The following is a 72,089-nucleotide window of genomic DNA, read 5'->3' as shown; positions in this document are numbered from 1 at the left end:
GGAGTCCGCCTAAGGTTGTGAATGTCAGACCACTTTTGCAAGAATATGTTAATCAAGTCTTTATTGCACTCTTTCTCCTTGCCCCAAAGCTTGGTGGCTTGAGATCCTTGAGAAGACTAGCAGTTGATACTGCGGAGTGCTTTGCAGACTCTATGGTCCGCAATGCTGCTTGAGGTTCTACATCCCTGGCGGATAAAAATTGCACCTTCTTGCATGCAAAACTCGGTGTTTGTACACTCCTTGGAAAAGTGGCTAGACTGGCATCCAAGCAGGCATGAATGCTCCTAAGCATGGCCAAGATCTCCACTTGATTACTTTCCAAGGAATTGGTCCTAGCAAATAACCTAGCAAGGGACCCCCTAGAGATGTCAATCTTTTCCTCATCAATGTCATCAGTCAGAGGATACACTCCATATTTCTCCTCGTTGAGGAGATTATTGGTGGAGTGGTCATACTCATCATCATCAGTCTCTCTGAGGGCTGATCGGCCCCAAATTAAGTGTCATCCATCACTAGGATGGATGTACGGGGTCGTCTTCAGAAGAGGCAACGTCGTGAGCTATGTCGACAGGAGTCTATTCGGGCTCTCGCGAGCTCAAAGGCAATAATCCTATCTTGGTCTAGCAGGTAGAGACAACTTGACTCATGTAGTCAAGTTCGAGGCCGTGGATAGGCCTGAAATGGAGGAAAGCATCCCAAAGAAACCCTCTAAACCACTACAAAGTGGCGAACTACCCCCGCTCATGATTGGAATCTAGATTTTATTAGGTCTTGTTCTTTTTATTTATATTTTTTTGAAGATAGTGAAATAAATGCAGAAAAGAATGATAAATAAATAAATAAAAATAGGGCAAGGTGATGGAAAGTAGTCACCCAACCCCGTAGAGTGTGCCGGCTATTGGACTTCGCGAAAATCGATGCTATGGTGAAGCTTTGCGGCGTCGTCGGCAAGCTCCTACGCTCTGTGGCGAGGCTACTCGGAGGGATGACCTACGTACTATGGTGCGGTCACGCGATCGATGTCGATGTCGAGGAAAAGCAGCACCCCAGAGGCGCACTATGGCTGGGAGGTGCAACATCGATTGTGGCACAAGATGGTAAGAATCCGGCTATTGTAGCTGCGGGTGACCGCCGGGGCTGGTGGCTGACGATTGTCCAGCCCCTCCACGGCAAGCAAATGAGAGAGAGAGAGAGAGTTTACTATCCTCGCGCTGGCTGGGGGTATGCGCCGTTTTTGTTGACGTCGGCGTTGCTGCCATTTATTGAGTTTGGCATAGCTACTTTTGTCCTTGCCCGCCTTGCCTTGCTGTGTGGCAACTGTTTATTATGCTATGGCTGGCTTGGCGGAGGCTTGGCACTGCCATTCACATTGTGTGGTAGATGCGTTGCTTGTTGCTTGTTGCACCGGCTGTTGTTGCACCGGCTGTAGTGCTGTGCTTCTTCACGTTGTTGTCCACGCAGCCCTCTTTAGTGTGCCGGCCAGCCTTGGTGCTACCTAAGAGGTCTGCACCTCTCCCGCCTAGATTGTGCTGCAGAGAGGAAACGAGAGAGAGAGTATGGTGCCTTTTTTCTCCCCCGGGTATGGTTGCAGTTAAGAGCAGGTAAGAGAGATATAAGATGGTGGCAGGAGTCCAAATGCGAATTCTTTGCTGAGAAGATTCATTATTTGGGTCACACTGTATCCGCAGATGGTAAAAAAATGGATCTTGGATGCCATTATCAGGTGGCTAGAGCCTAATAATCGCGAAGAATCGTAGATTTTTCTAGGCATGTCAGGGTTTTACCGAGAGTATGTAAAGGACTATGCGAACATCATAGTTTCCTTAACTGATGAGTTAAAAACTAAAGATAAAACTATTCGTTGGGGGGATTCTGAACTTAGGAGTTTTAAAAAGGTGGCCATCCCAACTACGCCAGTCTTAAGCATTGTGGATCCCAATGAGCCGTTTGTTTTGGAGACAAACGCGAGTGGGGAGACCATTGGGGTGGTTTTATTGCAGAGGGGACGCCTTGTTGCATTTGAAATCAAGAATCTTGATCGTGCCCAGCATAACTACTTAGCCTATGAGAGCGAGAGTTACTTGCGATTGTTCATGGTCCTAAAAAGTGGCGACATTACTTGAGGACCTAGTGCTAGTCCGAAGCGACTAGACGAGTCTCTTGGTTTATGTACCGAGACGACGGAAGGCTCGAGGATGGACCCTTCATAGCCATTTGAACTTACTTCACTTGGGGGTGAAAAACTTAATTGGGAGAAAAAGTATAGACACTATTCCATTGATGATGAGTACCTGCTCTACAAGGGTAGAGTTTGTGTACTAGCTATGGGTGACTTTCACGGCCAAATACTTATTGAAAGTCACGATAGCCCGAGTGTTGGTCATCTCGAGATTCAGAAGACATATGCACTAGTCAAATGACAATTTTACTGGCCTAGTTTGTTTAAGGACGTCCAAGGTCAATGAGCATGAGTGCCTCAAGGTTGGAGGTTTACTACAACCATTGGATATTCCCAGAGGGAAATGGGAGAGTATTTCCATGGATTTCATCACTGATCTATCGCGAACAAATCAAGGAAATGATTCAGTTTGGGTAGTAGTTGACAGATTGACCAAGATGGTCAAGTTTATAACTACTAAGAAGACGGTCAAAACACCTCTGTTAGCTACTTTGTTTATCGAGCATCTCTATAAACTATATGGCCTGCTCGTAGATAGTCTCTGATGATAGGAAATTCGATAGCCAATTTTGGAGTGAATTCTTCAAAAGATTAGAAACTACTCTGAGTATGAGTACGGCAAACCATCCGCAATCTGATTGTCAAACAGAAAGAGTCAACGAAGTGTTCGAAGATATGCTTCGAGCTTATGTCAGCAAAAGCCAATCCAATTATGAGGAGTATCTGTCGCATTTAGAGTTTGCTTATAACAGTTCAAAACATTCGGCGATTAGATTTAGTCCATTCATGTTGATGTATGGTTTCCAGCTCAGGTCTCCTATAGTTGTAAGGCTATAGAAGGAGAACCTGCAATCTGTCAAGGAGTTCCTTGAAGACATGCAAGATATGTTGCAGGCAACAAAAGATAGTATACATAGTGCACAAAATGGTTCGAAGACATATGGAAAAAGGTTGCAGAGAATTAACCTTTGAAGAAGGCAATTTCATATATTTGAAAGTCCCCGCCCCACGAAGTCGGAAACTCTAAAGAGAGGAAAGTGTGAAAAGCTTTCTCCTAGATATTACGGTCCCTTTAAAATCCTTAAAAAGGTTGGTGGATTGGCATACAAACTTGAGTTGCCGGAGAGCTCTCAAGTTCATCCTGTTTTTCATGTCAGTAGACTTTGAAAAACCGTGATCATAAAGAGAATGTAGTTTCTTCTAGCATTTTGGTGGAGCTGATAGAACCATCATCTATTCCACATGAGCTTGACTCTTAGATTCAGAGATCCAAACACGAGCCATACTGTGTACCACCGCAAAGCTTTGGTAAAGTGGAGAGATCGTGATTGAGAAGCTTCCTCGTGGGAGCGCGTGAGTACGTTAACCAACAATCGGAGTTCGTTTTTGCAAACGAAAACTCTTCTTAAGGGGGGAGTAATATTACGTAGCCCGTAGCAGCTACGGGAGGCTTAAGTGGCTTTAAGCCCATCCACATGAGCGTAGACGGCGAGCGAGCCCGGGGCGGAGACCCACGGGTGGTTGGACATGTGTGGCCAGCAGGCCCTTATAGATACCCAAGAATGGGGATGGTATCCCCTTCTCTCTCAGGATGGTGGGTGGTGATCTAGAGCCTCATCTCCTCCTTCACAAAGCATCGTATAGCCACGCCAGTTACATGAGTGCAATTACCTCACGAAAGGTCCTTATGAGAATCACCTGATAGTTAGGATCTTTGCCAAATTTGACTTCAGTAAAAGTATGCTCGTATTCAATTCTATAGGACTCTCTACAGCATCGTGATATGTTTACTCTTCTAGGTTGTTTTGTATAGATAGCTCATTATCTGTTGACAAACTTTAACGTGCTATTGGCTCAAAGTAGCTTCAAGAATCGTGGCAAATGTATGAGGTAGGAGAGGAGGTGAGAGTCTCACTTCAAGACACGGGCCTTCGAACGTAGATTACATGTCTCAAATGAGCTCTTACTGAAGGAACAGGAGAGCAAGCTAACTCGAGGTGTAGAAAGGAAAGATGGCAAACATAATGAAATGGAAATAAAAGGAAATGAAAGCAATGAACAAGTACTTAGATGTAGACCAAGATAGCTTGACTTGATTGATGTGACACACAAGAAAGTACATCACTTTTATAGAGTGAACACACACACTCAAGTACCATATTCTTATGGGATAACTCCCAAAGTGATATGTGGCACTCTCTCACACACAAAGACTCACAAATACACACTCTTTGACTATGATTTTCTCAACGTCCCTCCTCAAAGCAAAGAGTGTGAGACCCAACACGCAAGGAGTAGACCGATCCCCCCTCCACCACAATACTGCAAAGAGCAAGTCCAACTATCCAACACCTCCCGTGTGAAAGTGACTTTTGAGTCAGCTTGCGACCGACAGTGAGAACCATCACTCATCACCCCCCCTACTCTGAACTGGGTGTCAATACATCATATCAAAGAAAAACCAATACACATTTTTGGGGGACAACCCAGGGTAGAGGACCCTTATTGACCATCACACATCACACTATTTATTTCATCCATTTTATACATAATGTAAGGGAAAAGCATCCATACACACATCAAAGAAATGAGAAACAATAATCTTTGTCATCCTCATCGAGGGTGACATGGGCAGTAAGTGCATGAATGTCGTCAATGGTAGCAGGAATCTCGTCTGGTGGATCAACAGCGGCGCAACAAGATTAGCATGGTGTTGTTCTTGTTGTTTCTCCTTCTTCCTAAAGAAATTGGCTTCAATATGACCTTTCCGCTTACAGTATCTGCATATGATGTTCTTGTTGGCTTTCCATCTGCATTCTAGCGGGGAGATAAGCACCTCTTCAGTGCTTGAGGTCAAGGATGTAGAAGTGGTTTCCTTGTTCCGGCGGTCTTTCTCAATGAGAAGAGAAACCAAGTCATCATATGTAGTAGCGGCCAAGCATAATACTTCAATAGTTTGCTCAAAGCGAGAAATACCTTGCATGCTTTTGATTAGTACTGCCATCTTTTCCTCATCATCTCGAGAACACTTCAAACTTGATAATTGTTGAACAAGAGAATTAAATTTGGAGAGATGATCGCTTAGCTCTTCATCGTCTTGCATTTTCAGCTCATAAAACTTCAATTTCAAAAAAACTTTGGAATTAGTGACCTTGTTACCACAGATGCTCTCAAATCGATGCCAGATCTCCTTAGTCATGGTGGATGTAAAGTCGACGTGATGATTGAGAGAGTCTGCCAAACAAGCAGAGACCAATGAGGGCAACAGCTTCTGCATTTTACTGCTTCCAAATTTTTCTTTGTGGCTGATCAAGTGCATCAATTGTGTCGTTCTCAACAACATCCCAGACTCCTTCACACATAAGTAGCACCTGCATCTTGGTTTGCCATGTGGGAAAGCCTTCCCCCTTGAACTTATCCATGAACACTGTACTAGAAGATAGCGAAGTCATGACTCAAATCTGAACTGAAAACTTACTGCTTTTGCAATGGAATTCAGCTCAAAAGATTTGATGGTCAGCAACAGTAGTCGGCTGAACAGTCCTGCCACAAAAATGGCCTTCTATCCCACGAATCGCAGCTCCAAATGACCCCAAAAACGTTGCTGAAGGATCAAAAGATCGTGCCCCACAACAAGGATACATGCTGCCCATCCTGCAAACAGCCTGTAGTAATGACAATCTCAGCTTGCTACCTGCATCATGGAACACCTCCAAAGTCGATTATGGCTGCCCATGAAGAAGAATCACGACCCCTCCTAGCTACCTAGCAGCATGTAGAAGTAGAAGAGTCAGGCTAGCACCTTGAAAATATGGGGGAGAGAGGGATGAAGCAAGGCGACATCAAGAGCAATCGGTCATTAGAGAGAAAGAGAGAAAGGGAGCATACGGGGGGGCTGGAGGAGAGGAGAAGAGAACCTCATGGGAGTGGGCAACCAAAGGAGGAAGACCAACTTCCATTTGTGGGTCAGCCTTCACCCCCAAGGGTTGCCCATGGAGAAGCATGGCTGTGATACCACATGAAGGAACAGGAGAGCAAGCTAACTCTAGGTGCAGAAAGGAAAGATGACAAACATAATGAAATGGAAATGAAATGGAAATGAAAGCAATGAACAAGTATTTACATGTAGACCAAGATAGCTTGACTTGATTGATGTGACACACAAGAAAGCTCGGGGGGGTCACTCGTATAAATATGTAAGTATCACGTGGGTTCAATAGAAGGACATTTTAAATATTTAAAACTTACAGAAATATATTTACAGAGGGGATTTATTTATTGTATTTTTAAAAAAATTTACAGATTTGAATAGGAAAGGATACATTATATTCACTAAAAAATTCACAGATAAGGGACTTTTTAAATAGGCCTTGAACACACGTGATATAGAGGATTTACATATAGTGACCCCCCCGAGCAAGAAAGTACATCACTCTTATAGAGTGAACAAGTACCATATGCTTATGGGATAACTCCCAAAGTGACACATGGCATTCTCTCACACAAAGACTCACAAATACACACTCTTTGACTATGATTTCCTCAACACTTACATCTCAAATGAGCTCTTATATCTCTACTAGTCTCTTTTTCTCCTCTCTCAGATGTGGGTAATCCTTGCATTTCCCAACGATCGGCGTTTCATCCCTGACACTCTCCCTATATCTCTCTCTAACCCTCTAACACCCTTGTGGAAATAAGATAGTATCTATCTTTTTTCTATATATATATATATATATATATAATATCTCTCTTTTCTTTAGTTTTTTTCTCGTAATAGTCTCTCTCTCTCTCTCTCTCTCTCTCTCTCTCTCTCTCTCTCTCTCTCTCTCTCAAACTCTCTCAAACTCTCTAACTCTCTCTATTTCTCTCGAACTAGCCAACTCTCTCTCTCTCTCTCTCTCTCTCTCTAACACTCACACTCTCTCTCTAGATTTCTCTCTTTAACACTCTTTACTAATTCCATCGATTTTGCAACCAATGGAGTGGATTAGTATCCCTTAACCTCTAGCTTATTTAACTCCACTAGCAATGGAACCACTCACTTCCCAGTAAGGACACCAATGGAGAGTCGTGGTCTACATAGGGAGTGAAACTCGCGTAGTTCTTGTTGTATTGAGCACGAGGAACTAGCGATGAGTTCGGCTCTAGGGCACAAAAGCATCCCTAAAGGAGAGTAAGAAAGGTCAAGTGGTCCAAAGCGAGGTGGGACTCTAATATCCACCCAATTCCTAACACTCAAGAGAGATATGGAAAGAGCAAGCTATGGAGAAGCTTACCATTCTTTTAGCCTATCATGCTTAGGTCGTCATGCAAGTAAGTACTCTAATGTTATGAGTATATTTTAAGCTCTCTTAGAAATATTATTCTACCCTCTTAGATAACGTGAAAATGCTTGGATTATCCTTACATCATGCCAAATAATGTTAATAGCATGGATGATACCATTATAAAAATTAATATTTTTTTGTACATTTACATATGATTGGGTCCTCCAATGTTTGTTATGATTGGTTTGTATGGAAGGGTGATTCTTGGGTTGCTTATCCTTGGCAAACATGTATGTAGTGATGGTTAGAATACTTATGGAATCTTTGTTTACCAATTTACTATTAGTTATTTTATAGGTGAAGATAATTTAGAAGATTGAGGAGGATACACATAATTTTATTTGTTGACACACATTTTTGTAAACAAGCTTTGTATATACATGTGCTAACTTGTGCACATTTTGATTTATGTTGAAAGCTTAAATTTATAACCTTAGACTTGAACTTTAATACTTTTCTAAAGTGTGATATTGTTTAACCCTAGCCTCAATTTATTGACACTCTATTTTGAGCTTAAGAGAGTGCCGTGCAAGTAAAAGTATCTTTTTGTATTTTTGGAGGCTATGGGCTACTTTGCAATGAAGAAAAATATGTAAATACTCATGTGTGGGGAGAGACCACACACAGGAGGGGAAAATTGCACCCAATGTTGAGACGTTTTCATGAGCTAAGTATTTTACATGTAACTTGTGGTTTTTGATGAGTTGATTAGGTTGAATAACATATTTTCTTACAAGTCGCTATTTTCTCTATTTTCCTAGAAGTGGATCCGTGTCAGTGGTATCAAAGCCATGGATCTAGGAAGATGTAGGCAAGATTTAAAAACTTGAAAGCATAAATCAAAGGTTTCAAGAGTTGCAGGCTTTTATCTAAAGGGGGCAAAGACCATAAGGTAAAGGAAATGGTAAACCACTCTGCATAACCATAAAACCATCCTTTTTCTTGAAAAGTGATTTTCAGATTTTCTAAACCTCTTGTTGATCTGTCTGCAGCACAACTAAAATCAGCATACTGGCTCCACTTTCAGTTTGCTAAACCACTACCTATGGGACACAATTCCATAATGGATAGTGGATACTTGCCCATAAATCAATTTGGAGAAAAAAGTGATTGGCTGCAAATTTCTTGATTAAAGATTTAATTAAGTGGAAGCGCTAGTATATTCTTTCTCCTTTCTGATAGTCGCATGCAGACCGCGGGTTTTGCACTCGTGAAGAAACCTTTCAAAAAAAAGTTTCTTTAAAGCTTATCAAATTATAAGCTTTAAAGCTTATCAAATTATAAGCTTTTAAATGCTTATAACATTGAAAAGCTTAAGTCACTTCTTATAAGCTAAAAAACTTCATTAGGGAAAATTTGGTCTCAAATTGGGCTCTTTAAGGATTTGTACACATTCTCTCGCTACAAAATGGATGCATGGTGAAATTTTTACAAATCAACTCAAAAGTGAGCGGACTTGGGATATTTGAAATCTACTCTTAGAGAAATATACATTGGGGGAAATTTGAACTCAAATTGGGCTCTTTAAGAATTTGTACACATTCTCTCTTTACAAAAATGGGCTCATTGTGAAATTTTTGCAAATCAACTCAGAAGTGAGCGGAGTTTGGACATTTGGAATCTACTCTTTGAGACCTTTCTAATGATATGTAGCATGATGGGCAACGTCCACCAAATTTGGGGACTTCTTGAATATGCTAAATTTGGTGATGACGTTGCCCATCATGCTACATATCATTAGAAAGGTCTGAAAGAGTAGATTCCAAATGTCCCCAAATTTGGTGATGACGTTGCCCATCATGCTACATATCATTAGAAAGGTCTCAAATAGTAGATTCCAAATGTCCAAACTCTGCTCACTTCTGAGTTGATTTGCAAAACTTTCACAATGAGCCCATTTTCGTAAAGAGAGAATGTGTACAAATTCTTAAAGAGCCCAATTTGAGTCCAAATTTCCCCCAATGTATATTTCTTTAAGCTCCAAAACTCTTCTTAGTCTACGATAGGGACATTCTCGCTTGTTGCTGAATATTTGTAGGAAGAATTATAGAAAAAGTTTATATTTTCCCTTTGAAAAATTAGAAGACTTCTTACCAGTAAAAAATTAGAAGACTTCTTACAAGTAAAAAATTTGGGCATTACCAAATTAGGAGATTAAAAACAAAAAAAAATTGGAGATGCTTCTTCAATGCCAGTTTCCTCATCACATCAAGCCTTGGGTAGGATTTTTAAATACTCAACAGATTCGAAGTGACTTTAAAAATCTTGCCAAAGTCGACCAAAACTCAACTCTTAGTTATGCATGGAATTCATTTGGAATTGGAGTAAAGGATGGTGCTAAGATCAACCTTTTGACAAATTTTTAACCCAAATTCAACACAATTCAAGAGCAAAGTTTTTTGTTTTTATTAATTTATCCACATCATAAATTGTATTTTCTTTATTTATTTATTTGCAATGGCCAATTTACCTGCACAACCCACTATGCAAGAGTAATTTTGTGCACTTCAAGAGCAAATTGCAAGTGAGTGTGAAGTCTGATGCAAGTTAGAGCGACATATGAACCGTTCTAAGCACAAGCCTGACTCTTTCGTCTCTGACAAGGAGGAAAGTGATCATGTTAGGCGCACTATCAAAGCAACTTTCCATGCCCAAAGTTCCTGGAAAGACTCATGGATTAGCTCAAAGGCATTCACTTTCTAGAACTATGATGGCAAGAAAGACACACGAGTACACATTGCATGGCTTAGTCAACTGGATGACTATTTTTCAAGCAAAAAAATTCTCAAAAAGAGCAAGACTAAATGTGCTTAGAACCATTTGATTGGAAGTGCTACTTTGTGATGGCATGTGATCAAGCACGGTAAACATCGACTTATGGCTTGGAAGAAGTTCCAAAAACTTTTTAAAAAACATTTTCTTCCTTCTCAATAAAGCTCATCAATGATGGGATACTTTACACCAAGTTGAGAAAGAGAATGTCTAAACTTACATCAAAAAATTCTGGAACATTCTATTGCGTGTTCAAGTGATCAAATTAATATGGATTAGCTGGGAAGTTGAATGGAAGAAGGGACCTTTGATGGTTTTACTATACATGGGAAGTTATTTTTTAATCAATTCGGGAAATGAAATTTTGTCCAAAAGTTAGGGTTTTAAATGGCTCATCATTTACCAAGGGCAAGTAAAGGCAAGATTTTAGAACCAAGATGATCTACCATGTGTAATTTGTAAGTGCAAAGATGAGAAAATTAGACACCTTTTATATAATTGCAAGGGAATTCAAAGCATAAGGCTCAAAACATATAGATACTATGAAGGAGAATAAAAATTTAAACGTTCAATGCTTGATTTCATTATTTGGACTAGTGAGGATATGAGAAAGCCATGAATAGTTGGTTGTTAATGAAAAGGATTCCAAAGATGACACAATTGGACACTTTTTTAGAATTGAAATGGAATCCAAGGCATTAAGCTCAAAACATAAAGAGTGTGAATGAACCATTCGGAAGTTTAGAAATAGTATTGTGTTTGATAGAGAGGAGAAAACTCTAGAAACTCTTGCAAAAGAAGAGCCAAGAAAGGTTAGCTTGCTAATAGCAATGAATTTTTTAAGGGAAATTTTCAAGAAGAAAATGGCCAACTTTAACCATTAATAACTTGGAGGTCTTTGCCATCTTCACCAATTATGTCACTTGCCTTCAACACACTACATGGGCTTTTTTGGAAGAGAAAATACAAGATGCTTTAGCTTTGAAGATTTAGATATGGCAATTGCAATTAAAGAGTTATGAGCAAAAGAATGAAGAAATTTGGCAATGTAAAACAGTGTGAAGGTGGTGGAGGACTTAAATTCAATGTGTAAGGATCCTGTGTTATCATGAGGTATGTTCTTTAAAAATAGATCATGTGTTATCATGAGGTATGTTCTTGAAAAATAAATCTTGTTTGAATTTGAAAGTACACTACTCACACACACTAGATGCCAAGCCAAAAAAAACAAAAACAAAACCGTGTGATACGATTGCTTGTATTTAATTCCCACGACCAGTGACCATCTTGGAGCAAGAGAAATGATAGGAAATACCAAAAGTTTGGAAGATGCATTAGCAACAACCCATTTTTTTCAAGACAAAAAGATTCCCCTAGTCCTTCTCAAGGTGCCATGGAGCTAAAACCAAATGTTGATGAAAATTGAGCTTTTTCTAGCCACAAGAGGCCCTTTACAGTTCTTATAATTACATTTCTACTTTTTTTTAACCATAGGGAGCACCTCATTTCTAGCTAAGTTTCAATAAATTAATTTATCTTCAAATCATATATATATATATATATATATATAATGTAAAGAATTAACGTAAATGTTCAAATAAACTTCTGAGTGTTATTAAATACACAAGTCCTTTTTTCAACAATCAGAATTTCAAATTCAAAGAATCTTGGTAAATGTGATTATATTTTATAAAACAAATAAGAACAAACTCAATGAAAAGTGTGCTTTATGTTGTTTTGAATATATATATATATATATATGGGAGGAATTAGAGGGCACGAGAGAATTTTCTGTTTCTATTTTTTGAGTCTATCAAACAAAACAAAATACCAAAGTGGCCATTGACATAAAATATCAACCATCAAACATAGAAACGTTAACAAGAAAGGGCCTATTCTAGGATTTCTCTTCCTTGGTTCAGGCTAAATGGTCTTAAAAACCATCATTTTCATCCATACTCCACCCCCACTATACTAAGGATAAGGAGTGGAAAACTCTGTGTGTGCCTTTAGTTCGCATTTGATGAAGATTTCCATTCTATCCCAAAGTCTATAATACCAACTAAAAGTTCACAAGGCAACAATAGAGTGCTTTCCCTTGAAGTCTCCTCTCCACCATAAGGACTCTCATAGTAGCTAGATGATCTATAATGCTATGTTTTGGTTGGAGACCAGTTGAAGAGAATCCACAGCTCTTCCATTGGCTAATTTTGTGACACCTAGTCTCATATCCCCAAGCATGATCATACACAAGTATAGGGTATCCATCATGCATCATAGGAGGAGCATCACTATGTGTTTACCATGTACAAGTACATCTCCCTTTGTGAAAGTCCCCGTGATATCATGTATATGCCCTTCAAATTGTTTCCACATCTTCTTAAGTTACCCTGTTGTTCATCTTGTCTCATTGACCTGCTCTCCGGGCAAAGCAGCTTGTGCTCGTGTACAAGGGTCTATCCAAAATCCAGAGATCGAAGATAGCCCCCTCTCTCACTAACTAGTGCATAGGCCACCACGCTTTTCCCTCTTGCTATTGTTTGGCATGTGAAATGTCGTGTGTTGGGGCATAGTTCCAATATGACTGTACAGTTTCTACACATCACTCGGGTGAGTGTTCTCCCACAAGCTGTTGTCTCCATAGCAGACATGCCTTGAGCCCAAGGGGAGTCTAAGATGTTATCCTCCTTTCCAAGAGGCATTAAGTCCAAAAGACCCAATTGAGTAAATCCCATTCTAGCATTCAGGTCTCCTACGCTCTTTCCTAAGATTTGTATCCAAGTGCATCTCTTGAGTCTTATGCATATGACACTTGCAGAGTATTGCACCCCGAAACAAGAAGAACTTCGCAAGGCCTATGAGGCATGCTTAGAAGGCTCTAGCTAATTGAGGGAGGACCCTGCCAACCCCTAGGAATACAAGACCTATGGAACCACATAGTAGTCACAACTACAGATTGTCTTTCACCGCCGTGGTGCGCAAAGGCATCGCTCTAGCATATAGAGTTGGGGAAGAAGAGTAGTCATGACTACAGATTGTCTTTTGCCGAGGATTTCCATGGTGCAAAGGTGCCACTCTAACATATACAGTCCGGGAAGTAGACATCATCTTTCAAGCAGAGTTGCGAGCATGATGCATACTGAATCCCTCAAGCACAGGGCTATGTTACACACTCGATTCTCTATACATAAGGCATTCCTCTGCTCTATCCATTTCTCATCTTTTCATGAACCCCTGCATGGCATCTTCAAGTTGATCAACCTTCATTGCATGTAGGACTGTTGCATGTCCTAATTGTTTGTTTTTGATGGCTAGCATACAAAGCTCTTTGTTCTGTGTTGTGAGGGAAAGCCCCCTGCAATGAAATATATATATAACTACACTGAAAGCAGTCGGAATAAAAGGAACATCTTGTCCATCAAGAGGAGCTGCTAAACTTACCAACTTATTTCGTCTCCTAGTTTGAGTAGTCTTGGGGATCCTTGTTATAGGTCCTTTCTCCTGAGAGAGAGTGCTAGAGGTGGAAGTGATCATCACATGGTAGGCTTGTGCTAGTCTTTTAGGATCCAACATTAGTTTTCTCTGTAAAGAGTTTGGTGTTGGCTTTGAGCAAAGTGTTTATTGTGCCTGTCTTTCTGAAACTTGTGTAGCCTGCCTTTTTGTGAGCAGAGTTTAGGCCGATTCCCAACTCCCCTTGCCTTGGGCTAGAGAGAGACTTTAACCTCACTAGCAATAATGAAATTAGATGCCCTTAATCACCAATTCTTTACACCTATGGTTTCCTACATTCATATCATGGTGCAAACACATAATCTTTACAAACTTATATATGCTTCAACCTCAGAAGTTCGCATTCATGCACAAAAAAGAGATGCACCCATAAGAAACAATGGTTGATGATGCATGTAGAGCTCTTGTACCTATGTGCTAGGGTTTTAAAATTAGAGAAAGAAGATAACAACGAATTGAACACACAGCACACACAATAGCCCTAGAACTACTTATTTCTAATACATACAAGAACAAGGTGTTACAACTATATTTTAAGTAAACGAGATGACGGTGATGACTGTAGACCATAGTTCGCAGCCCAATGCTCTGTTGAAGTTTCCCCATGATTAGCCCTTGAACCAGAGAGTCACAAGGTGTTACAACTGTATTTTAAGTACACGAGATGACTGTGACTGTAGACCACAATTCGTAGCCCAATGCTCTGCTGAAGTTTCCCCTTGAGCAGCACTTGCACCAGGTGCCATCCTATATTAATGATGTCAGCCTGTTTTGAGGATAGCTCAGGACCTGCTCCTACTAGCCAACTGCACCATCAAATGACTGACTACCACATGGCACATGTGCTTGCCATTATGTTGCCGACTGGCTCCTGTCGACTCCTACAAGCCAGCTACCTGAGGTGTCACATTCTCCCCCACCTACATTGCAGTTGTCCTCAATTGCTCACTACCCACATAAAATGCCCTCTCATACACGGAAACGATCCAAGCAAAGCTCATCCATAATACCCAAGATCCTGAACATTGTGAAACCACTTTGTGTATGTGATTCACTCACAGTCGGGTGTGAGCACTAATTAAGAACCATCTTGTAAATAATTAACACTTAAAGCATTTACGAAATAGAAACACCACAAGGTCTCCAAATGTCCAAACTCCACTCACTTCTGAGTTGATTTGTAAAAATTTTACCATGAGCCCATCTTTGTAGAGAGAGAATGTATACAAATTCTTAAATGTCCAAACTCCACTCACTTCTGAGTTGATTTGTAAAATTTTCACACCCACGAGTCCATTTCTGTAGAGAGAGAATGTGTACAAATTCTTAAAGAAACCAATTTGAGTCCAAATTTCCCCCAATGTATATTTCTTGAAGCTCCAAAACTCTTCTTAGTCTACAAAAAAGAAGAAGAAGAGTTGGAGCTCTACAAAAGGGGCATTCCAGCTTGCTAAATTTTTGTAGGAAAAATTATAGAAATAGTTTATATTTTCCCATCGCAAAATTGGAAGACTTCTTACATGTATAAAATTTGGGCATTACCAAAGGAGATCAAAAACAAAAAAAAATTGGAGATGCTTCTTCAACGCCAGTTTCCTCATCACATCAAGCCTTGGGTAGGATTTTTGGATACTCAACAGATTCGAAGTAACTTTAAAAATCTTGCCAAAGTCCACCAAAACTCAAGACTCTTAGTTATGCACGAAATTCATTCAGAATTGGAGTAGAGGATGGTGCTAAGATCAACCTTTTGACAAATTTTAAACTCGAATTCAACACGGTTCAAGAGAAAAGTTTTTCATTTTTATTTATTTATCCGCATCATAAATTGCATTTTCTTTATTTATTTATTTGCAATGGCCAATTTACCTACACAACCCACTATGGAAGAGTAATTTTTTGCACTTCAAGAGAAAATTGCAAGTGAGCGTGAAGTTCGATGCAAGTTAAAGCAACATATGAAGCGTTCTAAGCACAAGCCTGACTCTTTCGATTCTAACAAGGAAGAAAGTGTTCATGTTAGGCGCACTATCAAAGCTACTTTGCATGCCCAAAGTTCTTGGAAAAGACTCATGGATTAGCTCAAAGGCATTCACTTTCTAGAACTATGATGGTGGCAAGAAAGACACACGAGTACTCATTGCATGGCTAAATCAAATGGATGGCTATTTTTCAGCGAAAAAAATCTAAAAAAAGGACAAGATTAGATGTGCTTATAACCATTTGACTGAAAGTGCTGCTTTGTGATGGAATGTGATCAAGCATGGTAAACATCAACCTATGGCTTGGAAGGAGTTCCAGAAACTTTTAAAAACACATTTTCTTCCTTCTCAATACAAGGCTAAAGCTCATCAATGATGGGATACTTCAAGGTTGAGAAAGAAAATGTCTAAGCTTATATCAACAAATTCTGGGAAATTCTTTTGCGGGTTCCAAGTGATCAAATTTATAGGGTTTGGTTGGGAAGTTGAATGGAAGAAGGTGCCTTTGATGGTTTTACTATACATGGAAAGTTATTTTTTAATCAATTTGGAAAATAAAATTTCGTCCAAAAGTTAGGGTTTTAAGTGGCTTATCATTTATCAAGGGCAAGTAAAGGCAAGATTTTAGAACCAAGATGGTTTACCATGTGTAATTTGTAAGTGCAAAGATGAGACAATTAGACACCTTTCTTGGAATTGCAAGGGAATTCAAAGCATTAGGCTCAAAACATATAGAATTCCTACAAGAGATGCACTCCACCCATGGCATGTCATTTGGGAGAGTTCAAGACCTATGATAAGATACGGAACAGATTCTTTTGGAAAGAGCTTTGGAAGGATGTGCACGAATATGTGCAAAAGTGTTTGAGTGTTTTATCTTGCCAACAAAACAAGGATCCCAGCCAATTGCAGGGAGGATTGTTGTAGCCATTGCCTGTTCCTTCGGAAGGAAAGCGGACGTCCGCACATAGCCATGGATTTCATGACTAGGCTGCCCACTACTAAGCAAGGGTGGATTTGGTTTCTTTGGTGGTCATTTATGTGAGAGCTCTTTTGGTCTGTTGTTGTTTTTTCATTCATCTTCTCAACTCCCAGTCTCACGGTTTGTTGCGTGTTGCACGGTCTTCTTAAAATACACAGAGAACCAAGTTGTGTGGAGTTAAAGAGTTCTTCTATGGTTTTGGTTCAATTCTATGTTGTTTGGAGATATTTTAAAGACAAGGCTGTAAGTGAAGAATTGAATCTGGTTGAGTCTGTGTTGTGTTAGTTAATTTGTGTAGGGGTCAACTATAGCTGGTTGAGTCTCTGTTGTGTTAGTTAACCTGTGTAGGGGTCAACTATAGTAAGGTTTTACATCAAAATACTTAGCAAAGGGTATAGGGATCTTGTTCTTACCTGTTTGAGTTCAAGAGAAGCATTATGGGGCTTAGCTCAAGGGCTTTGGTCTCTCTATGCACAGTTGTCAACTATAGTAAGGTATACATCAAAATACTCAGCAAAGGGTATAGGGATCTTGTTCTTACCTGTTTGAGTTCAAGAGAAGCATTATGGGGCTTAGCTCAAGGTCTTTGGTCTCTCTATGCACAGTTGTCAGCTGTCAGATGGCCTAGTTGCCTTATAGGGTTTCTATGGCAGTAATCTGACTCTAGTGGTCAGGTGAGAGTTTATGTGGGTCTGGGTTATGGTTTTGTTTAAGTTTTTTGAGGCTCTTGTGGTGTTAGCTGATGCAAAGGAGAGAGGATGTGTGTCAACCTAGTCAGTTTGGTTAGTTGGGTGAAAACAGTCCATTTAGAGGCAACTATGGGCTTGCAGTGGTACGCAAAGGGCCTGTAAGGTGATATGTTGTTAAGTTTAGAGACATCTGAGGGTTTGTGGCTATCAAAGGACATTTGGTAAAGTTTCAAAATTATTATAGACTTCTAAGGCAAAACGTTCTGTGTGCAGAACTCTACAGGAGAAGGATGAAGGAAAGGTTAAAAGAGGGTCGGAAGAAAAATCAAGAAGGTTGAGGGGGTGTAGCCACAAGGTTTATGGACATTGGAGGAAGGTAGAGGGCATTGGAGAATCAATTCTAGACTAGGATAACCCATCACAATTTGGAAGTAGGTAACAATGAGTATCTGACTTGTCTATGGTAATCAAGAGAGGTTATTATCAGATAGTGGTCGGATGAGGATAGTTGCTTAGTTCTGAGAGGTTTTAAGACAAGGTTGTGAGACTAGCTAACAGTGGAGGACACTTTGGGACTATGGAAAGCAAGAGGACTTCGGAGGAAGGTTTCCACGAGTTCTGTAATAGTTGGAAGTTGTTCTGATCATGTGGGAGTTAGGTGAAGACAAGAGAGGCTCTTAGTTTTGAAAGATCCGAGGTATTGAAAGGGGAAGCTAACCTTAGAGGACATTCTAATAGGCAGTTGGATAGACTAGGGAGGTTGGGAGGGTATTGAAGTATCCGATTGGGGTAGCTGAGGACCGGGGATGTTAGTGTGCTAGTGCCTTCCAGTGTTGTTTCTGTTGGGCTGTGGTAGCTGAGGACCGGGGATGTTAGTGTGCTAGTGCCTTCCAGTGTTGTTTCTGTTGGGCTATGGTGCTTGTAATACTCTCCTCTCACAATGGTGTGCTTTGGATGGAGCTATAGAGGCAGCATCTCGAAGCTAGTTCTGTGATAGTTGGAAGCTATTCTGGTCAGCTGGGAGTTAGCTGAAGATAGGAGAGGCTCTTAGTTGAAATATCTGAGGTATTAGAAGGGGGAGCTAACCTCAAAGGACATTCTAATAGGCAGCTGGATAGAGTAGGGAGGTTGGGAGCTAACCTCAGAGGACATTCTAATAGGCGGCTGGATAGAGTAGGGAGGTTGGGATTGTATTGACGTGTATCCTAATCGGGTGGCTGAGGACCAGGGGCTGTTAGTTGAGTGTGTTGGTGCCTTCCAGTGTTGTTTCTACTAGGCTATGGTGCTTGTAATACTCTCCTCGCATAGTGGTGTGCTTTGGATGGAGCTATAGAGGCAGTATCTCCCGAAGCCATCAGCGTCATTCTTTACGAGTTTTGACCTCTCTTTAGCACTTCGTCATTATCTTCTTCATGTCAATGGCTAGACTCTTTTCTATGCTTCTCCTAGTGATCCTTGGTGGAACTTTTCTTCTCTCACTTTCTTAAAGACCTCTTTTTTGTCTTGGATCATCCAAGGTACAATTCGCACAAAAATGTCTTGTAAAGTGATCTTTCTTGGGATATATATTGTTAATTGGCTCTTGCTCATCTTCTCGGTCTTGAAGATATGCCATGCACCAAGTATAGAGACCATCTTTTTGGTAAGGGTCCTCCTTGGCTTCATGTACCTTTGACAACCATGTTGGTACTTTCACCTTGTTCTTATTTATATTATTTACTCCTCTCTCACGATCCCAATCATAAACAAGAATCTCCATTTATTCCTTGGTTTGGGATACATAGCAAACCGTTTCGCCTTTTTATGCCATCTTGGACTAGTTTCTTGTAAAAGTGTATCAAGCTCAGTTTTTCCAATGGGCCCCAAGACAAGACACATAATAAGCTGATAGACAACTTATGTATTTAGACAGGTTTGAAGAGAGAGAGAGAAAGAGAGAGTCTAGAGCACCTTCACAACACAAAACTTGGAAGAAAGAACAAGAGAATAAGTATGCCAGGTAGCACTCATTTTTTGAAGAAATTTGTGTAGCCCAATGCCCCCCAAAGGATTTTCTTTTTTTTCACTTGCTAGAGCTTTGACACTTACAATAAGCTATCTCATAGAATGAGCATCAAATTACAAGACTTGAAGTGTCCATAGCCACCATCCATAGCCACATATGACTTTCTTTAGATAGACACTTATAGTGAAAAGCTACAACTTCAAAAGAAATTGTTTTATAGTGGGAAAGGAAATTACATTGAGAAGAAGCAATATATGTACAAGCACATTACAAGTGACCCCTTGTATATATATAGAATAGGGGAACATGCCAAAACACATCCTAAATGACCACCTATCAACCCCAAAAAGAGGAGCATACTGTCACGCAAGAGAAACATAGAGAATCAAGGTCCCAAACATCCACAATAGTATAACTACTACCTTAAGAGGACCCTTCCACTTAGCAAGAAGAGGCACAAGCCTATAGCTAGGCATCTCAAGAACATTATGAGTTAGCCTAGAAAATTATCGTAGATACTGTGTTCGACACTACTACTCCTTTTTATTAATACAAGTGGGTTTTTCTATACATAATGTCTACATAAGATTTGAATAATGTAAGTTTCCATGATATGAGAGAGAGAGAGAGAGAGAGAGAGGCATTGTAGATAACACTGGATTGCATGCATGTCTAGTTTGTGCTATCAGTAGTGATTAATTTGGGCCAGCTTCCCATGATGTCCCCTGTCCTCTCTAACCACAATGGGTGTGTAGTCCTGTCCTATCCAACCATGATATGAGAGAGAGAGAGAGAGAGCCATTGTGGATAGCACTGCCACTACCCCGGCCAACCACATTAAGGATCCCTAAGGCTTTTCTAATAGTTGTTCCTGTGAGGAAGGACCCTTGCTGCTGTCGGAGCCCTCAATCCCTTGGCATTCACTATTATTGGAACATGACAAAAGTATGGGGGAGGAAATCTCAGATGCAGAGGGGGAACTGCTTAGGAACTCATAGATCATCCTTCTCTGTAAAAAAACAGATTTTGGGATATAATAATTTCATCTACACCTCGCCTGCCACCATAGAGTGCAAAATCTGGCAATGCTAGACATATACAAAATAGAGTTGCCTCTACTGAAGGAGTACTTGGAATCCAAGTGGAAACAATGGAATAGGGATGACATAGAATATGAGAGGGTGAGCTACCATAGACTGCTCAAGGAGAACTTTTCCACCAAAAGCACCATGGAAAACTAGCCAACATGGAGGCTCATATGCTAGAGGTCCCTAATATAGAACCAATTATCGTAAGGCAACCAACCTAGTGGATCTAATCTTAGTGGACTTACTTTAAGCAGAAAGCAACAAATCCATTTTTGATCAACTTTCCAAAGCTACCCTTTGTGCCGAGTGAAGCCATCACTGAGAAATGGTGGATGCTAGAAGTATGACCATGTTCATGAGTGAACACAAGGATCACTTGCAAAATCTTCCACACATTGGCTATTTGCCTCGAAGGTTTAAATGAGGTAAAATGTTCTCGGGGGTGGCACATATATCACGAAAGTGAAGTGTAGAAATTAGCCTTCGACTTTGCCATCAGCCTGACTTTAAGTTAGATTTATGGGTATTATGAGCGAGTTCGATATCTCCCATCCCCTCATCAACAAGGATGTTTGAGGAATGCTTTTTACAGACTCCACTATGTCCACCATACTGCATTGGAACCCCTCATAGGAATTTAACCAATTCCATAGAGGTTCTGCCACCTCTCCTTCTAAGCCGAATGGATCCTAGGCCTCCTCCACTGGTAATTCTTGCCATTCCTTTTGCTCTTCCTTGTCACTGGGTCCTTCCTCCCGAATGGGAGTCATGTCATGGAGGGCAGTGCCCCTTGCACTCTCATCATCAGGGCCTTTTTCCAAGGGCAAGGTCATTGTCCCCCCCAAGTTAGGGATATGCAAGTTGTCTCGACCCTAATCATGGATCACCTGGGGTACCCTCAACCAAGGCCTTCCGATGAGCAAGTTTTAGGCCCCTCTCGAGCTGGTGGTAGGTCTAACACCACAAAAGTCATTTCACATACTAATCCCTCAAAACTGATCGAAACTTGCTTGACTAGTCCCATGAGCATTACTTCTCTCCGTTCTACCACTCGGATGGTGAAGGGAGCTCGCTCAGTAATTCGGAGACCCAATATTTTCCTAGTAGCTTCAAGCATGATGTTAAGAACAAAACCACCATCCATAATGGCCACTCTAATTTGAGTTCCTCCCACGGAGACTGTCACCCTTAGGCTTCAGTGATCGGCCACTCCTGGGACAGTGAGGCATATCCTTTCTTGTTGTGCCTCCTGGGTCATCGCCCACTACTACTAGATGTGGCTTCCCCCCTACTCCTGGGTCATTGCCTTTGGCTGCATCCGGGGTTCTAGGACAATCCTCGGTGTAGTGGCCTTGGCTCTCTAGGGCAATGGAGGCATGGGGGCCAGCCCTTGGGTACAGTACATTGAGCTTGCATTTCGTTTCTCCCCCTACAACGGCAGCATATAAGAGGCCGGGTGGTGGGGTTGTCAGAAGGATGGTGAAGATAGCCAAGAACTATAACTTGAGGGTGGCCCAATCCGGGAAGTGGTTGATGAGAAATTGATTGTGCCACCGGTCGACACTTTCTTCCAACGTTGTCGGGAACAAGACCAAGCGTGCATCATCTTGGTTGAGACCTCTTGAGTCACACATAGTGAGGAACCGCTACACATGGTATTCCGTGTCTTTAGTGATGATACCTTTGAAGGTTGGTAGTTTAACTTGCACACGGTTAAGGATAGTAGCCAATGGCTCTGGTCCTGGAGCATCCATAGGGCTAGAAGAAGAAGATGCTGAGGGAAGAGTAAGGAAACGGGGAAGAACCCTACAACGACTAGTTCAAAGAGGAGAATCAAGGGGTGAATCACCTCCAGAAGCTCTAGTTTTTGGGGTCATACAAACCACTCCTCTCTCACCATGAACAAAAATCACCAAAAAAGAAAAAGAAAAAATTTTAATACTATCCTTGACCTCTAGGAGAGTCCCATTGTGATCGCCAAATTTTATCTTAGTTGTGGATGCCTCTAACTTTCCTGGCTAGGGAACTCAAGGACTACCGACACAAACACTAGGGTTGGGGAAAAGGGAGCGTGGATCCTCTCAAGGAAGTATACCCGCCAAGGATGAGTCAACCTCACTCGCTAGGCATGCAAGACCTATGCTCTACACTGTCTACCGTGCTCTCCAACCACCACCTAGCGCTGCAGTATCCCTAGAGGCCTCTCACTCACACCACACCCACCACCGACCACTGACCACTCACACAGAGAGATAGACAAAACACCAACAGAGCGCAACAGCGTAACAACTGTAAACAATAATGATACAAGAGAGACTGTGCTCGACACAGAGAATGTGCTCTCCACCAAATGTGCTAGAGTGAATGTGATACAAGAAGGAGTCTCCTGCTGCCAGAATGTGGTACAATGAATGTCCTACAAGAGAGAGTCTATCTAAGAGACAGTGTGTATGTGTCTCCCCTCCTGCCGAGAGAGTACTCCGCTTATCCCCTCCTTGGGTGTCCTCCTCCTCGAAGCCCCAACCCTCATCATGTATTATAGAGGGAAGATCTTCCATTGGGAAAAGGAATATGGTGCTCAAGAGGATCTCGCCATCCCTCGGGGAAGGGAGAGGGGTGTTGCATCCATGAGTGCCATCGGAGTGGTCGAAGCGGTCAAAGGGCACCAACGGTGACAGGTGATCGAAGATTTCGAAGGGAACCGGCGGTGATGAAGGTTGGTGCTGTCGGAGGGCACCGGTGGTGGTCGGAGGGCACTGGCAATCAGAGTTGTCAGAGATGCCAGAGGTGATGGTGGGAAGCTCTTGGTGGAGTATCGAGGACCTGGCTTCTCGTCCATAATAGAAAACTTATTGAATCTTTTTGTCCCTTCTCATTGAAGCTTAACCCTAACTCTAGATTCTACATAGAAACCCTAATAAAGAGCTTTGATGGAGAGCTCTTTATTAGGGTTTCTATGTAGAATCTAGGGTTAAGGCTAAGATTCAATGAGAAGGTAAAAAGAAGAAAAGAAAAACATAATGAGAGGAAAGAGAAGGGAATTATTCACAAGAAAGATTTCATGGTAAGCTTGTTTCCATAGGAGATGAAGAAAAAGAGAAGACACACGTTGCTTGAGCTTGAGGAGGATAAGTTAGGAGAGGTAGAAGTGATAGATTAGATATAAACCTACAAAAAATGCAAAGTACCAAGTTTACGACATTCAAAAGATAAAAACAACACAACGACAAAAGAAGCGGGATTACTTTTTGCAAGCCATGCTGCTGAACAACGTTTTGTTTTTTACAGTGTAGCAATGTTTCTCGCTGCTAGGAACACTGCTCAACATTTTAGCAGCGTTTTTTTTATGCTCAGCAATGTTAATAACCCTGACATTTTCCTTTCAAAGACGCTGCAAAAATGCTGCTAAAAACGCTAATGTGACCCCGATGTGTTGTATAGTGAAAGGAAGAGGACGAAATAGGAGTGGAAGTGGGATCAAGAGAAGGTTTCTTGCAATCACGTTGATAGGATTTTTTGTGGCCAAAGGGACATGCTCAATGGAGATTCTCACCCAAACCCCAAGAGAAGAAAATAATAAATTAGGAATGGTTAGGGACCTTAGGAAACATAGGATTCTTTCATGAATAGCTGTGCATTTGTAACTAGTTGTAATAAGCTACTGTTAGGAATAGCCGACAGGATTAGGTAGAGTAGGTGAGGGTATGCCTTGGGGGGGTTCACCTCTAAGAAATTTTATGTATCACGTGTATTCAATGGGGTATTTAAAAAACCCCTTACACTTACATACTTTTATCAATAAAATGACCCTTTTTTCTTCATAAACTTTCAAAATTGGTTTAAAAAATCCCTCCTATAAATGTAATTCTATAACTTTTTTGAATTAATATACTCCTTCTAGATGAACTTACGTGCTACATTTACATATTTTTAGATGAACCTCCCAAGGAAAATGCATGGAGATAGAGCATAAGCGAGTTTTTTTGGATTGAGAGAGAAGTTTTTTTTTGGATTGAGAGAGAAGTCTAGAGAGGATTGTGGAAGCTTTTGTGTGTTGAAGAAGAGATTGCTGAGAGAGCTAGTGTTTGGTTGTGAAGTTTATTGTGAAGCTGGCTAGCTATCTGTGGGCTTGTTCTGTGTAGAAGGTGATAGGAGATTGTTGAGAAGACTTAGATGTGTCCAAAGCAGGGGGATTGCAGGAGTGGTTGAGGGTTCTGTGTGGGAGATTGTATCCCAAAACCTCAGAATGCATCCTTGTTGGAACTTGGACCAGATTAAGAATTCCTCACAAGCATTTTCCAATTGTATTTGCCAATTGAAGCCTTCAAGCTGTGGCTACAGATTATATAGTTGTTGTTGATCTTGTTGGAGATTGAGAATATATAGTTGGTTTCTTTGGTGGTCTTTGTGTGAGACCTCTTTTGGTCTGTTGTTGTTTTTTTCATTTATGTGCTCAACTCCTAGTCTCAAGGTTTGTTGCGTGTTGCACAGTCACTAAAATACACAAAGAACCAAGTTGTGTGGAGTTAAAGAGTTGTTCTATGGTTTTGGTTCAATTCTATGTTGTTTGGATGGAGATCTTTGAAGGCAAGGCTATAAGTGAAGAATTGACTCTAGTTGAGTTTGTGTTGTGTTGGTTACCCTTTGTAATGGTAGGATCCACCACACCCCGAGTGGGTCACTTTATAAAACCTACATAATTACGATTGAGCCATGTATTTCAACTACCCTTATTTGTTAATTTTTACATTTTTTTAGATAATTTTTTATACACCTCTTACATGTATACATGTGATATTTTATTTTTGGCCTTCCTATGTAGGTCTACATATACATGTATGATTTGCATTAAACTGCTATTTTATTAATCCCCTCCTACATGCCTATGCAATGTAAGTCCACCTAATAAAAAAATACCCCTCCTTTCCCTAATGTGCTATGTTACATGTACTTTGAATTACCCCCTAGGCACCACACCGCCCTTTAAAAATTTGAATAGCTACCCCTCTAGAAGTGAAAAAAAAAAAGTCGAAAGAAAGCTCATCCTAGCAAGGGGACTTTTCCCTACCCATGGATGCTCTTCAGAGCAACAAAACACTTCTCCTTAGTAGAAGCTCTTTCTACCCAATTAACCTCCTCCTTGCTAACTATAGAAGGAACAAATCCAAGCAACGTATCTTGATTAATCCATCTCCCATTACATACATCCTCACGATGGCCAATGGTAGAACCAAAGAAAGAAATTAAGCAAATATCTAGCCATTTGATCAGGGTTTGTTAGCAAAACAACAAAGATCCAAAAAAGAGGAAATAGCATCCTCAGATATCTTAATTTTAAGTGAGGAGAAGAAAACTTTAGGGTCAACAACAAAAATGCATTTTGGATAAAATCCTTGCCTTATTAGCTCTTTAACGAATACAACTTTAGTTAAAACATGCCTTGCATTAGCCCACCCATTGCTAATGGATAAGGGGACATCTCATTATTAATCACAGCTTACTACAAAGCCAAATAGATCTGAGAAGAATCATTCACTTGAGCCTTAACCAACTTGGCATTGGCTTTACAACCTTCCACACAAACTGTTGAATTCCCATGTAAAACAAAAAACCAAGCATCCACGAAGCCCTTTTCCAATTTGAAATTAAGAGAAACAATAGCTTGCACAACAACCAAAGATGGATAAAAAATGTTAGCTCTTCTAGATCCTTAAGGGACAAAAGACCATTAAAAGTAGATGGTCAAAAGAAAGTGATTAGATAAAGTAGCTAGGGAGGTATTAGGATCAAACATTGGATTCCAAGGTAAAGAGTAGACAATGTTACCCATAAATAGCAAAGGGATATGAACCCACACATTAACAACATGATCAGGAGACTTAGAGACAGTGAGAAATCCTTTGGAAATCATATGGATCCTTTGAACAGCATGATACCCTAATATATCTATATTAAGCCAGATTATTAACAGATTTCTATTCAGTACCTGAGCTTGAAAGTCCAATTTAAAGCACAAGAAACATAGGTATTTATTTTAGATACCACATAGGTCGCAGGTATGGTTACACTCATCAAGTCAGGGTGGTCTTCCAAAGGAGGGAGAGTTGCCTTCAGATTATGGAACATGCGCTCTCCCATTGAACACAGGACTCCGCCTCCTCCTCCCTTAAAGTGGCCACAAAGGATCCTTTGTGGGGTGAAAATTATCCCTAGCACTCTCCAGTGGCCTTTTCATAACCTCATCTCAGCAATAGCATGTTTTTAGTCCTCCCACCCCTAGTGTGGGTGTTTGCCATGACAAAGTCCTACCCCACGCCCCTACCCCTTCAAACCAAACCCTATACAACCAAAACCCCCTTCAAAACAAACTCCTATATAGCCAATTACACGGAAGAAGAAAACGAGCTGGACATCCTCACTCGCTTGGCTGTACATGTATACACATAACTTGAAGCAATTTGAAAAAACCAATTTTGCTTTTTGTGCTATATGCAAATCTATCTTGCTAGCATTTAGGTCTATATATCCAACATGTGGACTAGCATAACTGAGTGTGTGTGTGTGTGTGTGTGTGTGTGAGAGAGTGAGAGAGAGAGAGAGAGAGAGAGAGAGAGAGAGAAAGAGAGAGACGTGATAAAACGTGTATATCTCGTTGATTTAATATGTGAGTGTGTGTAAGAGAAAGAGAGAGATATGATAAAACATGTATAGTAGTAGTTGTTGATTTAATATGTAAAAAGAGACTACAAGAAATACAATAATATTTTTTCAATTAAGCTTTGACATAGAAAGACGGAGTGCCTATATAGGCAACTTATTTAAGGACGTGTTGAGATATCGAGCTCTAGTGAGGCGGTGGACACTGATGACCCGCCTGGGGGATAGGCCCCGCACTTACACCACTGGCATGGTTGGTGAGATCTTGGGTGATATGCGGCCAGTGGGATGACAGGCTGTGTGATAGCCACTCTAGAGACTGGCATAGTTATAGCACCAGCTCATTTAGTCGGGTTCACACTATAGAGAACCCGTGTATGTATTTGGTTGAGTACCTTTCATATTGTGTGTACTCTTATTCTTGTATATGGTGTGTTGAGTGTTGAGTAGAGAAGAAGAAGATTTTCAGCCTCTCACCTTGTGTGTTCTCTATTAGGGTTTGTGAGTGTGTGTGTGTGCTTGCAAGAGCTCAAGCTCTCTTCCCCCCCTGCATCTTTTCATGGTATCAGAGCCTGGTTCGTGCTAAGGGCTGAGCTGCAAGCAAGAGAACCACAGGAAGCGGTACGAGGGTAAGAGCTGCAACTACTCTTCCCTATTGTGTTGGTGACTACACCCTTGTCGGGAGCTCTACGGGAGGCACCGGCAAACGATCTCCGATTGAGGAGCTTTCTTCGCGGGAGTGAAGCTACAGGGCAACTATACAGTCCTACGGACCTGCGGACTGAAATTTTCGGGCCGAAAACGCGTTTCGGGCGCGTCTGGACCTCCGTTTTTCAGAAAGCAGGCGATTTCGAGCACTGCGGGTAAGTCATCGATTCTCTGCAGAACTCTGTTTTAAGAACTGCAGGAAGACAGATTGACTGTGCAGACACTGTGGGTGCTGCAAAGAGGTCTACAGTTGCCATTGGGTGTATGTATGTGCATTGAAGTCACTGGTTGTGACATTTGAGAGTACTACAGTACCGCTGTGCAGAAAATACAGCATTTGTGCAGGAAAAACCAGAGTGCAGTTTCTGGTAAAGTTGTGTGTTTGGCAAGATGTCAAATGATGGGATAACTCAGATTGTGGCTGAGAAGCTGGATAAGAATAACTTCCATGCTTGGAGGTTCAGGTTGACAAATTTCCTGATGGGAAAAGGTTATTGGGACTACATAGAAAGTGAGCATGAAGAGGCACCGGAGATACCGGATATAAATCCGACTGCTGCAGATGTGAAAGAGTTTAAAGACTGGAACCAAGGAGCCAGGAAAGTAATGTATTGGCTTTCCATTAGTATACAGGACACCATGATTGGGCACATTCAGGATGCCAAGTCCCCCAAGGAGGCGTGGGATACCTTGGTAAAGCTTTATGAAACAAATACCAAGGCACGTAAGATACAGTTGAAGAATGAGCTTCATACTGTGGAGAAAAAGAGCATGTCTGTGAATGACTATGCATTGAAGATAAAGGGTATTGTGGAATCCCTTGCATCTATTGGTGTGTCAGTAGATGATGATGACAAGGTGGAAGTCTGTCTACGTGGTCTCGGGCCACAATACAAGGCGTTCAAGACGTCTATTCAGACTCGGGAAAACATTCCCAACTTTACAGATTTGGTGTCTATGCTGATTATCGAAGAGAAGAGCTTGGGTGAAGACCAACAGTCTTCACAAAGTAAAAACAGTTGAGAGCAACAGGCCTTCTACACGAGTTCAGGTAGAGGACGAGGTAGAGGAGGCCGTGGACGCAGTCAAGGAGGTGGCCGAACAGGTAATCAGAATTATGGCCAGCAGCAGCAGCAACAACAACAGTCCCAGAATCAACAACAACAACAACACGCAGGTGGAAGAGGCAAATTCAGAGGCAGGGGGAGTCAAAGAGGCCGTGGAAATTGGCAAAGGCAATATAATGATGCACGTGAATGCTACTATTGTGGTAAGCCAGGACATGTGCAGTCAGAATGTTATAAGAAGCAAGCTGACATGCAAAATGGGAAAGTGCAGCAAAACAACTATGCATCCTCAAGCAGAAATAATGAGGACAATGAAAGGTTGTTTGTTATGCAGCATGTTGTAAATGCCATGTCTGAAAATGTTGATGCAGCAGAAAAAGATAATGTATGGTATGTGGATTCAGGCGCTTCGAACCACATGACGAGTCATGGGGAGTGGTTCAAGGAGATGAAGAACCCGGAAAGACCAGGTTTTGTGGAAACAGGGGATGACACTGCTCATCCAATTGCCCACGTTGGAGATGTGCCATTGTCTATGCAGGATGGCAAAGTGAAGTACCTTGCAGATGTACTTCATGTACCGAACATAACAAAGAATCTGGTTTCAGTTGGCCAGATGATTGAGCAGGGGTTGCAGGTTCGGTTTAACCCTGATGGGTGTTATGTTGAAGATTTCAAAGACAAGTGCAGGTTGGTTGCAAAAGGCAACAGAGTGGGCAGAATGTTTACGTTGGATGTAGACATGCCTGAAATGAGTGCTGCGATGTTTGCAAATGGTTCAGGAGTTGTTGCAGACACAGACATATGGCATAAAAGAATTGGACATGTAAATGTTCAGAGATTGAAGTCTATGCAGACAAAAGGAATCGTGACAGGGCTGCCAAAATTTAAGGTGGAAGGTATGCAGAAAATATGTGAAGCATGCCAATTTGGGAAGCAAACAAAGCATGTGTTTCCACGTAACAGATATGTGAGCAGAAATGCACTAGATGTTGTGCATTCAGATGTATGGGGTCCTACGAAGACCGTGTCTATGGGAGGCTGCAGGTACTATGTCACTTTCATTGATGACCACACAAGAAAAGTGTGGGTATATTTTATGAAGGAGAAGAGTGAGGTGTTCACTCACTTTCAGAATTTCAGAGTTTTGGTTGAAAAGCAAACAGGGAAATATGTAAAGTGCCTAAGGTCAGATGGAGGGGGAGAGTACTTCTCCAATGAGTTCTCTGAATTTTTGAAGAAGAATGGAATTCGGAGACAGTATACATGCAGATACACTCCGCAGCAAAATGGAGTTGCTGAGCGGAAAAACAGGCACATTGCTGAGATTGCGCGGGCATTGATGGAAGAGAAAAATATGCCGCATTGCTATTGGGCTGAGGCTGTTTCTACAGCAGTATACATCATGAACAGGACTCCAACTGCAGCCATACATGATGTAACTCCAGAGGAGAGGTTTACTGGCAGAAAACCAGATTTGTCTCATCTGAAAGTCTTTGGATGCATTGCATATGTGCATGTGCCAGATGAGCTGAGAACTAAGCTGGATCCGAAAGCTGAAAAATGTGTGTTTATTGGATATTCCCTGGAGCAAAAGGGATACAGGTGTTATAACCCTGCTACACGTGAGTTGAGGGTAAGCAGGGATGTTGTCTTTGATGAGATGAGCAGCTGGTATGCTGCTGAAAAAGAAGCTGTTGGGGATGATTTGAGTGGAAGTGTGGTTGCACAGAATGCAGGTCAGCAATCACAGTCTTTGAGTGGACCAGGAGAGTCCTCATCTAGTGGGTCTGTTGATAGACCATGGAGTGGCAGGCTGCGTCATAATACCAGCCCTGCAAATGTGATTAGTACATCACGTAAAGGAAAAGAGAAAGTGGTTGAGCCCCTTGGTATGCCTGACATTTCTGCAGGGCATTCTCATGTTGATGGAGAGTCTAGTGGCTCAGATATGAGTCTTGATGAGGAGCTTGGGATCCGAGCTATGAGAACACCTGGTGTAAAGAAGGCTATGGAGGCCATGAATGAAAAGCTGCGAAGATCAGGGAGAGTGAAGAACCCTGTGCAGAGATTTACATATGATGGTTATGTGGCACATCACTATGCATATATGGCAAAAGTTGTGCAGGTTGTAGAGCCCACATGCATTGATGAGGCTGTTGGAAATGTGTGTTGGGAGAAAGCTATGGATGAGGAGATGGATGCACTATATGGAAATGAAACTTGGGATTTAGTGCAATTGCCTGAAGGCAAGAAAGCCATTGGATGCAAGTGGGTGTACAAAGTTAAACATAACAGTGATGGAAGCATAAACAGGTACAAGGCTAGATTGGTAGCCAAAGGATATGCGCAGACATATGGGATTGATTATGAGGAAACTTTTAGCCCAGTTGCCAAGATGGCAACGGTGAGAGTTGTGATAGCAGTGGCTGCGTCAAAGAAATGGTCTTTACATCAGATGGATGTAAAGAATGCATTCTTGCATGGGGATTTGCAAGAAGAGGTGTATATGTTGCAGCCACCTGGATATGAGGATGTGGGTCACCCCGAGCATGTTTGCAGGTTGAAGAAAGCCTTGTATGGCTTAAAGCAAGCACCAAGAGCATGGTCTAACAAGATTTCTGAATATCTTGTCACTATTGGCTTTCATGTAGCCAATGCAGATTTCTCGCTGTATGTGAGACATGGTGATAGAGGGGTTGTGCTTGTTGGCATCTATGTAGATGACTTGATCATTACGGGGGACCATGATGCAGAGATCTTTGATGTAAAGATCTTGCTTAGACAGAAGTTTGAGATGAAGAATCTGGGAGAGCTCAGATATTTCTTGGGCATTGAGGTGATTAGGTCACCACATGGTATTGGATTACTGCAGAGACAGTATGGCTTGGACATGTTGTCCAAGTATGGTATGATAGGCTGTAAGCCTATTTCTGTGCCATTGGATCAGAATGGCAAGTTGAGTGCAGATTCAGGAGAGATCTTGGAGGATCCTACTATGTACAGGAGCATAGTAGGAAGTTTGATCTACATGACGATCACCAAACCAGATTTGAGCTATGCTGTTGGGTTGGTGAGTCAGTTTATGCAGGTTCCACGAAAACCGCATTTGGATGCTGTGAGACGCATACTGAGGTATGTGAGGTCTACTTTGCATTGTGGACTATTCTATGAGACTGGGACAGAGATATGTGTACATGGGTACACAGATGCTGATTGGGCTGGTAGTATCTCAGATAGAAGATCTACCAGTGGATTCATGTTTTCTTTGGGGAGTGCTGCTGTGACTTGGAGCAGCAAGAAGCAGCCTACGGTTGCTCTATCGAGTACAGAGGCCGAGTACAGAGGAGCTGCTATGGCAGCATGTGAGGTAGCTTGGTTGAGAAAGCTACTTGCAGATTTGGGTCTATCAGTGGATAGACAAGTTGTCATTTTCTGTGACAACATTAGCAGTATACAGTTGGCCAGGAACCCAGTCTTTCATGCTCGTACGAAGCACATAGAGGTCCACTACCACTTCGTCAGAGAGAAGGTCTTGGCAGGAGACCTTGACCTTGTTTATGTCAGCACAGAGGATCAGGTAGCTGACATCTTCACCAAAGCATTGGGTACAGAGAAGCTCCGCAGATTCAGGGCTTCGCTTGGTGTACATGAGATGGAGTTGAGCTCGAGGGGGAGTGTTGAGATATCGAGCTCTAGTGAGGCGGTGGACACTGATGACCCGCCTGGGGGATAGGCCCCGCACTTACACCACTGGCATGGTTGGTGAGATCTTGGGTGATATGCGGCCAGTGGGATGACACGCTGTGTGACAGCCACTCTAGAGACTGGCATAGTTATAGCGCCAGCTCATTTAGTCGGGTTCACACTATAGAGAACCCGTGTATGTATTTGGTTGAGTACCTTTCATATTGTGTGTACTCTTATTCTTGTATATGGTGTGTTGAGTGTTGAGTAGAGAAGAAGAAGATTTTCAGCCTCTCACCTTGTGTGTTCTCTATTAGGGTTTGTGAGTGTGTGTGTGTGCTTGCAAGAGCTCAAGCTCTCTTCCCCCCCTGCATCTTTTCAGGACGGAGTGCCTATATAGGCAACTTATTTTTCTTAAGATGGAGGAGAGGCCATGTAGCGCTGTGCAATGATCTGTTCTCTTTTGAAGCTAAGGTGAGCAGTGGGGACTACTTCAACCTGCCATCTGTGTCGTCCGGTTGAAGTAGTCCCCACCTCTCACCTCAGCTTCAAAAGAGAACAGATCATTGTACAGCGCTACATGATCCACCACCGCGTCGTGCAGCAGCAGCAGCTCGCTTTCTAGCGTCTCCTCGTCCAGCTCGATGTGGAGGCCGTATTCCAGCAGGATGAGGCATGACCGAACTAATGAAGCGGACCGGCGTATCACTTTGGCGTACTCGTCGACACCCGGAACGCGGCCAGTGCTCCGGAATCGAGCTTGGATCGTGTTGGCATCAAGGTAGCGTCTGGTGGCCTGCAGGAAGCGAGACTGCATTTTGAGAGGCATGTCTCTGGAGGTGTCATGCAGGGCAGCAAGCCCTTTTGCGATATTGCTAGTTTCCGAGACTGCTCCTACGGTGCTGTCGCCTGTGGCCGCAGCTGAGAGGTGAAGATCGAGAGTTTGGCCAGCAAAGCATGCGAGGATGAGGTTGCGGCGTGGTTGCCAGACATGATCAGTGGCACAGCCAGGAATAGAGAGATTGTCATCATCGGTGTCAGAGAGGAAGAAACAGCTCAACAACTTGGTGATCGGAACTAGCCGCTGCGCTGCGCATTGGGCATAGCTGACGCTGCAGAAGAAAGGAAACAAGCAGTCACGAAGGAACTGGGCGGGTTCAGGAAAAGCGGGCGCCGCAGAGGCCAGGATTCAGGGGTCGCACTCCGCTTTGATCATCACCATGGTACTCGGGATGCAGCATGGGCTGGAAAGAGCAGGCAGGGACCAAGTCGTGTGTTTTGCTAGGCTCCATGGAGAATGAATGCTATGAAGTGAACCGTGTGAGCTGGTGATATTTTGAGAGGCTACAGATGATGATGATGATGTGTAGAGAGGCGAGTAATTATGTGTGTGAGAAGGCTACTGCAGATGATGTTGTGTTTGCCCTTTTTAATAAGCGGTCGGGTCGAGCACCATCAATTATTAGGTCGGCTCACGACTCCTTCTCAAGCCTAGAATTTGAAGGGCCCCCCCTTTTTTTTAAGGGCTTTTCTTTAACTTGAAGAGATTGCAAGGGCATATATTTAAATTTCTCAAAACTCTTCCTTTCTTTTGAAGGGTAATTTTGTTTTCATCCTTCTTGTGAAGGTTTTGACCCTCCATGGAAGGGTAGTGCAACCTTTAAATTCTAGTACTGCTCCTTCTCCACATCATCAACGTGTCCATAAGCGGTCGGGTCGATCACCATCAATTTGAAGCCCATTTTGGGCTTCAACGGCGCTTCACATGATGCCTAAAAGTTTGCTGAAGGTTGCAACCATGAAGCCTGGCTTAAAAATTTACTAAAGCATCGTATCATACCCCAAGTACGGGGTGTTAAGCTTTAAAGGATGTAAGAACACATGAGTGTGTGCATCGTTTATTGGGATAAACGTTATTCCTAATTTATAGGAAGACATGAATGTGAAAAAGAGAAAGGGTAGAGATTTCCTATGTCATGGATGATGTAAGGACACATGGGCCTTTCCATGCTTTGTGTTTGAGTAAATAATTAAGAAGAAGAGATGAATGCAATGTGAAAAAGTGCTCCTAGAAAAAGGGTAGAAATTTCCTATGCCATGGATGATGTAAGGACACATGAGCCTTAACATACTTTGTGTCTAAGTTAATAATTGAGAAGAAAGATGAATGGAATGTGAAAAAGGCCCTTACATGCTTTGTGTGTGAGTCAATAATTGAGAAGAGAAGATGAATGCAATGTAAAAAAGTGCTCCTAGAAAGGGTAGAAATTGCATATGTCATGGATGATGTAAGGACACATGGGCCTTAACATACTTTGTGTCCGAGTCAATAATTGAGAAGAGAGATAACACAATGTGAAAAAGGGCTCCTTATTTCATGGATGATATAAGGACGCATGGGCCTTTACACACTTTATGTGCGAGTCAATAATTGAGAAGAAGACATGAACACAATGTGAAAAAGTGCTCCTAGAAAAAGGGTAGATTTTTCTACGTCATGGATAATGTAAGGACACATTGGCCTTGACATGCTTTGTGCTTGAGTCAATAATTGAGAAGAAGATATGTACACAATGTGAAAAAGGGCTCCTTTTGTTATGGATGACATAAGTGCACATGAGACTTCCCGTGCTTTGTGTGCGAATCACATGGATTGTGTGTGTAGTCACATGTATTACATTGGACACAAGCATAGTGTGTTGAATAAGTGAAGATCCATGATGGAGGATCTAGAAACCTTCATTTAAGGCTATAGAAGCTTGTACTTATGTAGGTGGCACATGGATTGTGTTTGTAGTTACATGTATTATTTTAGACACAGGGATAGTGTGTTAGGGAACTGGAGAATCTTGTACTTTTGGCTTTAAAAACCTAGAATCTTCAACTTGAAGCCCAAAGCCAAGGAGTAAAGTTTCAAGATTATTTTGATGAAACCTTACTCTAGGATTCAAATTTAAGGCCTGATCGTGTCTCTTCTCTCAAATGTCAATGTTTTTTAGAATTTTCAAAGAAAATTCATTAACTCAATGTTTTGTTTTTTGAATTTTCAAGGAAACTTAGAAGCCTCTAAACACATAGTACAGTTTGCTATGCTGAGAAGCCTGAGACTCTTGCTCGCGAATTACAATCAGTGCTGAATTATTTTTAACACTCTGGTTTCCAAGGAATTGGGTGTCTTTTTGGACACTTGCTCAAGTCTCTCTCTCTTTTCTTAATTCTAAAGAGATGAGTGCAAACACTAATCCATCTACAAGCAATTGAAATTCTTTGTCATTAACGTGAAAAATTCCCCTTATGGCCTCCCCTCGCTCTCCTCTCACACTCAACTTTGTAATGTCAATTGTTACGTTCAAAAAATTTCCCTGGTGTAAGAAATCCAAAATAGCCAGTTCACACTAAAAGGACAGATTCAATAAAGGCGATACTTTTGAAAGATTTTTTTAAAGTAGGCTATATGCTCACCGCACTTAATCGAGTGTATGCATAAGTCACTGTTGTAATGCCATTTTGGGACATAATACATCCTAATATCTTGGCTTGGCTTACCATGAATTTGCATTTCTCAGAGTTTAGACATATTCAATAAAGGTGGCACTTTTGAAAGATTTATTTTCAAGTGAGCTATCTGCTCAACGCACTTAGTCCAGTGTATGCACAAGGCATCCATGAAGATTTCAAGAAAAACCCTTAGGTATTCCTTGAAAGCATGACACATCAATCTTTGAAAAGTTACAGGAGCATTAGTCAGGCCAAAAGGCATAACCTTGTAAGCCAAACACTCCCCACTCAATGGTGAATGATGTCTTGTGCTAATCTACAAGGTGTATTGAGACATGGCTATCGCCTGCTGAAAAAGCAACTAAAAAGGTATATTCTTAATTACCTACTACTCATTCAAGCACATGATCTATGATAGGGAGAGGGTAGTTTCATTGACCTTCGTCAAGTTCCCGCAAACACAAAGTTTGCCATTCTTTTTGGGTACAACTACAATGGGAGAGACCCATTGAGTATGCTCGATTTCAATAATCAAATTTGTATCTATGAGCTTATTAAGCTCCCCTTTTATCTTTTCTCTGAAGGTTTGGTTATACGCATAAGGCCCTTTGTTTGGACACTCCCTTCAAATCCTTGTGTTACATAGCTCGTAGCGGCTACAGGAGGCTTGAGCCCATGCACAAGAGTGTGGATGGTGAGCAAGCTGGGGTTCAGGAGTGAGGGTGCACGGGGCGGAGATCCACGGGCAACTAGGCATGTGTGGGCAGGAAGACCCCTATACATACCCGGTAATGGGGATGCTATTCCCATTCTCTCTCAAGCTGGGTGGTGATCCATAGCCTCATCTCCTCCTCCGTAGGCATCGTAGCCACGCAAATTACATGAGCATAACATTAGTATCAGAGCGAGGTGCCAACCCACGTGAACGGGGTCGGACCCACCTTAATCATTTGGGGTCCAATCATTGGGAGAACCTTATCTTTTTTTGTGTCTGGAGCAGCATGACTAGGGGGAGAGGAATGATGGAAGCTTGAGTGAGCAGGAGGAAGAAGGAGGAAGCATGCTCACGCACCTCAACCGATGCCAACATCTTATCTCTCTCTTACCTGCTCTTAACTACAGCCATACCCGGGGGAGAAAAAAGGCGCCATGCTTTCTCTCTCTTGTTTGCTCTCTGCAGCACAATCTAGACGGGAGAGGCGCAGACCTCTTAGGTAGCACCAAGGCTGGCCGGCACACTAAAGAGGGCTGGGTGGACAACGGCGCGAAGAAGCACAGCACTACAGCCGGTGCAACAAGACATCGAAGAGAAGCAACAAGCGACGCATCTACCACACAATGTGAATGGCAGTGCCAAGCCAGCCATAGCATAATAAACAGTTGCAACTTGCCACACAACAAGGCAAGGCAGGCAAGGACAAAAGCAGTTGTGCCAAACTCAATAAATGGCAACAATGCCGATGTCAACAAGGGTACTAAACCCGCTTCCTAACGCCCAACTTTTGAAAGAAAAAAAAAAAAAAACGGCGCATACCCCCAGGCAGCGCAAGGATAGTAAACTCTCTCTCTCTCTCTCTCTCTCTAGTTTTCTTGTTGTGGAGGGGCTGCATAATTGTCAGCCACTAGCTGGCGGCCACCCGCAGCTACAGTAGCTGGATTCTTTCCATCTTGCGCCGCAACGGGCGTTGCACCTCCCCGCCATAGTGCGCCACCGGGGGTGCTCCTTTTCCTCGACATCGACATCGACCGCGCGATCGCACCATAGTGCGTAAATCGTCCCTTCAAGTAGCCTTGCCGCAGAGCGCAGCAGCTTCCCTATGATGTCTCAAAGCTTCGCCACAACATCGATTTCGCCGAGTCCAACGGCCAGCACACTCTATGAGATTGGGTGACTAGTTTCCATCACCTTGCCCTATTTTTATTTATTTATTTATCATTCTTTTCTGCATTTATTTCACTATCTAAAAAATATATAAATAAAAAGAACAAGACGTAGATTCCAATCATGAGTGGGGGTAGTTCGCCGTCGTGTGGTAGTTTAGGGGGCTTCTTTGGGATGCTGTCCTCCATTTTAGGCCTATCTAGGGCCGAACTTAACCGCATGAGTCAAGTTGTCTCTGCTCGCTAGACCGAGATAGGATTTTTGCCTTCGAGCTTGCGAGAGTCTGAATATACTCCTATCAACATAGCTCACGACGCTGCCTTTTTCGTAGATGACCTCGTAGGTCCATCCGTAGCGATGGACGACACACTGACTTAGCAGACGATTAGCCCCCCTCAGAGGCTGACGATGATGAGTATGACCACTCCACCAACGATCTCCTCGAAGAGGAGATACGGAGTGTATCCTCTGACAGATGACATTGAGGACAAGACTGACATCTCTAGGGGGTCCCTTGCTAGGTTATTTGCTCTAGGACCAGTTCCTTGGAAAGTAATTAGGTGGAGATCCTGACCATGCTTAGGAGCATTCATGCCCGCTTGGATGCCGGTCCAGCCACTCCTGCAAGGAGTGTACAGACGTTGAGTTTTGTACGCAACAAGGTGCGATTTTCATCTGCCAGGGATGTAGAGCCTCAAGCAGCATCGCGGACCGTAGAGTCTACAAAGCACAACGCAGTATCAACTGCTAGTCTTCTCAAGGATCTCAAGCCACCGAGCTTTGGGGCAGAGGAGAAAGAGTACAATAAAGACTCGATTAACATATTCATGCAAGTGTTCTGACATCCACAACCTTAGGCGGTCTCCTAAGGCAGTGAGGCCCGTAGAGGCTAGCTTGTCGCATGCAAGGCGTATAAGTGGTGGATAAGCTTGGCCAATATTACCAGCCATCCTTGTACCTGGGTTGAGTTTGAGACGATGTTTCGAAAAGAATTTTTACCCGTGAATGAGTTGTAGAGATCGTGGTGGGAGTGGGACAGATGCTCGATACTGGGCACCCAATACATCTCCAACTACTATGATATCGTATTGAGATTAAAGGGAATCGATGAGTTCCAGACCTTACGTGGGTTCACTAGGGGTTTAAACCCATATTATGAGGGTATCATCAGGTCAGAATACAAGAACAGGATGTTTCCAAGATCGCATTTCAGACTCATTTTGGACACTATGAGTTCTTAGTTATGCCGTTTTGTTTGACTGATGTGCCAGCGACATTTAATCTCTTAAGACAATAAAAGAATAGAGCCCATATCTTAAAAAAATAGAGAAATGTCAGATTTCATATCATGAACTATTCTTTCATGTCAGATGTACCTTGTGTTCAGCACATGGAAGTTTGAAAACCGAATTTCATTTTTTTTATTTTTTATGTTTAACTTTTTACTTTCCCTTATTTTTCATTTCACTACCTTTTCATTTCCTCCCCTTTTTTGACGGAATTCAATTTTGCCATATCTTCCACAACTCTGGTTCTTTCTTCATGAAAATTTACAAGTATGTTGTTCTCCACCATATCTCTCTCCTCCTAAAATTTCATCTTATTTGGATAAAACGTCTGTGAGTTATGCCCGTTTTCTCACATGAACTTTCTCTTCTCTGCACCACACAGATAGCTATCTTAATGTGAAGTGGCATCAAATTCTTGTGAGTAATTATCATATGTTTAAGGTTTGTCTATGTTTTGTCTTGATGTGAGAAATGATCATAGGTTTAGGATTTGTTTATGTTTTGTCTTGATGTGTTGTTTATTTTCATAGGAGCAAGGTTGTGAGCAACAATGTTATGTAAATCAAAGCAGTTTGTCGCTATTTATTTCTTATTGTTTTAATCTTTTTTTGTTGCTTACAATCTTCTTTGCACAATAGTGATTTGAAGTGACATAAAATACCACAGTAATGATCATAGGTTTAGGATTTCTTTATGTTTTATCTTGATGTGTTACTGTTTATTTTCACAGGAGCAACAAGGTTGTGAGCAGTAAGTTGCTGTTTATTTCTTGTTTTTTTAATCTTTATTTGCTGATTACAATCTTCTCTACACACAGTAATGATTTGAAGTGGCATAAAATACAACAGTAATGATCATAGGTTTAGGGTTTGTCTATGTTTTGTATTGATGTGAGTAATGATCATAGGTTTAGGGTTTGCTAATGTTTTATCTTGATGTGTTTATGTTTATTTTCATAGGAGCAACAAGGTTGTGTAAATCAAAGCAACAAGGTTGTGTAAATTAAAGCACTAAGTTGCTGTTTATTTTTTGTTATTTTAATCTTTATTTGTTGCTTACAATCTAACATATATGTTTATTAATCATGCAATCTAGCCTTATTAATTTAGATTCTTCAAGGAGGAGGAATATCAATAATATTCACATAGTGGAGGTGTTTAACAAGAGAGATAATGAAGGTAACTGGATCCCTGATCAGTACAGTAAGTTAAATTAGATTTTAATGCGACCAAGTACTCGTGGAAATTTCAAGGTCAACCTCAAAGATGTCACAAACCCCAAATGATATGAATACAATAATAGAGGCTTTCATTCAACATGTTTATATGCACAAAGAGATTCGAGTGCATCTTGATAACTTCAGTGAAAGACATAAGCCTAACAGTAAGTTTATATCTCTGTGCTTTGAGTCCATGGTTATTAGATAAAGTTTTAATATAAGCATGTTAGTTGCTTCAGCTTTATATCCATCCACTCTGCATGAATGGTAGAATGTAGAATATTTTAGTGGAAAGCTAAATGTTTTACATGCAGAGATAGGTACCTTGATCTATGACAACAAGAGTGCAAGCGAATTGGCATCCCAGAATGTTTTCTTTTATGATTCAATGTATGATGTGGAGAGACATAGTTTGGAGTATATTCCACTACCACCGTTATCTAGCCCCAGGAATGGTATAATCCTAGCTTAGACATGTCAGAAGCATGTAGGGTAAAGATAAAAACTGATGTTCATGCTACCATGAAACCATCCACAGGCTCTAGAGATGTGCATCTAAGTGGGTTTGTACCATTTGGTTTGTTTGCACATTTGTTTGAATCCTGTGAAGTAGTTAAGAAAACTAAGATTACTTATCAATACAAGTGTCTATATGAGGATTGGATGACTCAATTACTGGGTGAGTCATGGCATCTCAAGAAGATAACTCACCACGATGATACCATTGAGTGTAGAACTACTGTGTCAGTTGTTGTTTGTTTTTTATGATAGGCACTTCATTGCAAGATAAACTTTGTGCATTCACTTCAAGTATAGGAGGGGGTGACTTTTACGAGGGGAGTGGCTCAGCTTGGACTAAGACATGCGAGATGGCACGCATTCAGCACTCATTGATGTGGTTATTCTTTGGGAGGGTCAACCCTTTTAGCATTAATGTAAAGAGTCATTGGCCCCTTAGTTTTTCTGAGGAAGGAAATCCAACTTGTGTCCAATAATCCCCCTTGTAATTTCTATTTTAAGTTGGATGGTAGGAAGGTTAGGAGTGAACATTGCAAAACATGCAAGTAGTGTGTTGCTCCCCCACACATCCTTGAGATTGTGGAGTCAATGTAATTCTTATTCTTCCAAGTGAATATAAGAAGTTGTTTCTCTAAAAGTGTTGTAAATTTAATTTTTCTTCATTTTTATAAAGTGTTGTGGTTTTTTAAGTCTACTATGTTTCAAACCCTTTAATATGTAAGAAAATAATGATAAGTATAAACGTATATCTTTAAGTGTAAATAATAATATAATTAATTATGCTAGAAATATAAATATATTTTTATGATTTCTTATATTTTAATGAAGTGTCATTAATTTTTAAGTCTATAGATATAAGTTTAAAAATAAATATAACTTTAAGTATATATTTAAGTATAAATAATAATATAATAATAATAATATAATGTAACATAAAATAGAAGTATGATTTATTATTTATTACATTTTAATGAAATATCCGTATTTACTAGAGTATAAACATAAGAAATAAAAATAAATATAAGGTTATAGATATTTGTAAGTAATATAATAAAAAAAAGTATAAATTTATTAAAAATATTATAAATTTATGTGTAAGTATAAATATGAGTATAAGTTATAGATCAAACTCATTTATACTATCTATTCTCTCTAGCTCTTCCTTTGTGTGTTAGCTCTCCCCCCACTACCCATCATGGTCGCCTCCCCTGGCTACGTGGATTAGCAGCACTCGCTATATGATCACCTTGGGGACCACATCTACCCTAGATTTTGTAAGAGTTTAGACCTCGAGGCTGTTATCTCCACCTTAGACCCAAACTCCACCTTGCTAGCTGCATTTTGCGATGCAATTGACAAGTTCACCTACTCTATCCCAAATTCCACCTAGAGTTGGATTCCTTTGGAGTTCCTCTTCAACATGAAGAGTGGATCCAACCACAAGAAGGCGGTGAACAGAGATCTAGCTCATGTCGGACAAGATTTCCGCACTACCATTATCCCAACCTCCTATGAAGAGCACATCCCACTCGATCTCATTGAGCGGGATATTGTTTTTGCGAACAACGTAGACCACCATAGTCCTGCTTGAAGCACCTTGCAAGCCGTAATCTCTCTAGCAAAATGTCCTCTGGCTATCCCTGAATGTGCTTCATCCAATATCGTGGGACGAACTCGTCTTCTCTAATGCATCTTCTTAGGACATTGTCCTTACCTAGCTTATATAGTTCTCCCGCAATTAATTGATAAGGTGCAGTAAGCTTGATAAGCCGCCACATTTTATCTTTGTTCAAAGGTCCCGTAAGCTAGATAATCTGATATTTTCTCAATCCATTCGGGCACCATGTCTAGTTTTAACAAACAAGCATCAAGGAGGTCATCATCAACACCAATTGTTGGTTCCCCATTTGGAATTCTCGACATATGATTGGCCAACACATGATGCTGTGTCTCCTTTCTCACTGTAGCTGTAAAGTCAAAATCCAATAATAGTAATAGCAACCAATGTGATTCTTCCCGTGGTGCAAGACTTGTTCATCACCAAATATAATAAGGCCTGATTGTTATATGCACATTATGTATGTATATACTAGGAGGCTAACCCACATTAGGCTTGTGAGTATGGGAGCATGGGAACAAGCTCTAATAGAGAATGGGTTAGGACTAACCTTAAGGGTTAAGGTTAGGGTCAGGTATCCAAGGGTCACACATGGGAAATGAAGAGTCAAGAGTCACTTGAGGGCCCTCCTATAGAATAGGGGCATGGGGCACACTCAAGGGAGGCTTGAGAGCTTGGAGGCTTAGGCTATGGTCTCTTGTGTAGAGGTCCATATCTACTCACTTACCATTTCTTACTATATTTACATGCTATAGGATTGGAGTTATACCTCTTGATGGTATGGGACATCAAGGTAGAGGTATGATGTATTCCATTTATGATTCATGTGTGCATCCCTTGGGCTCGGGGGTAGTCGAGTGGTTGAGTTTATGCCTGATTTATGCATGTTTATGCATAACAATTATCTAGAGAGATCTTAGGGTTTTAACAGTGGTATCAGAGCAATCTCTAGTTAATTGTTGTTGATTTTTTTTGAAGTAAATTTTAATATTTACTAATAAAAATTTATTTTATTGATTTGTGTTGATGATTTGCACGTGGATTGTTGATATGGCAATTGGAATGCGTGTTACTACTATTCAATGGGATGAATCAACGTTGCGGGAGAATTCCGTGAGTTTAATGCTATTTTTTTCTATTTTTGTAGTTTAAAATAAGCATTAATGGAAATTTTTACAAAACTACCACATATTTTACTATGGATATTTTTGGTATAATGGATTTCCTAAATTTCTAGAATTTTTAGGAATTTTTTTCTATTTTTTTAGAAATTTTTTGAGCATTTTTATGGTTGAAAATATATTTTTTATACATTTTTACGGATTTTTCCGCGGGTATGCGATCAAATTTCTGTCGATTTTCTGCTGAAATGCAGTAGGGGATAGTATGTTGATGCATGAAATGCTCTCCCGTGTGCATGGGATCCTCTCTGCCTCTCAGTTCTAATTTTCCCCTGTGAATTTTCCTTAATAAGGATTTTTTTAAATTAAGCATTAATCATAGTTAATATTACTTATGATTAAGTAAAAGTTTAATTAAAAACCTTAATCAAAAGATTAATTAAGGTTAACCTCTCTGTTAACAGAGAGAGAGAGAGAGAGAGAGAAGAGATGGAAGGAGAGAGAATGGAAAGGGAGAAGAAGGAGAGGAAAAAGGGGAGAAGAGAGAGAGAGTTTTCTCACTCTCTCCCTCTCTCATTCTTTTGCGCGCAGACCGTGGGGGGGGGTTCTTTGCAGGTGGCAAAAAAAATCGCCAACCCCCCCCCCCTAAAAATTTTATATAAGCTTTTTATTAAAGCTTATTAATATTATTTTTTTTAATGAGTTTTTTTAAGCTTTTGAAAATGTTTCAAAAAAAGCTTGAAAAAAGCCTAAAAATTAGAGAAAATTTGAAATTTGAGAAAAGAAAATTCTTAGAAAATTTCAGGAAATTTTTTCTTAGTGCCTTTTGGCTTTTCATCTTCCGGGAAACCTCTTGGCTTTCTTCCGCTTTCCCGAAACCTTTTGGCTTTCCGAATTCCGAAAAATCTTTTGACCTTCCGTATTCCGAAAACTTTTGACCTCACATTCTGATTTTTTTTGTCTTTTCATTTTCCCGAAACTTTTGGCTTTCCGTATTCCGAGAAAACCGTTGGGATTTTGAAATTTTTTGATCGTTCATATTCTAAATGCGTTCGAGGTAAATTAAAAATTTCTAAAAATTTCTAAAAATTAGTAAAAAAATTAGACAAAGGTTATTTTAAATTTTTGAATAATTTGGGGTTTGTGATTGGCATGTGGTGTGTCCATTCAGGCGCCCATGATCATTCAAATTCCTTTAAAAATATATTTTTTGACCTAAAAATTTAGAAAATCCATTAAAATTATAAATTTTCATTGGATTTCAGAATTGTCGGGCGGAATTGGACATTTCATGAACGATGGGATTCTCAGGAAAATTTGAAAAATTTCTAGAAATTATTTTTAAAAATCCTAAAAATTTGATATTTTTAAAATATCAATGGTATTTTAGCAAATCTAAATTGCTAAAAAATTTCTAGAAAAATATAGGTTTAGAATGCCATAAGATAGGTTTGGTGGAATTCAAAATTATCGTATTTTAAGGCACTATAAAATTAAGAAAAATTAGAAAAAAATCCTGATAATTCTTTTTCTCAAGATTCATTTAATATTTTCGAGGGTTATTTAATGTTGAAGTACATTTTCTCATGCTGACATTAGATAGATGCGAGTTATTCGCATATTATTAATACAATTATACCTCGTATTAGTAAATATTTTTGTTTGGATTAATTCTAAACGATGTCTTCATGATTTTTTACCATTGTTTAGCCATTCTTTTTGGACATGTTCCTTAATTTCTTTTGATGGCTATAATTTACGTTCAAAGTGTGTTTCACCTTTGACACTTTTCCATGATAATTTATTTTGCACGTGTTTAAGTGTGGTCTGTGCTTAATTTCTTAAGCCTAAGACAAATTCTATCATGGGTTAGTTGATCTGTTTATTTTGGTGGATTTTATGGGATGTTTTCCAAGTTTTATATAGACTCATTAGGTTCTGCCGCCTAGATCACTTGTGTCTAGGGGTTTTTTATTGAGTGCTACACACATGTGTTTCACTTGCTTAATTTGGAGTTTTGCTTGAATGACACCACATTCATATACTCCAGGTTGATGAGTTGGCCACCAATTTTACTGCTTCTTTTGGCTTGATTAATGACCATTAGATGGTATGCATTGATTTTTATGAGATCAACTATAATTTTTATTGATTCGAGGAGCTTCTATGCTTTTATCCATGGTTTTATAAGGATCTTTTGGATAATTTCATGTGCTTTGAAGGTAGCATTTGCCTTCGTTTTGTGCACGTAATTTTGGACTATGTTCATTGCACTCTTGTACATATTCCAACTCGGATACCTAGTTGTTTATAAATTTAGGTGAGTTATTTTTCTACCCCAACTTTATTGAGTTTATTGGGTAGTTATCATTAGAAAGGTGCCAATAATTTAATTTTTTTTCTAATGATGTACTCAGAAAGAGTTATTCCTTGATGTGGTCTCAGGAATATAGAGACAGATTTTAGTATGTGAAAGTCTAGGATAAGGCCATTTTATTCCTTTTATACATGATTTTATTCATATTTTCCTAGACGGCATACTAGTGAGTTTTCAAATTGTTAAGGTATGTATGGGTGGTATCATGGTGGTATGGGACGCTAGTGATCCCTCACATATATTATCTTGGGATAATTTGGGCTCAAGATTATTGCTTTGCTTACATCACTTAGCATGTTGACCTCAACATTCAAAGACAATCTCATTTTCTAAATTCACTAGAAGTTATAGTGCGGGCATTCTCTAGATAAACTTCTTTTATCTATAGCTTGCATGTTTTGATGAGAGGGTAATCTCGTCGGCATTTTTGCTTGTTGAAATCTCTTTCTTTAGAATTCAAACAAGTTTATCTTGTTGTGTTTGGATAAGAAAATTTGGATTCTTCCTTTGTTGGCATTTCTTTCTCTAGTTCCGTACTTTAGGTGATTTATATACGTGATTGTTTACGGATGGACATATGTGACTCATCGAGATGCTCACGACTCTCTATGTTGATATGGGTAACTCGGGACGTCGATTATTCCATATGCAGATGTGGGTATGTCGGGGCGCCAATGCCATGTTTTTCTACTTTATTCCGAATGGTTTATAAAACGAGGAAGTTACTTTGAATGTGAATTGCTCTGATCATCCATAGTCTGATGGGGCAAATAGAGCGTATGAATCAGATTGTAGAGTATATGCTTCATGCATGTCTCTAGAAAATCATCATATTGGGAAAAATATCTTCCAATGATGGAATTTGCCTATAACAGTTTTAAATATACAGCTATTGGTTTTAGTCCGTGCATACTTATGTATGGGTATCAACACAGGGCACCTATTGATGTCAGTCTTAAAGGCCATGAGCTTGATGCATTGAGGGATTTCTTGTATGATATGCAGGAGAAATGTTGACCGAAGCTCAGGATTCTATCAGGAGTGCTCATGATAGGGCACAGTTTTATATGTTGATAGGGGACGCTCATCTCGGTCTTTTGAACTAAGAGCGTTGGTTTAATTTAATGTTCCTAAAGCTTCTCAGACTTTGTCAATAGGAGAATGCTCGAATTTATCTCCTAGATATTGTGGTCCATTTTGATTTATACATCGGATTGGCACGGTTGCATATGAACTTAAACTGTTCACATGTTAGAGTTCATCCAGTCTTTCATATCAATAAATTGAAAGGGAAACTGGGAGGTGAGGATAACACAATTACTCCTCAAGAACTCATTGAAGTCGAAGAATTATCCTATGCTCCACATGAACCTGATAAGGTACTTGAATTCAGAGAAAGGAAACTTTGTAGTTGACTAATCTCTGAGGTTAAAATTAGGTGAAAAGATAAGGAAATAGAGGAATCGACTTGGGAGTCGGTTGAGATTGTTCAGCACAGTTCTTCTTCTTTTCATTGCAAGAGTGCAATGTTTTGAGAGAGGGGAAGTATGTTATATATGTAACATTATGTGTGCATATACTAGGAGGCTAACCCACATTAGGCTTGTGAGCATGGGAGCATGGTTGGGGAACAAGCTCTAGTGTAACCTTAAGGGTTAAGGTTAGGGTCACGCATCCAAGGGTCACACATGGGAAATGAAGAGTCAAGAGTCACTTGAGGACCCTCCTATATATAATAGGGGCATGGGGCACACTCAAGGGAGGCTTGAGGGCTTGGAGGCTTAGGCTATGGTCTCTTGTGTAGAGGTCCATATCTACTCACTTACCATTTCACACTATAGCTACATGCTATAGGATTGGAGTTATACCTCTTGATGGTATGGGACATCAAGGTAGAGGTATGATGTATTTCATTTATAATTCATGTGTGCATCCCTTGGGCTCGTCGGGGGTGGTCGGGTGGTTGAGTTTATGCCTGATTTATGCATGTTTATGCATAACAATTATCTAGAGAGATCTTAGGGTTTTAACACTGATGGTCCACGAAGAACACAAATTTGTTGGCCAATAGGTAATGTCAATACTTCTTGACTGCATAAATCATGGCCAACCCTTCTCGCTCTATGGTAGTGTAATTCACCTCTACATCATTCAATTGATGACTAGCAAAGCAGACTGGGTAGTCCAATTTGAACTCACCAGACTGCGTTAGTACATATCCAATAGCAAAGTTCGATGCATCAATAAGCACATAAAATATAAGGTCCCAATTAGGTGGTCTTAGAATTGGCACACTAGCCAATGTCTGCTTCAACCGATCATATGATTCCTGGCATTCCTCGGTCCATTTAAAGACAATGGGTAGCTTGCACAATGATTTTAGCATAGAAGATTATGAAGCGGTGGTAACAACGTGGCTCATAAATCTTTGCACACCTTTGTAATTAGTGGGTGGTGGTAGTTCCAAGATCAACTTAACCTTGTCATCCATGGATATACCATTCTTAGAGATAATGTGTCCCAATATCACACCGTGTTTGACCCAAAATTGGCACTTTAAAGGGTTTAGGGATATATGATATAAACGATTTCGCTCAAACACCTTCCTTAAGCAAGCCAGATGGTTTGCCCATCGAGAGTGTGCACACAGATCATCAATGAATACCTCCAACCACTTCTGCAAGTAGTCTTTGAAGGCTGTGCACATTAATCGTTCGAATGTTGCTGGGGCATTGGTAAGACCGAAAGGCTCCCCCACATTGTATTGAAGGCTGTCTTATGTTGGTCTTCTGGTGCCATAGACACCTGATTGTAGCCTAAAAATCTGTCAAAGAAGCTGTAAGCTTCTTCACGAGCCACTCTCTCCAAAACGTGTTCTGTATAACGCAATGGATAATGGTCTTTCCTAGTAGCTGGGTTAACCTTTTTAAGATCGACACATACCCTAAGTTTCCCATTATTTTTTGGCTCTATTACGATTGGTGATGACAACCAATCTCTATGTTCTATCTCATAGATAAAATCCGCAGCAATGAGTTTATCAATTACCTCCTTTACATTTGCCGCATATTTAGGATTCATCTAGTATGGTTTTTGCCTGTTGCATGATTGGGATCGTATGTTGCACCACCTCAGCAGGTGGTATACCCTTCATCTCCATGTAGTTCCAGGCGAAACAATCCTTAAACTCCTTAAGGAGAGTAACGAGCTCTTTTTCTTCAACCAAAATCAAGCCCTTAGCGATATAAACAGGTTTGGCTTCCTCCCCTGGTCCCGCAATATCCACTTCCTTGACTTCAGCTAGGCCATCGTATGATGTGGGCAGTCCATCTTCCTTAACTCTTTTTGCCGTCAGTTGGACCATTCGTTCGTCGTCAACTATGTAGGTTTTCAAATGGTCTAGTACTGAAAGCAAGTCTGGTTTATCCTCATTCTCACTATTTACTTTAGCCATAACTTTTCTAGCCTCTCAGTTAGCTTTTACCAAAGCTTTGTTTCGTTTTCGACGCCCATCTTACGTAACCTTAGGCGTTTCTAGTTCTTGAAGGATGACTTCCTTCTTATGTTTCTCTTCAAGTGATATCTTACTCAATTCCTTACCCCAATCCTTAGAAAACTCATCGTGTACCTTAGTGGCTTCGAGGTATCTCAACCACTGGGCATCCATGGGTTCTGTCTTCATAGTAGGGCATTTCGTCGAGCAATATATCGTTTTTGCTTTCACCATCTTCTAAGGCGCTGGGCGCTGGTACGGCCTTGTGATCCAGTCCCTTCTATGCCAGAGACCTCCTCTTCTGATTCCTCATCAATGGTTTGCCAATTGACCATACAGACAGAGGTAGTGGGAACAGTTCCAAATTCCACATATTGGGTTCCTCTAGGTTGCATCACATCTATGGTAGCTGGCACATGCATCCAATTTTCACTGAAATCTAGAGGAGGAAGTGATGCATACATTTATGTTTCCTCTTCCTCTTTGGAATTTTCCACCATGGGCTGGAATATTCATACGAATGTGGTGCGCTCAGTTGTTGCAGACTGAATCGTTACCGAATAGTTGTCCTTTCATGGGGTGTGCTCTCCACGTTCTCAGATCTATCTTTAAAATTTGTGAATCTCTACACACATACACTTGATCTAATGCCCAATCGTGCACCAATTTGGATTCCCTCATGAAGGGTCTCCCCAATATTATGTCATATGAGTCTGTTTGGCGCAGAAAGTCCATTACTACAAATGTATAATGGTACCAAAACATAGAGTTTGAGTCTCACATTCTCTAAAAGCCCAATGGGCCTTAAAGATGTTCCGTTTGCCATTTTAACGATAAGATCTACTCTTTTTAGATTGGTTTTTTTCCAATTTTTCCAACACCGTTTGTGATGATGCTAACCCCTACCCCACCATCTAGGATAGCCAGTGCCTGGTACCCGTTATGATGAATTGGGATTGTAGCATTGGTGTCGTCAGTTTCGTAATAATGCCCCAATTGATTAACCGGTATCTTGACGACTTTGATTGTTCTTTCCCTTGTGTGTTTTAAGGTTCTTTCTGCCAGAGGTGACAAAACATCCTCTGTGTAGTGTCGGCCGGTCTTAGTCCACCTTCTACCCATTCCTTCATGTATGCCCATAATGTTGGTGAACTGCGTAGCAATTGTCCCAGTGACATTTGCATAGAACTGGATAGTACGGCCATGAGGCTGCCTATGTCTCTGGGTTCTCTGGCAATTGAGGGTTCCTTCCATGTGTCTCGTATCGATCCCTAGGGAATGAATGGATGGACTCATCCTCCGCATCTTCCTCAAACATTCTTGACATTGTGTTTCCTTGAGATCTCTCTTCCGTCCCTTCTGGAATTGAAGTAGGTACGTCCAATTCTCTTTCCCTTGTTGGTTCGTTTCTTGGATACATTGTATCCCTGACCCAGTTAGCCCTTAACTTGGCTTCTTGAAGTCGTTGGCACTCTTCTACTATGGCCTTGGCGTCTTTGAGCTTCCTTATCTTCTCTTCGGCATTTGGGTATTCACCGACTCCTTTAGGGGTTGATGGTCTTTCCCCTTGCATCTCTAGGTCAGGCTCTTTTTGGTTGACCGCTTGATCCCCTTCTTCTCTTGATTGGGTGGATCCGGTGTCAATCGTATCTTCTTCGGATCCATCTTGGATTGCGACCCTCGTGTCACCCTTACCCACTTTTTTCACTCTCCTTCTCTGACCAATTCTAGAAGTGGTTGCATCTGCTCGGTTCATTAGGGGAAGGTTGAGGTCTATAGGGGCCCTTTAAGATGCCATGTGATTAAAAGGTTATTAAGGAAAAGGGTCAATCATGTGATGCCATGTATACAAAAATGTTGGGTGATTAAAGGTGGTCAAAAGATTCTCTAGAAGATACCTTTTTGTACTTTTCATTCCCAAACAAAAAGTGGGGGAAAAAGTTTTTAAAATTTTGGACATCCATAACTTCTACATATGAGCTCAAAATTTGTCAGAGATTAGAGATCCAGAATCTACTTTCGCTGAGCTCTTTCCATAGATATGTCACATGATATGGTTTTGCCCACTCAATTTTAAATTCAATTTTGGCGGGAAACTTTGAAATTCAAACTTCTAGCCATTTGAAGAATAAGAAGGTGTCTAAAGTCAAAGAAACTTAACATTTTAACAAAAAGTCGTTAAAATCAAAATATGGCAGCTTAAAGGGCCCCTATAGACCTCAACCTTCCCTTAATGCTTCCCCTTGTCTCCCAATTGGACCTAGGCTCGTGTCAAGACATTGAGTGGCGTGATATTTCCAGGTTACATACTAATGGTCTGGACAATAGCCTGGTTAGAAGTGGAAGTCGAACCACTTGCACGGTATGGACAATCCTTGATCAAACGATCAATGCCACATTTAGTACAAGTAAGTATTGGCATGTCATTGGGTGGAGCAATCAATTGTTGGGGTTGGTGCATATGAACCACATTCTTGTTTGGACACTCAGCGATACGATGCGACCCACCGCAACCAAAACATTGTAGCGGTCCTCTCCTCGAGTTTGAGTTTATGTCCTTACCCTTCCACTATACCGTGGTTTGAAACACAAGTAGTACTAGCGTATTATTCTGTAGGACAGAATTCTGGTGCGATCTCGGTACCTTCCTCATAGTACTCTCCACTGAGTTCTACAATACGCACTATATCCAAATCTTCTGATGGCTCTTCAATCAATACTTGGTTGATTTTAGCCTGTGGTGGTAGAACAAGTGGCAGTAGAGGTGAAGTGTCATGTACCCGAAACATCCCCCTAAGTAAATCGGTAGCTGTGCAACTGTTTGAAACCTTGGATATCTGCACATCGAGGTGTCATGATTCCCTAATTTTACACACTGCACAATAGAGTAGTGGCCTTGCCCTCAACTGTGGGCATTCGGTGGTAGTGTGATTCAGTCTGTACATAGAGCACCACACCAATTCTCTACGGGAGGTAAAGATGGCTATGCCCATGCCTAAATTTTTCTCTGTCTTCCTTTACCTTCAAGTTGTTCAACCTTCATTACATGTAGGATCGATGCATGTTTTAAGTGTTGGTTTTTGATTGGCTAGCATACAAAGCCTCCTTGTTCTGTCCAAGGACAAGCCTCCTGTAATGAAATATATAACTGCACTCGTAGAAGTCAGAATAAAAAACATAGCTTGCCCATTGAGAGCATTTGCTAAACTTACCGACCTATTTTTGCTCCTGGTTTGAGTAGTGTTGGGGATCCTTGTTGCAAGTCCTTTCTCCTCTCCTGAGAGAGAGAGCTAGAGGTGGAAGCAAGCATCAGCAGATGGTAGGCTTGTGCTAGTCTTTTAGGACCCAACATTAGTTTGCTTTGTAAAGAGTTTGTTAGCTTTCAACAAAGTGTTTACGGTGCCTGTCTTTCAAAAACTTGTGCAGCCTGCCTTCTTTTAGTGAGCACAGTTTAGGCCGATGCCCAACTCCCCTTGCCTTGTGCTACAAAGAGACTTTAACCTCACTGGCCTGGTATTCAGAGTAGTCTTGGCAAGTGATCTTAGACTATGAATTTAATGATACTTCTTGAGCAATGTTGAATGGAGCTACTAGGCATAAATATGTGGAGAAGAGCTTAAGAAGAAGATGGTCTTCAATAACTTCATAGAGGTTTAATCTTCAAGTTTTGGAAGTTGCCTTTGACGGGAGAGCTTTGACGGGAGAGCTGCATACTTTCTCCTTAAAGTGACGTCAAGCCATGAAGATCTAGCACTTGGAATACTAATTGGCTTTAAGAGAAAAAAAATGTAGGCCTACTGCTATTCTTTTTGCACGAAAGGGTCTTTTCCAATAGTCACATCATCAAGGTAATCCTACCCTTGGAGTAGCAAGGACATCATGTACTTGTAGTAGCCAAAACCATTCTTTTTTACCAAGCAATCTCTCTCTCTCTCGCTCTCTCTCTCTCTCTCTCTCTCTCTCTCTCTCTCTCTCTCTCTCTTCATACGGGAGCTATAGGGGAGACTGAGTGGTAGCACAGGATCCAGAGGCCAGATACATGTGGATCAGCTTACAGCTCTCACAGGACAGGGTTATATGCATAGCCCTATGTTACTTTCCTCCATCGGGATCCTCCTCTATCATTACAGAGGACATGCCACAGGAGGAGGAGACAAGAGCCTCGCCATACACTTGTCTGTCACATCAGAGGAGATTATGGATTATAGGGGAAGTATTTCTTACGGGTGACTTCAATGCCCACACAGAGCAGACAGTGTGAGGTGTATGACTATGATGACATGGTGATCCTCCACCGTGTGAGGTGTATGACTATGATGACATGGTGATCCTCCTTCGTGTGGATCCAGAGGAGATAGGGGCTAGTCGGGCATCAGAGGACACTGGACCAGACAGAGGACATTATGGGGACCACTTACTAGAGCTAGGAGCCAGGCATCGCCTCGTTATTTATAACGGGATGCTACAGTGGCCGGGATCAGGAGGGCTGACATGCTTCCCACATGGGGGTCATACACGGACCGGAGGCATGGTGGTAGACTACATTATGGGGTATTTGGAGGCATCACAGCTTGTCACCTCATTCTCCATCCCACCTCGTCCTATTGGGGCAGATTATACATGTCATTTTCACTAGCTGGATCACCAGTATCACTGGCCCCCCACATACCGACGCCACACACTACCATCTACTTCACACGACATGGCAGACATATACACTGGCAGAGTAGAGGATGGACTCCTACTCATGGATCCCCTCGCACCTATGGATACCATTAGAGCCCAACTGGCATCACTCCTACACACACGGCTGCATTACAGAGCTTCCCACATCGTGTCCACTCAAGAGAGCCTAGAACAGATGGTATGATGACAAGTGCGGAGCCCTATACTCACGGCTCTGCATACAGAGAGCCTTGAGAGCCATCACAGAGCAGGAGTCGAGGAGAGAGATGAGGAGACTTACTCGCCGCAAAAGGCAGGCCTTCGCAGAGATACAGGAGCTAGAGATCTTTCATTTCTTCATGAGTAGAGATAGCCCTATCTCATGGCGGCACTTCAGAGAGCCCCGGACACCGACACCCATTGCAGACCCACAGACATGGCACACATATGCAGAGGGCCTATACCACACCCCACAGCAGCCACCTCTACCTCAGCCACCACAGGAGCCTTGACCTACCACAACTAGCTTCTTTACCCACTCAATGGTAAAGGAAGCTATCTGCCGCCTACAGCATGGACGGCGGGCGAGACGGCGGGCCGCCGGCCATATGGGCCTACATGGTGAGCATCTCATATATGCAGTAGATTCTTTGGCTCCTTTTCTTGCACACCTGTTTAATAGGGCACTAGTAGAGGGTTTGCCTGCAGAGTGAACGATGCACACCATTGTGTCGATCCACAAAACAAGGGACATGCTCGATCCGAGAAACTACAGGACGGTTATGGTTTGCCACGTGTTGACCAAACTCTATGGTGCAGTGTTGGAGCAAGAGCTTAGCTTATATGCTGAGCGAGCAGGTTGACGCTCATCAGGGCAGACAGGCTTCAGGAGAGCTTTCTCTACCACTGACCATGTATTCACTTTGAGATGTATGATTGATCAGGCCAGAGTGAGGAAGAGAAAGCTCTATTACTGCTTTGTGGATTTCCGCAAGGCATTTGACACAGTACCACGAGAGGCTCTTTCATCAGCGCCTGCACTCTCTTGGCATACCCAGCAGATATGACATGGGGCATCTATGCATTATATGAGCAGGTTTTTGGGCGAGTCAAATGCCCAGGAGGTATGTCCGAGACTATTGCTAGCACCATTGGTGTGAAGCAAGGATGCCCACTTTCCCCCACGCTATTTGGGTTATACATTGATGAGGTGGCTAACTTCATTATACGGGGAGGCGAAGATGGGGTTGATCTAGCAAGTACCTCAGTACATATTATGCTTTATGTTGATGATATTGTATTGGTGTCTAAGTCTCCAAGAGGTCTACAACAGCATCTACATGCACTCGATGATTTCAACACACAGAGGGGTCTTACTATGAACCTTGGAAAAACCAAGGTTATGGTCTTTCATACATTGAGACAGGGCAGGAGTCAACTAACATTCACTCTCGCAGGACGCCAGGTGGAGGTTGTGACATCATACGTGTACCTAGGGGTTACCTTCTCTGCAGCAGCAGCCACGCGCTTCACCATGGGTTCAGCAGCCAGAGCTAGATTGACACAAGGATATGCAGCATTGGCTATGCTAGAGACGGTGCCACCAGGGACATTTTCAGGAGCCCTAGACGAAGGGGTGGCTATTTGACACATTAGTCACACCAGCACTGATGTACGAAGCAACGATATGGGCACCAAGCCTTGCTACCCATTGGTGGACACAGATAGAGAGACCATAGGCCCTCATGATGGCACGCAGCAAACCGTCAGTACCTCATGACATTATCCAAGCAGAGTTTTGTTGCGCCTCCTATGATGGTAGAGGCCATATTCCAGACTATATGCCTGCTAGAGAGAGATGCCACAGGACAGATTATCATACAGAGCTTTTGAGGCATCTAGACAGCTGGCTGAGGCAGGAGACAGAGGATCATGGTATCCATAGGTCACACATTGGTTCTCACAGCATGGCCTAGACATGGATCATCTACCACCATTCCAGTATGATAAGCATGCACCACATCCGTCTCTATAGTGAGAGGAACAGAGTATTGAGACAAGACCTATGGCAGCTCTATACACGAGACATGGATATCGCCTACACAGCCTCTTCCACCGAAGATGCTATACTACAGAGATCGCTTCATGAGTATCACTGATGATGGATTTATAGAAAGACCAAGATACATGGAGGGCTTTTTACCACACGGCTCCCGAGTAGCTATTGGTTAGCTTAGAGTCTCATCACATCAATTGGAGATCAAGACTGGTAGGGCAACACGAATCCCGAGAGGAGAGGGTATGCAAATTGTGCAGAGAGGAGGTGGAGAGTGAGCAGCATTATGTATGCAAATGCAGAGCATATACAGCCATCAGAGAGAGATCCCGTTTTATTCAGAGAGCCACATTCCCTACGCTAGATCTTTGAGGGAGCAGACCAACGCATACTGGGGAGATTCATTCTAGACATACGTCACAGAGAGACATCATTACAGGCTCAAACAGCTCCAGAGGAGGGACGACACATTTTTTCAGTGATCCACCCCTCCCAGCCCCTACACAACAGGGAATTACTCTCCAAAGAGCAGAGACACTCAGAGCCCGCAGGAGACAGAGGACACCTGGCTTTCGGACACCACGCCTATACCAGAGAGAGATGACAGAGACCAGAGCTCAGTTTCACAAAGAGGGTGCGGAACGGTTGACTCGCTTCAGAGCAAACCCAGGCATGTTCTTCAAACCCAGGCATGTTCTTCAAGGAGCTGTGGACACCCCCTTCATTGATGTATACCATTTTATACCCCCAATAGTATGGTACAGGATGGAGCTAGCTAGGTTGCATATCATGATTGTATACTAGTAGTAGAGCTCCATCCCCTCCCCCCTCATTGTACTTATTACACACCCAGATTCAGCTTTTTAGTTCGATACTTTCATTTTGTTGGGATGACCGAGGATACCCCACACAAGTACACTCATAGGCCTAGTTCGGTCTTTTGGAAGACGTTAATAAAATCTTTCTTTTTCTCTCTCTCTCTCTCTCTCTCTCACACACACACACACACACACACACAGGGAGTTGCTGCCCCCACAATTCCCGACAATCTCCTTCTAAACTCAACAATCCTTGTCTACCCCTTCCCTCTGTCTACACACACAATTAGTCATTAGGTCATACTAAGTGTTCAGTCTACAAACATGAACCTTTGAAGGAACCCAAAAAATATATATTCCACACCAATTGGGTGATAACACACAAAAAAATGTCTTTTTCTAGAGAGCACAAAAAAATTATTGAGAGCAGCTGATAGCATATAATAAATTAACAATACAAGTAATCTTGGTGTATTTATCAACAACAATGCCATGTTTTGATTAATTCAAGTTTGGTTGCCTTTGACGATACTCGAACCACAGTTGTATCCACGGGAAAATGACCCACACAAAGTCTTGTACAAGATTTGGTACATTTTCCAGCAACAAAAACGCAAGCAGCTGTCTCTCCCCCCAACAGCATAAATGCATAACCACTAAAACCACTGAGCCTTCTTTTGTGGCCAAATACATTCCTTGCTTCCTATATAACTTAGTAGTTAATCCACATAGTGAAGAATGGTGCAGCTTCAGACGCATTAAGAGCTGTCCACTGCAAAGACTTGGGCAGACTTATCGTGATTCCTCCTCAAGGTGATGGTGGACCTCATTCTGACTGTCAAGGGGCATGTATTGTGCCATGATAGCCCTTATTTCGGAATCCATGTACGTCTGTAACAGAGACATTAGGGAATAAGTGAGATATGCATAAACACACAAGCCAGTTCCTTATAAACCAACTGCCCAGAAAGGCTCTCACCCGTAGCCTATACTTGTAAACAACATATGCTCCAATACCCGCAGCAGATAATCCAATAAGAATTATCATAACCACAAAATACCCAACTTTGGAAGCTTCTGCCTTTTTGCTTGCTTGTACACCAATCAAATGTTAGTGATTAGCTTTAAAATAGGTACACGAATAACACATCGAAGCATACATCACAAATACATATATGCATGCGCACATGCATGTACGTAGCACAGTAGTTGAATGTGTATCACAAGGCAGAAGAAGGCCTACTTATGCATGTGTCATGCTCCCGGATATACAAAAGATCTCCTTGGCATTTGCAGTCATAACCACCCCACGTATTTGAGCAGCTACACTCTGAGCACTGGCAAGCAAGCTTATCTTTGCATTCATCAATATCTGCACATAAGCATACATTTGGCAGCAGATGGTTTACAAGTGAGCCATCATCCTTGTATACCTTGATTTCAACACTTAAAATAGATGAAATGTAGGCATGTGAGATGGATGGTAACTTACCATTGCAGCTATGAACGCCGTCACCTTCAAACCCGGGTGGGCATTCACATTTTGTCTTAGTATCCTGCTCCCAAAAACAAGGATAGTAAAACACAAATGGACCACGAGTGTCTTAATTAGTAGACTTCGAAAGCAGTTTTCTTACTGAGCAAGCAGAGTACGTCTTTCCATCCCGAGTATCATGCCAACAACCTCCATTTTGGATCTTGCACCAGCCCTGACCCATGGCTGTGAAAAAGGGGAAGCCTCAATAAACAAACTTAACTTTGAATGAATTAACATACTACTCCAGCTCATTTACTAACCATAAGCCACATAATGCATTACCTTTGCAAGACGTGTAGCCATCTCCTTGGAACTGTACACCTTCTGCTAAGGGACACTCGCAAACTCTACCACGAAACGTATCCTACAGTGGCATTGCAGGTTGAAGTGTTTATGTATTGAAAGACAAAAAGGCAACAAAAAGAAAACGAGATGGGCACATACTTTGCAAGCAGTGATATTAGCTGCTTTATCTTGCCAGCAACCGCCATTGTTTGTTAAGCACTCATTTGTCTCCATGTCTGCAAATGCAGAATGTAAAACATGTGATATATATACCTATATGAATCCAGGAACATGCCCAAATACACTTTTTAGGAACGTGCATGTTATAGACTCATGGTAGTCAACCCACAAGACTTTATAACTATCAACTCCATTATGCATAGTATGGACTAGATACTACGACATCCCACTAACGTCATCAGTGCCCAATAGTGGGTGTAGAACTCTGAATCAAGATATGCTCTCACACACGCACTCCACAAACACACACACACACACACAAACACACACACACATAAGAGCATATATTCCCACAAAGCCCTTCGTACTGAGTTTCTGTCAAACCTCCGAAGATGTAGGGCAGACTCAGCCATAATGAAGCCTAGCACTAAGAGAAGTAGCAAATAGCAAGAATTAGTACACCAATAAGTAGTTGATAGGACAAATGCACCGCTAAAGATAGAAAGAATAAGCACAATATCAACTCTCCGCAACAACTCGGACGAAAACTTCACAATGTGAAATTTGCATGTCCGCTAATACGGCTGAATTATATACCCACATGAATCCAGGAACATGCCCAAATTCACCTTTTAGGAACGTGCATGTTATAGACTCATGGTAGTCAACCCACAAGACTTTATAACTATCAACTCCATAATGTAGCACTCCACACACACACACACACACACACACACACACACACACACACATAAGAGCATATATTCACACAAAGCCCTTCGTACTCAATTTCTGTCAAACCTCCGAAGATGCAAGGCAGACTCAACCATAAAACATGTAATGTATCTCCAACCACAGATCAAGACACACAAATGCTGCTTTGAATAGGTTTTTTTGAAGCATACTAGCACTCAAGCAAACTGGTGGCTCCGTGGTTTCTTGAAATCCTGAGCATATCGCTTTCAAAACAGCTCCTTTGTCAAGCTTTCCTATAAAAAAGGCCAGAAATTATCAAAGCATTAATGACCTACCAAAGAGAAATGCGACTCATCTTAGGCTTACCTAGCAATAATGAAACTAGATGCCCTTAATCACCAATTCTTTACACCTATGGTTTCCTACATTTGTTACACCTACCCACTCTAAGTATCACGGTACAAACACATAATCTTTACAAACTTAGATACGCTTCAACCTCAGAAGTTGGCATTCATGCACAAAATAGAGATGCACTCATAAGAAACAATAGCTGATGATGCATGTAGAGCTCTTGTGCCTATGTGCTGGGGTTTTAAGAGTAGAGAAAGAAGATAACAGCGAATTGAACACACAGCACACACAAGAGCCCCTAAAACTACTTATTTCTAATACATACAAGAACAAGGTGTCACAACTGTATTTTAAGTACAAGAGATGACCGTGACTGTAGACCACAGTTCGCAGCCCAATGCTCTGTTGAAGTTTCCCCTTGATCAGCCCTTGCACCAGAGTGTCACAAGGTGTTACAACTGTATTTTAAGTACACGAAATGACAGTGACTGTAGACCACAGTTCGCAGCCCAATGCTCTGCTGAAGTTTCCCCTTGATCAGCCCTTGCACCAGGTGCCATCCTATATTAATGATGCCAGCCTGTTCTGAGGACAGCTCAGGACCTGCTCCTACTAGCCGACTGCACCATCGAATGGCTGACTGCCACATGGCACCTGTGCTTGCCAATATGCTGCCCACTAGCTCCTGCCGACTCCTAAAGGCCAGCTACCTGAGGTGTCACATTCTCCCCCCCCTGCATTGCAGTTGTCCTCAATTGCACACTACCCACATAAAATGCCCTCTCATAAAAGGAAAAGATCCAAGCAAAGCTCATCCATAATACCCAAGATCCCGAACACTGTGAAACCACTTTGTCTATGTAATTCACACGGTTGGGTGTGAGCACTAATTGGGCACCATCTCGTAAAGAATTAACACTTAAAGCATTTATGAAATGGAAACAACACAAGCCAAACATGATGCTGAAAATGAAACTACACTGGGGCTGAAACTGGGCCGCTCCCCACCCCCCCCCCCCTTCCGATACCAAAATATTGTTGAAGTATTTTGTTTTGTGTTCCATAGGCTCTTCAGCCAGATTTGCCATGCGCAAAGAAATGAATACATGTACCAAACATTATTTTTAGCGTGAAAGGCATTGTGAATCTTCCAATGACCAGGAAATGCGAACCTAAAAGCAACTTCATCGATCTGCTTGATCACCTTGAAGGGCCCATAATACCTACTAGAAAGCTTAGGGCATGCTCCCTCTTTCCCCAGCCTCTTGCAAGAGACCGAGCAATGTCTACCTACACCTAAGCAAAGGCAAAATCAAGATCTACAACATATTCATCAGCAACAAAGATCTCATCCTTGGTGTGAAGGATTGGTGGCAAGATTACTTTGCCATAAACAATCTCAAACAAGGTCTTTGATGCATGTGCCGTGTTATTGTAGGCAAACTCTACAAGTGGTAGATACTTCTTTTGATATGCAACATAGCACTTGAGAAGATCCACCAATGCTGAATTTGCAACCTCACTTTGGCCATCCATTTGCGGGTGATAAGCTGATGAAAAATCCAATTTTGAGCCCATGTTATCAAAGAGAGCCCTCCGAACGAGGCTCCTCGTCCTGGGATCCCTATCCCCCACAATGGACTTTGACATACCATGATGCTTGAACACTTGTGCAAGAGAGACCTTCACCACATGTTCAGGTTTAATGGTCTTCTTGACATGCAAGAAATGTGCTTGCTTGCTAAATCTGTTCATCAGCAAAGATCACAGAGCGTGTCTCTTAGGTGAAGTGCTAGCCACGAGTGTATAGTAGGTCGCAGGGCTGCAGTGGACATTATCACTCAGCCATTTCCATTGTACTAGAGATTCAGTTGTATTACTTCTTTCTTGTATATAATACAAACAACTATTTAGCACTCTTGTGTGTGCTCTATGTGAATCTACCACAGTCTTCTTTCTATCTTCCCTAACCATGTACATGGAATTTTGTATCAAGAACCTTGCAGATATATCAGAAGACTAATAGACCTCCATCCCAAGTAAGTAGTGGAGAATTCCTAAATCAGTCATCTCAAAGGTGAGAGCTAAACCTGATAGGACCTATTTGTAGGCATATGCTCACTTATGGTAGTGCTATGTGTGAACAGGGCTTAACCAAGGGCACTTTTTCCCATGTGGTTTTTCCCCTTGGATATCAAGTGTGAAAGGACACTCTTTAACATATAATATTTTGCACTTCTATATTATATGGATGTGGCACACATGCAAGGGTTGACTTGCATTTTGTGGATACCACACTTTTGGCTCTCTCTCTCTCTCTCTCTCTCTCTCTCTCTCTTCTGTGTGTGAGCTTCTCTACCCTGCACCTAACCCTAATGTGCAGGTTTGTGTGTGTGAGTGTGTGAGTCCAACACCCAACATTTGGTATCAGAGCAGGGAGCTGCAAAATATGGCCTGCCCGGAGGTGCCCAGTACATGGATCGATAGTTGGGGAGTTGGGAACAATATGACACAGATTGGAGTGCATAAAAATTGGGGATTTTCATATTGGAGCATGTAATTGGGCATTACAGCTGTGATTTGTCGCGTATGTATACACATTGTGTGTAATTGGACAATTTGGTGCAGGTTTACACTTGATTTGGTTTGCAGGCATACATTTGCACAGGACATTTGGTTGCCTGGCAGTGCACATTGGTGCTTGGTTTGCTTGCAGGTATATTTTGTTGACATGGCACAGAATGCTACAGATGTATTTGGTGTGCTCACCCAGGAGGACAAGTTGGATGGATCTAGCTACTCTCTCTGGAGTTTCATGATCCGTAATTTGCTAGTAGCCAAAGGGCTTTGGGGCATCGTGTGTGGTGATGACACACGCCCACTTACCGTACAGCCAGCCACGCCTCAAAGGGGAGGTGTTCAAAGAGCTCCTGATGTAGAACCTGCTCCCACAGAAGAGCAGAAGAGATGGGACTCTAGAGATGCACAAGCCATGTCATTGATAGCCCTTTCAGTGAAAAGGACTATTATTCCGCACATTTATTCTTGCAAGACATCGAAGCATGGGACACATTGGAAGCAATGTATCAAGTATGCAATGAGGCAAGAGTTGCCTACTTGAAGAGGCAATTGGATCTTCTTTCTATGGATGAGCGTGACTCCATGGCAGATCATCTCACCAAAGTGAAAGATTTGCAGGAACAATTGCTCAACATTGATGAGGTTATCCCAGACAGACAGATGGTCACCAACACTCTTCATTCTTTACCACCTTCCTACTTGGGCTTTCACACCTCTCTCAACCTCTCAATGAGAGGAGGTGGTGATCCCGTCACTTTTGAAGAGCTGGTGGGTTTACTCGTGCAGGAGGAGCAAACAAGAGCAAACTTATCGAGCAACCGTGGTGGAGACAAGGCATTTACAGCCAAGGACAAGGGTAAAGCAAAGAGCTTTAAGCATGGGGAACAATAGTCTAGCAAGGCTGGTCATGGACAGCCCTCTTCTGGTGGTGAAAAGTCTAACAAAGGAGATGCAAACAAGCCCAAAAAGAAGGGCAAATGTCACTACTGCCATAAGCCTGGACACTACATCAGTGAATGTAGAAAGCGGATTGCAAAAGAGAAAAGGAAAGAAGCAGGCAATGCAGTAGCAGACTCTTCTAAGGACAAAGCACAGTAATCAGCTAATATAATCCAAGAAGAGTACACTTTTTTGGTCACATGCACTGGCACACCAAGTGCTTCAGACACTGATATGTTTTGCATTGCATCTGACAGACAGAATGCATCATGGTATTTTGATAGTGGTGCTTCGAGCCACATCACTTCATGCAAAGATGTATTTCAGCACTTGGTTTATGCTTTAAATGGCCGCACTGTATCATGTGCAGATCATACCACATATCCAGTAAAGGGAATTGGCAATGTCATACTTATTGCAGCCAATGGTGCCAATATTTGTATGAAAAATGTATTGTATGTTCCAGGGATAAAGAAAAATCTGCTCTCCGTCTCAGCCATAAACGACCAAGGTTTAAAGGTTGAATTTGAAGACGGGAAGTGTTTGGTAAAAGACCCATCAAAGGGTTACGAAATAGTCACTTCTGGAACACGATACAAAAGCTTGTATAAGCTGGACAACTATGACTAGCATACTTATGATGCAAATACAGTGGCTGCCCACACTCCTGCCATGCATGATGCAAAGCTATGGCAGGCTCGTTTTGGGCATGTAAATTTTCGGAGTTTGATGCTTTTGCAGAAGCATCATATGGTTGATAATATGCCGCCTCTTGAGTCTCCACCAAGACATGTATGTGAGGGGTGTATTTTGGGAAAGATGCAACGAAAACCATTCCCCAAAGATGGAACTGTTAGAGCTGAAAGTAAATTACAGCTCATACATAGTGATGTAGGTGGTCCAATGTGGACACCATCCATAGGGGGGCATCTTTACTTCGTCACATTCATTGATGACTACTCCAGGTTTGTTGGGCTTACCCCTTGAAAGCGAAAGCAGATGTGTTTACATGCTTTCGACACTTTGTAGCAATGGCTGAAAATATGTGTGGATATAAAGTCCAAACACTCCGCTCAGATAGAGGTGGAGAATACATGTCAAATGCATTCAAGGATTATATGCTTCAAAAGGGCATCAAACACCAATGTACTGTGCCTTATACACCGCAACAGAATGGTGTAGCTGAAAGGAAAAATAGATCTCTCATGGAGATGGCAAGATGCATGGTGAAAGCACAAAAGTTGCCTCACAAATTTTGGATGGAAGCTATAATATGTGCAACTCATGTGTTGAACAGGTGTCCAACAAAAGCTTTGAAAACCATAACACCATTTGAGGCTTGGTATAGCCGAAAGCCAACAGTGGACTATATGCGTACATTTGAGCAAACAACCATAGACACAGCCAAGTCAGTGCCAAGATGGTTGCTGAAAACTTTGCAAGAAAGCAAACTTGCAGCTCCACTCACAGGTAGAACAAGGGCTAGTTCTAGCCATGCTTTGAATATACATCATGGGGAGTCTGCATTAGCAATGGGTGGTCTCTTTGATTCAGAAGAGCCCTCTTCTTATGAAGAAGCACATGAGAATGAGCATTGGTTGCAAGCTATGCAAGCTGAAATTTCTTCTATCATGAAGAACCATACATGGGATCTTGTGGAATTGCCTAAAGGCAAGTATGTCATTGGAACAAAGTGGGTGTACAAAGTCAAAAGAAAGTCTGATGGTACTATTGACACGTACAAAGCAAGACTTGTGGCTAAAGGCTGCTCCCAGAAAAAGGGAATAGATTATGAAGAAACTTTTGCTCCTACTTCGAGAATGACCACAATAAGATCAGTGATTGCATTGGCTGCACATAAAGGATGGATAGTGCATCAATTGGATATCAAAACTGCATTCTTAAATGGGGATTTACAGGAGGAAGTATATGTAAATCAGCCCATTGGTTTTGTAGTTCCTGGTGAGGAACATAAAGTATGCAGGTTACACAAAGCATTGTATGGGTTAAAGCAAGCTCCAAGAGCTTGGTATGATCGGATACATGCTCATCTAACTAGCCAAGGTTATGTGAATAGTCCAACTGAAAGCACATTGTATGTAAAGAAAACTGATGCCGATATTCTCATAGTCATCTTGTATGTAGATGACATGCTCATTACAGGTACTAGCAAAGCACAAATTTCAGATTTCAAAGCTGATTTGAAAGCTGAATATGATATGTCAGATTTGGGACCTTTACACTACTATCTCGGCATACAGTTTATGCATACAAATGATGGCATTGTTATGCAGCAAACTAAGTACATAAAAAGTTTGCTAAAAAGGTTTCACATGGATGAATGTAAGCCCATTTCTACTCCGGTAGAACCAGGTGTACGGCTTACTATGCATGATATTGGAGAGCCTTTTGAGGCCGGCATTTACAGCCAGGCAGTGGGATGCCTCATTTACTTGTGTAACACGAGGCCAGACATATCTTTTGGGGTGTCTTTGTTAAGCAAATTCATGCACAGCCCAGGCACAAAGCATTGGCAAGCAGTCAAGCGCATTTTTCGTTATCTTAAGGGTACCCTAGATCTTGGTATGTTCTATCCCAAGGGGGGCAGCTTGCAGCTTTATGTATACAGTGATTCAGATTGGGCTAGTGATTATGATACGGCAATCCACCAGTGGGAATTGTTTTTTTCTTGGCAGTTCATGCATATCTTGGTTGAGTAAAAAGCAACCCACTGTTGCCACATCTACTTGTGAGGCTGCGTATAGGGCAGTCTTCACAGCTACAGTAGATTGTGTATGGTTAAGGAGACTATTGGCTGATCAGTGAGTGTCAGTAGACACCCACTACCATTCTCACTGATAGCCAAAGAGTGCTATGGCCGTGGCACGAAATCCGGTATTTCATGCACGTACCAAGCACATTGAGATTCATTATCACTATGTCAGAGAGAGGCTACATGCAGGGGCGATCAATTTATCTTTCTGCCCTACACAGGATAATGTTGCAGATCTATTCACAAAGGCTTTACCTCGAGAAAAGTTTGAAGCTTTCCGCAAAGCTTTGGGCTTACTCTCATACAGAGAGTGATCTGCTACCTTGTACACTTCCACTACAGGGGGGATTTGTAGGCATATGCTCACTTATGGTAGTGCTATGTGTGAACAAGGCTTAACCAAGGACACTTTTTCCCATGTGGTTTTTTCCCTTGGATATCAAGTGTGAAAGGACACTCTTAACATATAATATTTTGTACTTCTATATTATATGGATGTGGCACACATGCAAGGGTTGACTTGCATTTTGTTGATACCACACTTTTGGCTCTCTCTCTCTCTCTCTCTCTCTCTCTCTCTCTCTCTCTCTCTCTCTCTCTCTCTCTCTCTCTCTCATTTCTGTGTGTGAGCTTCTCTACCCTGCACCTAACCCTAATGTGCAGGTTTGTGTGTGTGAGTGTGTGAGTCCGACACCCAACACTATTCAATCTTGGCAAGATGCGAGCCAATGATCAATAAATCATCAACACAAAAGACAATCAAGCAGAGCAAAGCATCCTAAGCAAAGACATAGAGATTGATGTCTGCAAAGTATCTATGGAATCCAACAGAAAGAAAGAGTGCATCTATCTTGATTCTTATTATACCACGTCTTGGGTGCCCATTTCAAACCATAAAGGACTTGGTGCAAGTTTGTAACACGCGGAAGCTCTAAGAGTCTTCTTTCAGCCCTAAACACCACTTAGAACATGCTGATGCAAAAACGCAGACAAAAGGGAGAGTAGAGAGAGAGAGAGAGCTGGATATTGAGTATATTCATATGGTACAAAAAGGTACCTAGGTTCTCCAACCATAGGCTGCCTTCCATGAAAAGGTGGAAACACCCAAAATAATCCTAGTGCTGGACCCACTCCCTAATTGAGTGAATGAAAAACACAATGAGCCTTGAGTGCCTTATATAGGTCTTTGGACATACTAGTGAGCTGGCCGACTGCTGGTCGGCCAGCCGATAGGACAGGTCGAGGTCAACCAACAGGTACAATTGTTCGAGCATGCAGAGACGCAAACAATTCCAAATTTCATGCGAGTTCTCGAGTTCATCATAGCCATCGAGGAGGTGACAGTTCGCGAGGTTCCCACAATTGTCTCAAAATCCATTGACGAGGAGAAGTTAAGTCTTCTGTTACTGAGGTGTTCATGGAGTCTACCATGCCAATAGCGCTTCCAAAGGCAAAGGGGCAACTTCCATTGCCCGCAGTTCCTGAGAAGATAGTGGCGGAGACACCATATAGAAGTTTCCAATCCACACTCGAATTGACAACATAGAGCAAAGGCGCATCATGTGGCATGTGCACCCCAGTTCCAAGTTTAGCAGGAGAGAATGTCACGTGCACACCTTAATTCAGTGCCACGTAGACATGATTATTCCTTACAGCCGCCTTAAGGGCAAAGTTAGAGGTTGTATACAGGCATTTTGGAGCCAATTTGGTGGCCCTATAGGTGCCCATGACATGCACCAATGGTTGGGACATATTATGGGCACAATATAAACACATTTTATGACATTCTTGATGACTTTCTATGGCTTGAAAAGTGAAAACCGACTTGATTGCGACTTGCTAGCACTTTACTATATAAAGGCAAGTCATGGGTCATTCATAATCATTCAAAGATAGAGATTGCAAAGCCAAGACCAAGGACATGTAGTCTAATAGTTTGGATCAGCCAAGTACATCTCCAATCAGCATTTCCATTAACGCACAGTGGAGAACAGTAAGCATAAGTTCATTCATAGCATTCATAGTCTAAATCTACATTGGATCTATGACAATCATTGTAATTACTCATTCATTCAGTAATATATAGTAAGAGTAAGTTAGGTAAAGAGTCTCTCCCTTCTCCTTCTCTCTACTTCTCTATGTCATGAGCATGTGATTAGTGTTAATCTTTATTGTGTTGCATTAATCATCATTAAGCACGCTTCCGTATAGTAGTCATGTTACATCCAAGGGGTGGAGTGAGAGTGCTAGACTCAATACTCAGGAAAGAAGACTAGAGAACATGTTCAAGGATAAGGCAAGAATGGAAAGGGGACTGGATGGAACAGATCCACGGATCTTCATCAGAGTTAGGAGTGTATTTCGAGATCGGGCCGGTTTTCAGTGAAAAAGGTTGCCAGCAAGGGAAGGATGACAGGCTAGGACTCCATGAGTCGATAATGGGATGATGACGACCATCCAAGAATAGAGAAATCTTGTCATCAAGTTTAGCAAAGGGGGATGTCATGTGCAAGACAATCCCAGGGCTAAACCTGAAGAGGCAACAAGCTTAAGAACCAGATTAGAAGATTTATTGGAGTGTAACACGCAGAAGCTCTGGGTAGTCTTCTTTCAGTCCTAAACACTCTTGGAAACCTTCTGATGCAAAAACGCACCATCTGATGCAAAAACGCAGGTAGAGAGAGAGTGAGAAGTGCTGGAAATTCAGTATATACTATGGTACAAAAAGGTACATATCTTGCAGCCCTTGGCTGCCTTCTTGAAAAGGTGGTAAAACACAGTCGTATGTTTCGCTAGGCTCCATGGAGAATGAATGCTATATATGAAGTGAACTGGTGATATTTTGAGAGGCTACAGATGATGATGATGTGTGTAGAGAGGCGAGTCTGAGAAGGCTACCGATGATGCCCTTCTTTTTAATAAGCGGTCGGGTCGATCACCATCAATAGTTAGGTCGGCTCACGACTATGTTCGTGGCTCACGACTATCAACATCATCGTGTCTCTTCTCTCGAAAGTCTATGTTTTTTTTAGAATTTTCGAAGAAAATTCGGTCGGCTCACGGCTCCTTTTCCACATCATCGTGTCTCTTCTCTCAAAAGTCTATGTTTTTTAAATTCTAAGAAAATTCACTAACTCCCATTCTGGCTCACGACTCCTTTTCCACATCATCGTGTCTCTTCTCTCGAAAGTCTATGTTTTTTAGAATTTTTGAACAAAATTCACTAACTCCCATTCTAATTAGGTCGGCTCACGACTCCTTTTCTAAGGAATTGGGTGTCTTCTTGGACAACATGATTTGGATTTCTCTTTTGTGCGGTGTACTTACTCAATGGAGGTATAAAATATTTACTTGGCTTATCAAGTCTTATATTTGAGCCACAAAATAATCGACTCAAGGCTGATTTATGATTTTTTTTTTTTTACTTAAAATTTCCTTGAAACTACTTGAGAGCGCTTGTGTAGGAAGCATTTGCCTATCATAAAAGTTTTGAAAAAAATATATATCTTATAAAATTTTAACTTTTAAACTTACTAAAATAGTATAAAAATATATGAATAACCTTATCTTCAAGGAGACTTGTATAATACGTGCGTCTTTTATTGATAAAAGATACATGGCTTTTATTCATATAGTTAGTTTTTTTAATTGCATTTGTAGAGCTCAAAATACTATTTAAGGTATTTTGAATGTAAACTTTTAAAATTATAACTTTCTTACAAATAATCACCATAAAGAACTATGTTTTTAATTTTTTTTACACTTGATACATATTTTTCAACTAATATCTTATGTTGAGAGTATTTCCTTGCTAGGAAATTCTTTGAGACAATATCATAGAAAAGATATGAATTTTTTCTAAAACTCTTAAAAAGCTACAAAAGTAATCTTACAAGACTAATATAAATTTGAGTTTGATTATCTTTTATGTATACCTTGATCCTTAGTAGTACTTTCTTGCCCAAATCATGGAGTAAATATTTTTGCTATGAAATGCCCTTGTTTGGTATTAGGGTCCCTAGGACTAGACTAGTCTTAGGAAATGAGCTAGTTTAATTAATTAGGACTTCTTTGGTAATTAGAGCCTAATTATGAAAAAAGGGTTAGGACAAGATGTTCACGTTCTTTCTTTCCACCGCTGGTGGATTAGCTTAGGTGATTATCCTTTTTTATTGCATTTTAGAGAGAAAGAAAGAGAGGGTGCAGCTTCAAATTTGCTTCTTTGTGTAGAGTTTCTATAATAGTTTGAAGAAAGAGAGGAGAGGGGAAGGAGCCAATCTTGGTTGTCAACACACTCAAGCTTTCTCCTCAGAGTGGCATCAATTCATAACATTGTAGTTTCTTATTGCGTGGCTTCTAAATTAACCAGAAGAAGAAGAAGAAGAACTGACAAAACTTTCATCATCAAGCACCACATAAGACAGAGAAGCTTGATAACTGCATAGTGAGAATGCGACAAGAGGAGGAAACAAGTGAGAGAAAGAGAAAGGAAAGTGGTAAGTTAATAGTGTCTCCTCCATAACAAATACACCAGTTGTTCGAGCCAACTATAGTACCCTCACTACAACATTTCACGACTCCTTCTCCACATAATCATCGTGTCTCTTCTCTCGAAAGTCAATGTTTTTTAGATATTTCAAAGAAAATTCATTGACTCAATGTTTTTTTTTTTGAATTTTCAAGGAGCCTCTAAACACATAGTACAGTTTGCTATGCTAAGAAGCCTGAGACTCTTGCTTGCGAATTACAACGCTGAATTATTTTTAACACTTTGGTTTCCAAGGAATTGGGTGTCTTCTTGGACACTTGCTCAAGTCTCTCTCTCTTTTCTTAATTCTAAAGAGACAAGTGCAAAAAATAATCCATCTATACAGGCAATTGAAATTCATTGTCATTTTAACATCAAAAAATTTCCCTTGTGGCCTCCCCTCTCTCTCCTCTCACACTCAGCTTTGTAATGTCAATTGTTACGTTCAAACAATTTCCTCAGTAAGAAATCCAAAATAGCCAGCTCACACTAAAAGGATAGATTCAATAAAGGTGACACTTTTGAAAGATTTTTTTAAAGTAGGCTATATACTTAGTCGAGTGTATGCATTAGTCACCGTTGTAATGCCACTTCGGGACACAATATGTCCTAATATCTTGGCCGAGCTAACCATGAATTTATATTTCTCAAAGTTTAGACATATTCAATAAAGGTGGCACTTTTAAAAGATTTATTTTCAAGTGAGCTATATGATTAACGCACTTAGTTCAGTGTATGCACAAGGCATCCATGAAGATTTCAAGAAAAACCCTTAGGTATTCCTTGAAAGCATGACACATCAATCTTTGAAAAGTTACAGGAGCACTAGTCAAGCCAAAGGGCATAAACTTGTAAGCAAACACTTCCCACTCAATGGTGAATGATGTCTTGTGCTAATCTACAGGGTGTATTGAGACATGGCTATCGCGTGAAAAAGCATCTAAAAAGCTGTATTCTACCTTACCTGCTACTCATTCGAGCACATGATCTATGATAGGGAGAGGGT

At 41.4% G+C, this 72,089-nt stretch overlaps 2 protein-coding genes across 2 annotated transcripts; both read right to left on the bottom strand.

Moving 5' to 3' along the window:
* Positions 1 to 57,619: 57,619 nt before the first annotated feature.
* On the bottom strand, positions 57,620 to 58,297 carry LOC147629742 (vacuolar-sorting receptor 3-like). Its single transcript, XM_086811282.1, has 2 exons — positions 58,191 to 58,297; positions 57,620 to 58,102 (listed from the first exon to the last, which is right to left on the bottom strand). Exons 1-2 carry the CDS (start codon positions 58,257 to 58,259, stop codon positions 58,004 to 58,006), a joined length of 168 nt encoding a protein of 55 aa, XP_086667408.1. The 5' UTR covers positions 58,260 to 58,297; the 3' UTR covers positions 57,620 to 58,003.
* A 119-nt stretch (positions 58,298 to 58,416) lies between these two features.
* LOC147629741 (vacuolar-sorting receptor 1-like) lies at positions 58,417 to 60,202 on the bottom strand. The gene is made up of 5 exons (XM_086811281.1): positions 59,193 to 60,202; positions 59,031 to 59,112; positions 58,849 to 58,931; positions 58,704 to 58,767; positions 58,417 to 58,583 (listed from the first exon to the last, which is right to left on the bottom strand). Exons 1-5 carry the CDS (start codon positions 59,265 to 59,267, stop codon positions 58,432 to 58,434), a joined length of 456 nt encoding a protein of 151 aa, XP_086667407.1. The 5' UTR covers positions 59,268 to 60,202; the 3' UTR covers positions 58,417 to 58,431.
* Positions 60,203 to 72,089: the final 11,887 nt, after the last annotated feature.

This window comes from Cibotium barometz, chromosome 17 (assembly GCF_041138505.1).
Source record: "Cibotium barometz isolate CiBa-2024 chromosome 17, ASM4113850v1, whole genome shotgun sequence".
In the NCBI taxonomy this organism is placed as follows: Eukaryota; Viridiplantae; Streptophyta; class Polypodiopsida; order Cyatheales; family Cibotiaceae; genus Cibotium; species Cibotium barometz.
The sequence above is the reverse complement of the archived record's forward strand: the minus strand, read 5'-3'. Positions and strand labels throughout refer to the sequence as shown.

Excerpts from the sequence above, each read along its gene's own strand:
- LOC147629742 (XM_086811282.1), bottom strand. The coding sequence starts at position 58,259 with ATGATAATTCTTATTGGATTATCTGCTGCGGGTATTGGAGCATATGTT. Across the intron at positions 58,103-58,190 it reads TTTACAAGTATAGGCTACGG|ACGTACATGGATTCCGAAAT; the intron begins GTGAGAGCCTTT and ends TCTCTGTTACAG.
- LOC147629741 (XM_086811281.1), bottom strand. The coding sequence starts at position 59,267 with ATGGAGACAAATGAGTGCTTAACAAACAATGGCGGTTGCTGGCAAGAT. Across the intron at positions 59,113-59,192 it reads CTAATATCACTGCTTGCAAA|GATACGTTTCGTGGTAGAGT; the intron begins GTATGTGCCCAT and ends ATGCCACTGTAG. Across the intron at positions 58,932-59,030 it reads TGGCTACACGTCTTGCAAAG|CCATGGGTCAGGGCTGGTGC; the intron begins GTAATGCATTAT and ends CCTTTTTCACAG.